The sequence below is a fragment of the Mchenga conophoros genome, linkage group LG22 (assembly GCF_057382185.1).
Source record: "Mchenga conophoros isolate Kocher_MC1m ecotype Shallow Benthic linkage group LG22, M_conophoros_male_GT1.1, whole genome shotgun sequence".
Lineage (NCBI taxonomy): Eukaryota > Metazoa > Chordata > Actinopteri > Cichliformes > Cichlidae > Mchenga > Mchenga conophoros.
Window position 1 is genome coordinate 4,401,095 of NC_140546.1, and position 72,089 is coordinate 4,473,183.

At 41.1% G+C, this 72,089-nt stretch overlaps 2 protein-coding genes and 1 pseudogene across 2 annotated transcripts; 2 read left to right on the forward strand and 1 right to left on the reverse strand.

Annotated features, from left to right (window-relative positions):
• Positions 1–11,042: 11,042 nt before the first annotated feature.
• On the forward strand, positions 11,043–18,884 carry LOC146548573 (uncharacterized). Its single transcript, XM_085263371.1, has 14 exons — positions 11,043–11,245; positions 12,022–12,130; positions 12,402–12,564; positions 14,317–14,509; positions 15,274–15,370; positions 15,459–15,520; positions 15,786–15,900; positions 16,136–16,197; positions 16,872–16,968; positions 17,057–17,118; positions 17,384–17,498; positions 17,734–17,795; positions 18,362–18,464; positions 18,814–18,884. Exons 2-14 carry the CDS (start codon positions 12,028–12,030, stop codon positions 18,882–18,884), a joined length of 1,305 nt encoding a protein of 434 aa, XP_085119497.1. The 5' UTR covers positions 11,043–11,245; positions 12,022–12,027.
• Positions 18,432–26,973, forward strand: LOC146548574 (uncharacterized). Its single transcript, XM_085262449.1, has 7 exons — positions 18,432–18,464; positions 20,190–20,254; positions 21,344–23,330; positions 23,412–23,471; positions 25,434–25,514; positions 26,102–26,167; positions 26,483–26,973. The coding sequence occupies exons 2-7, from the start codon at positions 20,246–20,248 to the stop codon at positions 26,707–26,709; spliced, it is 2,430 nt and encodes an 809-aa protein (XP_085118575.1). The 5' UTR covers positions 18,432–18,464; positions 20,190–20,245; the 3' UTR covers positions 26,710–26,973.
• Positions 26,974–49,160: 22,187 nt separating this feature from the next.
• On the reverse strand, positions 49,161–55,303 carry LOC146548575 (Ig kappa-b4 chain C region pseudogene; annotated as a pseudogene).
• Between the last annotated feature and the right edge of the window lie 16,786 nt (positions 55,304–72,089).

The following is a 72,089-nucleotide window of genomic DNA, read 5'->3' on the forward strand; positions in this document are numbered from 1 at the left end:
TCTAGCCTCCTTCTCCATGGAGGGTACTGCCCCTTGTGGCTGTTCAACTTGTAGCCAAGCATCTCACTGATCACTGCTGCCGTATTGTAGATCAGCTTGTTAGTGGTATTGTAGGTATTGTCTGTAGTGCTTAACATCATCTAGCAGACCTTCTGAGGGTACTTCACGTAATCTTGGTAACCGGTTACGGGGGATCCAGGTTTCAAGCTTGGCCATTATCCTATTTTTCAGGTCAGTTCCTCTCGCACTCAACGATCCTTCTCCTATCGCACTTGGGGCTATGTACCCAATCTCGGGTGGGGGTGATGATATCTCCCCCCTGACCTGGCGTCCTGACTCCTTGCCGCAGCATTTGTGTTGTACCTCGTCAATCTCTAGCTATGAGAGCAGTCCCTTCTTTCGAATGTTGGAACACTGAGCTACTAGTTGTTTCGCCGTCATTGTGGATGTTGGGTATCGAAGAATCCATAGGTCCGTCATCCTATTCATGTAGCCCCTTCCGCCGGGGTTACTTGCGATGATAACATTATGTGAACATTACCTAATAAGACTGATTCAGGACAGACAGTTATGTTAAACTTTCCTTTTTTTTTTTTTTTTTTGTGTCCCGTTTGGATCTTTAGCCATCAGAATTGTTGTCTTAAGGCCAAGAAAGATGCCAAGCGGATTTATTTTACCAAGTGGATCATCATGGCCTTGCCATATTGGTCCATTTGATTGACCTTTATTATAATTATGTATTTATTTTATTTTCAGTTGCTACAAATGGGACAGACATGACTGGGGGATAGGACAGGGGGAAAGAATGAAAGAAAGAGAGGGAGAGAAAGAAAACCAAAGGGGAGAAGAAACGGTGAGAAGGGGGGGAAGAAAGAAAAAAAAAACAAAAACACCTGGATCGCCTGTATGGAGAAAAAAAACAGAAGAGAAAGCAAACAGCAAAGAGCAACATAATAAAAAAACAGCACCATCACAATAAACTAGCTAGCAGTAGATAACAGTAGATATTAAATAATAAACGATATTGTGCAGCACGCAAGATAGACAGCGCACAATGTGCTTTGAGGCAGCAGCCAAGAAAGGTGTAGTCCACCCGTGTGCACACCTGTGTGGATCAGCATGCTTGTATTCCGAAGGTTTCTCCATGTAACGATCTGCTAGGGAGTGTGGGGAGCCATAGCCCCGTCCACCAGGGTATGAAGCAGGTATGGAGGAGATCCAGGCCCCAGATATCCAGAGGCCCCAGAGTACAAGGACCCGAGGAGGACCACCAAAGGGGGGGAACCGTGCCACCCTCCTGGGAATAGCTGAGTAGAGCCCCAAAGGAGAGGTCACCCCGCAGCTACGGAGCAGAGGCCAGAGGGGGTTGCAGTGGCGTGCCCGCGGGCTCTGCCGGCAGCCAGCTGTGCCAGAGAGGACTGAGCTTCAGGCCCAGAGGCCAGAGGCCTGAGGGCATCCCACCCCCCGGAAGGAGCCCAGCCGGGCCACAGGCGCCAGGCCCCGCCAATCAGCCACCAGGAGTGAGCCAGTACATACATGAGCGCCCAGCCCCAGACGACAAGGACCACCAACACACCAACGTCTGAGGGCATCAGCCACCGGCAGGGAGTGTGGTGAGGGGAGATAGGCCTCCATACTTTAGAGGGCCTGAGATGTACCCAGAGAGGTTGAGTCTAAGACCCAACCTGACATATAGACACAGACGAACAGGCGCACACGGACACAGATGTGCATTCCCACCCCGTAGGCACCACCAAATACTCGGCACTCACCCAACGTGTAGACAGACACAAATAGACACTGCACAGACAGTCGCACTCCCCAAACATACTCTATATCCCAGGTCCAGGTACCCCCGCCCTCAGAGGGGCAAGCCGCACCTAGACCCAGGACATGTAACCCTTCTCTCTGGGGTGGAGGCAAGCGGACCACCTCCTTATCTGCAGTAGCAGGGAGGCCCCGCATCCCAGACCCCAGTCTGACGGCCAGCACCTCCTCCCAGCCCCCCAGCCCTGACGGCTAACAGAACCGGGGTGAGTGAAGACCTCAAACCTCCCTACGCCCGCTCATATGTGGTGTTGCTGTGTGCTGTTCTAAAGTGCATTTAAAACTCAGGAGAGCATGGTACTAGCTTCCTCTCAGAGAGCAGCACGGCTCCTCCCGAAAACCCTTAGTGTCTAAATGCATTTAAAATTGAGGGTAGGGCACCAGCGCCAGAGGTGGGTTGGAGTACACCGACCATCCTCTGGATGCTGTAAAACGTGCTAACCGCCAAGGCCCTATATGTATGTGTTATGTGAGAGTGTGAGTAATGTGGATGTCTAGGTTGCAGAATAAAATTGAGGCACAGGCGGCCAGAAGGGGACAGAGGGGGAGTGCCTCCCCTGCACCCTGGTGACATACCCGCACCCCAAGCCCTGCGTGTGTGGATGGGTGTGGTAGAGCGGGAATAGGGAGGCAGCTGAGGATGGGGAGGGAAGAAAGGGAGGGGCAAGCGGCCCCTCCCTGGGGCCAGCTCCCCCGCTGACCCCAGTAGGCACCTCCACACTCTGGAACCCACCAGGGCAAGGGGGCCCAGGCCCATCCGGACCGGGGCCCGCAGCAGCAGCACCGCCCAGCCCCACAGAGTCCGGGGCAGCCCACCCGACTCCATCCCAGAGAAAACTGCACCCACCCCATCATCCAATCATCTCCCAAACTACACAAGACAATAGACACCCAGGTTGAGTTCATTCTCCACCTCTCCTATATCTCTCCCCCCACCTGCAGAGTGAGCTCCTGTAGTGAGGAGACCTCCTGCAAAGATATAACAACCTCCCCACCAGTTAGAGAGCCCCCTAGTAGGGCCGATGCACCAGAGGTCCCCTGCACTGGGGCTGAGCCCCCCTGCACCCACCCGCCCACTGCTCCGGCGACACAACAGCCAGGACCCAAGCCCCCAAGGCCCGGCCAGCACCCCAGACCGGGGGGCGGAGCACCCCCAGACCCCCAAGCCTCCACGCCCGTCCCGGACCCTCCCAGGGGCAGCCAGGCTACCAGGCCAGTAACCAACGTCTGCCAGCACAGACCCTCCCCCATCTCCGCTGTACGCAGCCACAAGGAAACCACCATCTAAGAGCCCCAGAGCTCCTAACCAGGTCATGGCCACATCCCCCAGGTTAGTCCCTCTAGGGAAACGTCCCTAGGGACTCCCCAGACGCCCTAAGGCCATCCCTACCCCCATATCAACCACAATAGCGAAGGCAGGACCAAATCATGACCCCCCACCCCCACTAGGTGATGAAGCCGATCAAAGGAGCCCAAAGGGATTGATCAAATGTGATGGCAGATGTTGTATCAAGACTAATGTGATCTATTAGATGGTTTCTATATTGGTTAGAATTAAGATTATTTTTATTTTTCCAGTTAATGAGGACCATTTTCTTGGCAATGCATAGGGCCGTAAAAACAACGTGGGCTGTGTTTATTTCTGCAGTGACCTCATCCAAGTTGCCCAGCAAGCATACTAAAGGGGAGGCTGGAATGTTACCGTACATTTCAGACACTTTGATAAGTCTTCACATATCTCACGCCAGAATTTCTGAACTGGTGGACAGAACCAAAGAGCGTGGATGTAATTGTCCGGTGTATTTGCTGTGCAGTGTGAGCAGTTGTTGGAAGGCGTATAGCCCATCTTGAACATCCTATGACCAGTATAGTGCACTCTGTGTAATATTTTGTATTGTATCACATTATGTGAACATTACCTAATAAGACTGATTCAGGACAGACAGTTAGTTATGTAAAACTTTCCTAGCAGTCCTTCACAAACAGGGAACAGTCTGTCTATTCTCTCCATCTGTCAGCAGACAGGGTCAAAAAAATCAGATTTGATGCGCTTTCGCCTGCAGTGTGAACGTAGCCTTAGTTCTGTCTTCGCCATCCTCACTTTTTTTGTGTGTTTTCACCTGTTGGAATAAAAGCTCACTCGCATCACAGCCTGTGCCTGAATCTTGGGTCCTTCATTCATAACACCATGCAGCTTGACTCAGAAACCGTGACAATAAGAATAAAATGAGACTAAAAAGTAAGTAATAGTAAAAGTAATAAATATAAAATGATGTATTTGTGATGATTCAATTTTTTTGACTATCCACTCTGTGCATAAGAAATGTTTAAACTGTAGAGATACAATCATTTTGCTGCTGTAAGATTAGCATTTTGTCATGTTTGAAATATTAATCTAATATAATGTGTTTCTGGCACTTCTCCCCCTGCAACTTTGTGTCTTTGTCTCATTTTCGCTGTGTCTCTTTGTACAACTTTATAGTGACAAAAAAAGGCTTTCTATTCTATTCTAACTTGCATGTTTCTGTCAGTCTGATCATTTCCATAGAGAGGCACTTTGCATCAGCAGCACCATGCTCCAGTGCTCTGGGAGAGTTTATAGTCCTGAGAGTTGAACACTGGATGACTGACAGCTGTCCTTCATCACAACAGAAGCCACAGAAATCCTCCTCATCAAAAACATGACTTTGATCTGCGTCCTCATCTGGACTCTCCTCTGCTGCTGCTTCACAGGTAAAGTCCAGAGAATCAAACTCCTCTCCTCTATCAACATCTGTCCCTCTGAAATGAAGCCCACAAAACCATGAAGCTGCTTTATGTTTTTGTCTCTGTATCCTCAGAGTCCAGAGGACAGATCACAGTGACTCAGCCTGGAGCAGTGAGCTCTGCTGTGGGAGGAACTGTGAGCATCAAGTGTACGACCAGTCAGAATGTTTATAACAACAACTATTTAGCCTGGTACCAACAGAAAGATGGAGGAGTTCATAAACTGCTCATTTACTGGTCTAGCACTCGACAATCAGGGATTCCAGCTCGTTTTACAGGCAGTGGATCAAACTCTGACTTCACTCTGACCATCAGTGGAGTCCAGGCTGAAGATGCAGCAGTTTATTACTGTATGTGTTGGCACTATCCTAACAGTCAGTGGGTGAACACACAGTGAAAAACAGTCGTACAAAAACCTCCCTCAGTCAGACTGAACAGAAACTGAAGTGACTGCTGCAGCTGGAAGATACTGCAGAGACTGATACAGTTCACTGAGGACACACACACACACACACACACACACACACACACACACACACTGTAGATCTCTTAAACAAATACCATCATTTTTTGCACAGCAAGGAAAAGTTGGAGAAAGTCTCGGGAAACAATCTCTCATCTTGCAAAAAATTATTTCTCTGAAACGAAGCTCCCAAAACCATGATGTGTACGATTATGATAAAGAAAGCTGAGCAGTGTATTGAAAAAAGCTTGGCTATGACCTTTGAGCTCAGCTTGAAAATAGATCTGTGAAGGTTCTCAGTCATCCAGGTGCTCGTACTCTAAGGAGCCACCAAACCTACAAAATGTCTTTGGGGCAAGACTTCGTTCCCTCAAACCTACTCGAGGATGACAGTGTGGAAATAAGTGTGCACTCAGTTATTAATACTAGTCTTCCATCTGGGTGTTGTTGGGTCTGTGTTTCCACAAGCCCCGCTGGTTTAGAGACTAATTCATCATGAAGAAAACGAGACAGTCAGCGATCGATCGATTTATTTGCAATGGAGGCCTCGTCGGTGTCTACCACAAATTGACCCCAACGACGGCCTCCGCTTGCTATTGGGAAAACAGTTCACACAATACAATAGTACCTCCCCTCGTAAACCCTCCGTGGTTACAAAGACAAGGCACTGTATGTATGTGTGTGTGTGTGTGTGTATCAAGATATGGCCCTGTGAACGTCTCCTTAAAAGCTGGTGCCAGGAGTCCAGCGGTCCACCTAAACAAAAGGCTCTTATACTTAAACAGATACAGAGTAGGTGTCCTCCCATACTATATAAAGAAGGTACGACCTCACTCATGACCTTAGGATGTGTGTGCATGCCAGAACACTCTGGAAGAGTCTTTGCAGACTACCAAGGATCAGACCTCTATCATTATACAATTGATACCTCTAAGCATATATGATTATATGATAGAGCCCTTTTTTATGGCCTCTATCAACCCTCATCGCCTCACTTCAGGCATTCTTCCTGTGGGGGGAATACTTATGACTCCTCTATTGTCCTTTTTATCTCTGCAGAAAACCTTTCTCGGAAAGGGTATTGGATCCAGTTGTTTTACTGCTGTTATGATCCCACCTGTTGAATCACTTTAGCAGTCTTGTAGAAGTGGTCATGATGCAAATGACAACAACAATGACACAAAGGAAGACTCTCTTCAGATTGTCAAAGTATGCTTAGCACAGTGACACAGCATTAGGTGATGTTCATAGGAAATTGCCGTCGGTCATTCCCCATCACCACCCTAGCTTCTGGTTTATGTGCTGCTCACAGAATCATGATGCCATCATTGAACTCCCTCTGTGCTGTCGATTGGAGCTTGGCACGCTCCCCTCACCCTCAGATGCCCGTCTGTAGTATTTTTTCTCTCTTACTTTCTTTGATAAATGTACCTGTATATTGTTTATATGATCTAAATATATTAACAATGAACAATTTCTTTTTGTTCTCAGATCAAATAAAACAATTCCATCTCAAATACTTTTTTTCCACATAATGAAAGTATTTGTGTAGAAATTAAAACTCTTTGCAAGTAAATTATTGTTTTATCATATATCCTGCGTAATTTAAAATACGAAAATATTAAAACCATACTAAATATAGAAGAATGCATTAAAACTATCACAGTAAAGCTCCTGTTAAGTAAAGGTGGTATGAATAATTTGTTTTACAGAGACGAGTAAAACTTTGATTTTCAAGTCCTTTCACTCTAATTACCACTGGAGCAAAGCTAAGTTAGAAAAAATTAAATGTAATGCAGGGCTGTAGAGTGCAACCAATTTGGTCGCAAGTGCGATTAAAAATAATCTCAGGTCGCAGCGGTACGACCAACTATTCGAGTAAAAAATAAATAAAAAAAACACTCTCTGCAACTCTGAAACTCTCCCTGTGGTCAACAACCGACACACATTATGCTCCTATCGTGGTCTAAACCAATCAGAGATAATCAAGGGTGGGACCTCTCTGATTGGTCGTAGTTCAGATATTCATGTAGTCCGTCTGTACGTTTGAAAGTACAGGCAGATAGAGAGAGGTGAGTAGCTTGAATAAAGCGACATTGATTCATTAAATCCTTTTTTTTTTCTTTTTCTTTTTTTTTTTTTTCTAAATGACATCAGAAACAGCAGTATGCGACATTACGTGATGGCAGAGCTTCAGTTCATCCTTTGTCATTTTTTTTTTTTTTTTTTTTTTTTTTTTAATAAATACGACAGGGGGAATGAATGAGAGAAAGAGGGGGAGAGAAAGAAAGAAAACCAAAGGGGAGAAGAGACGGTGAGAAGGGGGGGGAAGAGAGAGAGAAAAAAAAAAAAAAAGAACTCCTGGGTCACCTGTATGGAGAAAAAAAAAACAAACAAACAAAAAAAACAAACAGAGGAGACAGCAAACAACAAAGAGCAACATAATAATAGAGAAAACAAAGCACCATCACAATAAACTAGCTAGTCATAGATATCAATATTTACTAAATAATAAACGATATTGTGCAGCACGCAAGATAGACAGCGCACAGTGTGCTTTGAGGCAGCAGCCAAGAAAGAAATACCCATGTGTGCATTCATTAAATCCTAAATCGAGTTTTAAACATAAATATATTCTCCCAGAAACGCCGGAATCTCAGGTTAAAGATCACAAAAGTATTTTATCAACCACCAAACAGTAAATGAGAGCAGGTAAACGGATTCCACACAAAGACACACAGTGTAAACACACAGAGGGACCCGACGCATCAGAATCAGCTTTCTCTGCTTTCTCACACGACGGCACGTAGACGGACACGCCATCAGGCTGAAAGCCGACAGCTCACTGATTCTGATGCGTCGGGTCCGCACTGTTTACGTCTTTTTTGTGCTGATTCTGAGCTGCAGGTTTTGTCTCTCTCCAAGCAAAATTGACTGAACCAGCAGCAAAAGAAGCAACAAACTATGCTTCACATCTGATAAACATCGTCATGAATTCCCTCTTACTTTACTGTTTTGTTTCCACCAAGATAAAAATCGCACTTCATGCACAGCTCTCTCTCTCTCTCTCTCTCTGTACTTCAAGAACAGTTTCCCGTCTCAAATCTCTGTTTTCTGCATTATTCCTTCGCTTATTACCCACCAGTCTACCGTTGTTTACAGCGCTGTCAGCCTCTGTCTCTTTTTCTTTTACTTCAATGACCTCGGACAAGAAAGCCTATTTTCTGCTGTTCAACACTGAAGAAATGTAAACTTTTTTAAAATTATGCAAAATTGCAGAATATTTTTAAGATTGTCTGCTATAAAAAGCCAGGGCAGGAATATCTCCTTCATGTTTTCTGTTTTTTATTCTCAGTTACTTTGACACATGGGCATTGTTAGGATTGATATTTTTTATATTGTCATTTGTGCTAAAATATATAGATATATAACCATTGCCTTTATGTGTCCTAATACTCAAAAAGGGGGGAGAAGATCATAAACAACTTGATCCAATTTCCTTTAAAAAACTTTTTCTGCAGTGACAACAGGAAAGGAGAGGAGTTGTAAATGCAGATGATTCACCAGGTGACTCGATCACCCCACAGGATGTGTACAGTGAGAAGATTTGGGGGTTTGAAAGGGGTCATAAAGAGGAGTGTTGACCAGGCTACAGCTTTGAAGATAGCTGGAAGCCACATGGACAAACCAAAAACCAACGGATGTGTTTGAATGCCTATGTCTGCAAACATTTGGATTGTAGTGCATATTCTTTTGAGAACGTTGATTCTTGTTTTTGACTGTTGACATTCATTTGTTTCCTTGCAGGATGTAGTTTAATGTGTGTGAGATGAATGAGAAGTAGGATAATTGCTAAGCACGTTTCGTACATGTATGAACTGTGAACTTTTGCAGCAGTAGGAAGTGAATGATGTGAGGAGCTGTGTGTGAATGAAGCCTATACTGAACTGTCAAACACAAGGGTGCATAAGTGGAAATTTAAGTACAAAGTTGACAAAAAGGCGGGACTGTTGGAGTCAAATTGTTAAATGCTGTCATTGTGTTACTTAAATGTGTAAGACTTAGTTCAAGCAGCATGGTCAAAGACATTCCTTTGTCTCTGACCACCTCTCCAGCCTGTTTGTTGGTGGGGGAGGCTGTAGTGTTTCATTATAGGGACATCCTATGTGAGGGTTCTGTTTTCTTGGTTAGTAAGCTTCCTGCTTTTATGACCCTTTTGATAAGCAGGAGGTCACACAAACGCACCACCAAACAAACATACACACTCACATACACACAAACACAGTGCTTGTGTTCTCAGAATAAAAAGCTGCAAGGAAGGCTGTTTACTTGATGCTAGCTAGCAGACAGGTGAGGAGCGTTTAGCTCCAAGAGCCTGGTTCCAACCAGCCTGCCTTGCTAGCAAGTAAAATTGCTGTTCATCTTGCTTCCTTGTCGTTAACGGGAATAAGTTTCTAAACCAGCGGGGCCTGTGGAAGCGCAGAGCAGCGATCGCGGCGAAGCTGCTCCTCCGGCACGGCGGCGGGATTCCTCCAGATCGCTCGCTAACACTGTGGAGCATCAGCAGTGAGTCACGGATGTTAAAAAGCGTCTGTCGCTCATACACCAACAGGGAGTGGGTTTTCCAAGCTAGCAGGGACACCACTAAGAACACAACAAACAAACATTGCAGAACCGAGAGAAAGACGGCGTGCCATAACACCCGGTGCCATCTCTGCATTCTTATGGCCAAAGAGTGCCAAAGCACTTTAAGCACAAGAACAAGATTGTTAGTTAATCATTTACAAATCAATATTGTCTGTATGGACAGCAATTTCCCCCCAAAAAAGGGCACATGTAAAACCGCGGTGTTAAGCGATGCGGTTGAAAAAGTGGCGCACCAGTGCAACCAAGGCAAAAAGTCATTCTAGAGCCCTGTAATGTTAAAGATAATTAGAACATGAAGCCACTGCTTAGCTTAACTGAAAACAATTCTGGGATTTGTTTTTTGAACTTTAGCATCACAGTTGAACAAATGAAACACCAGGAGAATAACAAAGTGAAAGATGAAACATCGACCAAATCATTTTAACAATGTTCAAGTTTGAAAATATACAGCTTAATAAAAACAGGATGACTTTATTTGCACAACAATGTGAGTTGATAAGAAGGTTCGTTTTTGGTATAGAGGAGTTTATTTGTTTTGGATGTGAGCAATGCCAAAACAAGAAAACAGGTCCTTATGTTCCCCAATCTTCCCAAACAGAAAAGTAAAAGTAAACCAAAGACGAGTTTCTAAGCAATGCTCTTAACCAGGAAACAAGTGTTTCAACAAAAATGGCCTTTCACTCCTTAACTGCTGCAATGTTTACATTTTACTGTTTACACTGCACAAGTTTACTCTCACAAATTAAACCCTTTTTGGGTAAAAAAAAGATGGAGGACCTGTACTAGTGTGTGTGTGTGTGTGTGTGTGTGTGTGTGTGTTTGTTTTTCGTTTTAGGAGGACAATTTTCAAGACAAATCAAAGAGCTATGAGGACCCTCTGTTACAGGAGGACATTTTGCTGTCCTCATAAAATTGACCTTTTAAAATGGTTTCTGGGCATGTTTTAATACCCAAAAAGTGTTTTTCTCAAAAGTCTTTGTAAACCAAAAACTTGACATATGTTGTATATTTGTGTGTCCGCCACTGCCCCCTGTCGGTTGGAGCTGTCCCTGCATGCCGCACACACAAGCGCGGGAAATTATACACGAGCGCGGGACATTATACACATGGCGCGAAATTGGAAGCTGCGCATGCGCATTTTAACATTACCCATTTAGACCATTGATATTTACATCAATGATTTAGACTGACTGATTGGGCGCTTCTTATTCATCCATCAATTTTGGCAGAGTTTTGACACGCTTTGGAGAAAAGGTAAGAAGGTAATTATAAAACTTTTAAAAGACGGGCGTTCTGACAGACACAGTGCTTCAGAGTAGGCACAGCCGTGGTGAGGCGGCAGGTGAGGGAACGACGAGGTACGGTGGAAAGCATACGGCGGAGAGCGCACCGCGGGGACCGGACCACAACGAGGTGAGGACGGCGGAGCGGGCCGGAGCACGCGGAACGGTTCACGGAGGTCACAGCAACACGCGGGGCGGGGATTCCCGGACTGTCCCAGGGTTATTTTTACCCTGGCCTAATCTCATCACTTGTTTCAAGGTAAGAAATTACACAAGTGTGTGATGTTTCACTGAGTTTGAAAGAAGGCCTTTTTCACGACAAGATCACTTGTTTAATGTAAAATGGCTGCTACTGCTATTAGATGATCTTTGCCCAAATACCAAGGAAACATGGAAGGCAAATACAAATAAACTCTTGTAGATTTATGAAATTAAATTGAGACAGTATTGGTGTCACTCTGCACACATTTGTTTATAAAATATTGTAAAAAAAACAACATTTGTTTTGCTCTTATAGTTGTGTTGATGAAGCACATGATTCCTGAGAGATCTAAAGCTTAGTTTGACAGACAGGTTTAGGCTAAGTCAGAGTTAGGCTTTAGTTAAATTAGGACATTTAAGTATCTTTAATATCTGCAAGTGCATGCTTTCTGTTAAAACAACTCAGACATCAGCCTTGTCTGTGTCTGTTATGTGAATGTAATGAAAGCATAGAACTCAATTGAAACAGTTTCAGTATCCATGCTATTAGTGAAATAAGAAAAATTGGGTGGAGCATGTCAGAAACTTGACTTAATCAACACAGGTGGAACACAGTCAAGTTAATCTGCACAAATACAGCCTCGCCCCCATCCATTTATCTGTTAATCAGAATCCCTCCAGCACTCATCACCAAACTAAAATAACCTTAAACTAATAATACGCTAACATGGGGGGGGGGGGGGGGGTGCTTCTCATTCAGCTTTATGCTTACAAGGGCATTAGTAAAGGCTTGAAGTTTTGATGTTGTTTACATTTTTATCTTGATTTCCTTAGCAAATCATGTCACGGAGAACCACTCCCCTTCAGGATGCCATTAATCACATCCTTGCAAGAAGAGACAAGAATTCAATGTTAGAAATCAAATTTATTAATTCAGTTAAAGGTGAGTGACTTTGACACACTGCAGGCTAGACTGAGGGGTTACACATCACCAGTGGTGACCTGTACAAACATCAATATAAATTAAAATCTAAGGTATTTTAATAATAATTTAGTTATTAGCGAGCCTGGCTATTTATGTTTTCTTTATTATATATGTAGAATTGAAAAAAAGCACAACATTGCATACTTGCAATTTACAGATATACATATTTAATGAATTGATTATTTGCAGTGCTGCCACGCCTGTGTCTCTAATATGGTTGTGTCTTCAGGTCGTGGCATCTTCACTTTAGCCAATTTCAAACAAGGAGACTTCGTGGTCGAGTATAGAGGGGAGCTTATTGATGCAACTGAAGCTGAACACAGACGTAACCTGTACCCCAGCGCATGTTCAGTCTTCATGTTTGAATTCATATGGAAGCAGAAGACTTTGTGGTAAATTCAAAATGACTGAATGTTTACATTTCTATTGCAAGGTCAGGATTTCTGAAGCAAACATCTCATATTGCTCTTTAACGAGTCCTTACCTCTAGTACCCGGCCCCGTCAGTCCCCAGAATCTATAGAAGGGGGAGTGACGGACCCGTGGAATAGCAGGATCTCATTCTTACTGAGGCTCCGTCATTTCCCGGTGACCCTGTGGGCCCCGGGAACTCGCAGTACTGGGGACTGACGGGACTCCCACATATGCTGAGGGCCCGTTAGTCCCCGTATTCAGCCTGTGTGTGCCTTCTCTAATACACACTCACGGGCGTAATGTACGGGGTTAGAGGGGTAATAATATAAGCCTACATTTTACAGCTAAGACAGTGTGCTCACGCTGCTGTGAAGATTTAAAATATAATATAGAGATAGAGAAAATAATAAGAGAAAATTCAAATGGCCAGGGCTGAATGAGCGGCCCTGTGTCTGTGCGCATTTGGCACATGTGGACACGGAGACTCGTGCACTGTTATACTGTGTCCAAAACTACTGTATAATATGTACAATGCCAAAATAGTACATGTCAAGTGTTCTCTGTCTGTGAGGTAGGTAGATGGATGGCTTGATGGATAGGTGAAAAACCTTTCAACACAAAAAATAAAGAACATTTCATTAATCATTCAGATAAATTAAATGAATTATACAGAAGACAAATGAAATAACAAAAATATACACTTCAGTAAAGCCACTTTTGTCTAAACTATCATTTATCCTAGTTTTAGTTTTACATTCATTAGTTTTTGAATCAGAGGTGAGTAATTTCAAACAACAAAGATGAAATAAACTGGTCTACCTTGCATTTTTTACACTTTCTGTAACAATTACATTTTTAAAGTATACATTTTAGAGTTTACAAATATTTTAATAAAGACTTTAACCAAGGATTTTCTTTTACAAAGAATTATTTTCCTTAAATTAAACCAAACATATTTACACTAGTTTTAAGATTTAACCAAGGATTTGGGGTAATTGCTTTTAGTATTAATTAACATAAGTGTGGGAAACACTATCTACATAAACAGTTTATTCAAACTTAAACATTTATTTTAATATCAATATAATTTTTTAAACTTAAATGCAGTAACTATTTCCCAAAGCATAAATACAGTTCCACAATTGAGCTTCCATAGTTCCCAAACATAAGCAGCAAATATGAGTCCAAGCTTACCGATAGCCCGTCTAACTCAAAGTCTTCCTCAAAGTGGATTGTGCTTGGTTTGCTGTCCTCTCAGCATGTCACGCTCGGGTCAAATGACTGCTGCATGCATTTTAAGGTCTACTAGGCACGCCCGCCCTTGATTGCTCTAATTCAACTCACCTGGCGGAGCAGTGCGCACCAGGCTGCGCTTAGCTGTAGATTGCACAAGGTCTAATCAGCGGCCACGCGCAAGCAGCAGCACAGAGCAGGTAGTGGGCAAGAGGAGGAAGAGAAGAGTAACAGCCACAGCCACACCTACACCTACTAGGTCAGCGCGACAGTACAACAAAACCACGTTTAAGCTCTAAGCAGTAGAAGCGCAAACACTTATCTCAGTCAGAAAGCAACGCGTCCTTGACTGATGGACCCTCTTTAACTTATCAACTATGCATTTAACAACTAAACTTGTATTGGATGTTGTGTTTGTGTTGGTGCTTAAAAATTATAGTATAGTTCATAGGCGTGTCACTATAAATGTTTGTTTAATGTATGTTTCCAAATTTGCAGTATTGATGGAGCACTTGAAGATGGGTCATTTGGGCGACTAGTAAACGATGAACACAGGACACCAAATTGCAGAATGAAGTTGATTGAAGCAGAAGGGAAGCCACATCTCTGCCTTTTTGCACTGAAGGAAATTGCGGCAGGAAGTGAAATTACTTATGACTATGGTGGGAAAGAATGGCCCTGGCGGAAAAAGGTGGGTCATTTAAAAAAAAATTTCCCCCTATGAATTGTTGTTTAAAACCTACATATCTAGATGTCACAATTAGGGCTGCAACTAACGATTATTTCAATAATCGATTATTGTCGATTAATCGATTAGTTGTTTCAGCCCTAGTCACAATATTTAAATGTCCTCTTGGTGGTATTCAATCTGGTTTAACTAAATCTTGAATTTGTATGACTTTCCCAAGTGATGATTGCAAGCTTATCTGTTTTGTGTCCCCTCCACAAGTGTGTTTTACTGAGTGGCCACACACTGGAGGTGAAACAGTGAAAGCATCAGTTTGAGCTCAGATGTCATTATGAGGCTGATGGCCAGTGTCCTTGTAAACCTTGGGTTTTTCTGTGTCAGACATATACATGCACCTTTTACTCACAGTCACTTTAGCTTCTTAGTATTGTCTTACTTTGGCTTCACTTAACTAGGTAAGGGTTAATCACTCTGTTTCCTTGCAGTTAGGGTGAGAGTTAGAACTGTATTTAACTGAAGGTGAAACAGAAAATGCTTAACTATGTGTGTGTGTCTGACACAGACAAACTCAAGGTATGTGAGAACACTGTCCTGACATCTGAGCTCAAACTGAGTCTTTCATTGTTTCATCTCCAGTGTTTGGCATACTCAGAAAAACACACGGGTTGAGGGGACACTGGTTAGAAAAGACCACTTGTAGTGGATTAAATACATTTCCACTGTAGCTGCCAGATGTTTACAATATTTGTTCTACTTTTCATACCCAGCTAAAGATCGCAAGCATCCCTTCTGGTCAACAGTGTGTTGCAGAGCCTATTGCCCATGACGTGGAGCACCATGTGATCTCTACAGACTCATTCACAGGTGAGTCCCTGCTTGAGTAAGCACTACCTGTTAAACCCTGGGGTCTTGCAAAGCACTATGTCTCCATGTCTTGTGTTCTCTTCTACAGACAGAGAATTAAGAGCAGAGTGTCAGTCATCTAGACCTACAGCAGACAACTCTGAGCATGAGGTTAGCATGGATTCATCTGTTTACTAAAGATTGTATCAATGTGTAGTTTGGTAAATAGTGTGGTTTGTAAAGATCATGTTTATCAATTGATTACAATTATACTGCATGTGCAGTCTTTAAATCATTGTAAGTACAGGTAGTCATCATTTAACATTGCATTTCCCTCTCAACATCATTTGGGTGTTTTAAGGTTTGACTGAGAGTGTCCCTCTTGATCAGATGGACACTGTACCATTGATGCTTGTTCATCTTTGCATCTTTTTAGGTGCATTCTGTTGGAGGTCAGCGTGGCACTTCTTCTCTGAAAGAGTTAATTGGTGAAGTTGGTGTCCAGTATCAGGAGTTGTCACCCCAAGCGTTCTCAGAAGAACTTACCAGTGGTCAGTTTTGAGTAAATGTTGTTAACTTCTGGCAATGCATGACATGCCTGAAGGTTTGCTGCATGAAAAATGTGCCAGTATTGGGACATTTCTGATGATTCTATAGTGTCTTGATGGATATTTTGAGTAGAATTGTAACAGTCAGGGATGTGAATTGATTGCGTTATGCGTAGATGTGTGTTTTTTTGACTTAACGAAAGTCAAGCACTGAATCTCCTTATGTTCCCTTGTACAGAGAGCAAATCGAAAGAGGTGCCACAATCATCCAGAGCTGTGCCTAACGACTCTGCTTGTGAGGTGAGTTGAAATTGACCTTTGTTTTAAAATTGACCAATGGTTAGAAGTGTTATGGTGTTTACATGAAACTCCATTTTGAGTATTTTAGCAAACATCTGGCAGCGGTGGTGGAAATGTCCTCTATTTAGAACAGGAGGTCTTTTCTAACCACAGTGTCCCCTTAACAAGTGTGTTTTACTGAGTGGCCACACACTGGAGGTGAAACAGTGAAAGCATCAGTTTGAGCTCAGATGTCATTATGAGGCTGATGGCCAGTGTCCTTGTAAACCTTGGGTTTTTCTGTGTCAGACATATACATGCACCTTTTACTCACAGTCACTTTAGCTTCTTAGTATTGTCTTACTTTGGCTTCACTTAACTAGGTAAGGGTTAATCACTCTGTTTCCTTGCAGTTAGGGTGAAAGTTAGAACTGTATTTAACTGAAGGTGAAACAGAAAATGCTTAACTATGTGTGTGTGTCTGACACAGACAAACTCAAGGTATGTGAGAACACTGTCCTGACATCTGAGCTCAAACTGAGTCTTTCATTGTTTCATCTCCAGTGTTTGGCATACTCAGAAAAACACACGGGTTGAGGGGACACTGGTTAGAAAAGACCACTTGTAGTGGATTAAATACATTTCCACTGTAGCTGCCAGATGTTTACAATATTTGTTCTACTTTTCATACCCAGCTAAAGATCGCAAGCATCCCTTCTGGTCAACAGTGTGTTGCAGAGCCTATTGCCCATGACGTGGAGCACCATGTGATCTCTACAGACTCATTCACAGGTGAGTCCCTGCTTGAGTAAGCACTACCTGTTAAACCCTGGGGTCTTGCAAAGCACTATGCCTCCATGTCTTGTGTTCTCTTCTACAGACAGAGAATTAAGAGCAGAGTGTCAGTCATCTAGACCTACAGCAGACAACTCTGAGCATGAGGTTAGCATGGATTCATCTGTTTACTAAAGATTGTATCAATGTGTAGTTTGGTAAATAGTGTGGTTTGTAAAGATCATGTTTATCAATTGATTACAATTATACTGCATGTGCAGTCTTTAAATCATTGTAAGTACAGGTAGTCATCATTTAACATTGCATTTCCCTCTCAACATCATTTGGGTGTTTTAAGGTTTGACTGAGAGTGTCCCTCTTGATCAGATGGACACTGTACCATTGATGCTTGTTCATCTTTGCATCTTTTTAGGTGCATTCTGTTGGAGGTCAGCGTGGCACTTCTTCTCTGAAAGAGTTAATTGGTGAAGTTGGTGTCCAGTATCAGGAGTTGTCACCCCAAGCGTTCTCAGAAGAACTTACCAGTGGTCAGTTTTGAGTAAATGTTGTTAACTTCTGGCAATGCATGACATGCCTGAAGGTTTGCTGCATGAAAAATGTGCCAGTATTGGGACATTTCTGATGATTCTATAGTGTCTTGATGGATATTTTGAGTAGAATTGTAACAGTCAGGGATGTGAATTGATTGCGTTATGCGTAGATGTGTGTTTTTTTGACTTAACGAAAGTCAAGCACTGAATCTCCTTGTGTTCCCTTGTACAGAGAGCAAATCGAAAGAGGTGCCACAATCATCCAGAGCTGTGCCTAACGACTCTGCTTGTGAGGTGAGTTGAAATTGACCTTTGTTTTAAAATTGACCAATGGTTAGAAGTGTTATGGTGTTTACATGAAACTCCATTTTGAGTATTTTAGCAAACATCTGGCAGCGGTGGTGGAAATGTCCTCTATTTAGAACAGGAGGTCTTTTCTAACCACAGTGTCCCCTTAACAAGTGTGTTTTACTGAGTGGCCACACACTGGAGGTGAAACAGTGAAAGCATCAGTTTGAGCTCGGATGTCATTATGAGGCTGATGGCCAGTGTCCTTGTAAACCTTGGGTTTTTCTGTGTCAGACATATACATGCACCTTTTACTCACAGTCACTTTAGCTTCTTAGTATTTTACTTTTGCTTCATCTAAATAGATTCCCCTCTCTCTAACTCACAAATCTCAGGAATTGAATAGATATGCTTCACTATTTTATCTAAAAAGTAACTCCTATCTCCCTTTCAATCTCTCCTGAAGGATTGGTAGAAAATATGTAAAATGGTCAAACATTATTTTTAATTCGTCATAAAATATTTGGGTAACAATGTTTTATGTTTCATTTCATGTTTTTAATTTTTTCCAGTGTACAATTCATAGGCTGGTATTTGAATCGGTGAAACTTGACAAATGCGGGCTATGCCATTCACCTTTGACAGCTATCAGATGGCACGGTCTAAGATGCAAGCGTAAGTGTATTATTTATCTTGTGTTAATTAATGCATTTTTTCACTATACCATAAGTTACCATGAGTCAGGTCTACATTTTCATATGTAAAGAATAAAAAAAATCACTTCAAAGTTTTATCAATTCAAACCATTGCAATGATACACAGTGTAATGGCAGATACTATCACATATCATGCATTTGAGTTTGTCTGCTTAGTGTGGCAGAGAACAGAGAACATACTGTAATAATGTATATTGCCCTCTTACTCTTTGTTGATTAGACTGTTGAACTTTACAACTTTAAATCTTTGTTTCACTCTTTCAACATCAAGCTCATATAAGCTAAATAAGCATCTCACCGCGCGCAAGGCATGCCGGTCCGGGTCAAGGGTCACGACTACCCAGCGTGCATCGTAAACAGTAAACACTGCCGCATGTGATAGCGATATTGAATATTTTGAGCGTCCTAAAGTCAATGTTTTAAAAGAATTTGGTACGAAACGGGGATACAGTGCTGCTGGGAAGAGAAAGAAAGAATTCGTGGCCCTCGCTTGGGCGTTTTCACTACAAAAAGCCCCTATAGTTTTAACAAAACAGCAGGAGTGGGAGGCTATGCTACCTTGGATATAAGTCTCTGCTCGAGATCGAGACTGACAGTTGTCAGATGACAATTCCAGATCCCTTAGAGCTGAGGGAAGGTTGGTACAATGAATCAACAGCTGCAAATAAACTTTCACTTTCAAAGCCTCATATTCGGAGCCATCAGCCTCTGTGGTGCCCGGAGACGCTCGTGCGGGGTTTGGCCACTGACGTCTGGCAACCCTGGCACAGCACTTCCCCGTAGGCCTATATCCATGGATGTATTAAAAGAACCAAGCCTATATCTGACGGAGAAGTATAATTCAGCCTTTACATCGTGGGTAGTGGTGTACTCTGACCCGGCCGCGTCGTGCATGCGTACTGACAATGCTGATTTAGCTTATTTGTGATGTTACAATGCAAAAACCACAGTTCCTGATTTGATCTGTTATATAAAGATAAAGCAAAATGCACAAATGTTTAATTATATTTAAGAGAGTATCAACATGTATGAAGTAAACTGCCCTCAAGTCTGTTTGTCATTCTGTAATTACACATATACACACAAACTTGGAAGATGATGTTTGATGATAATAAACCCTTTGAGTAAACATTGCATCAAACTTGCAAACTTCTTACAATGTCAATATAGGAAGCCCAATAAGGTACTGGGTCTGATTAATCCAGACCTATTCCAATAGATCAATCAGGCAATTTGCAATACAAATGCTTGATGGTGTCTCTACACATTTTCAATGACTTTTTAGTAGAAGTCCTTTTCATCTCAATCCTTATTAATTAATGTAGGATAAACATTTTAGCTTTTCTGTTTCTCATTAGATCGTATGTATGTATGTCTGTCTGTCTGTCTGTCAATTAGTCTGTTTTTAAAATAACAATGTTTTATATCTCAAATCTGATGAAAAAATTTATTATTAGGATGATTCAGTATATCATATTCATAAGTTTAAAATGTGTCTTAAACTTAAAAAAAAAATCTGCTTTTTATTCTGAATTATGCGTTGGTTTTAAATTCACTTTATGCTTGTTTATATTTAGTGGTCTTCGTGAATATAATTTGTGATGTGTGGGATCGCTACTTTTTAAATTATAACTTAATGAATCATCGGTTGTTGTCTAATGCTGTGGTTTCTTTGTATTTGTAGAATGCCGTTGTGTGTGGCATAAGATCTGCCTCCAGACATCTTCAGAAGACTGGGATATGTCCGACGTAAGTGTACAGTGAAATTCAACCTGGAAAGACTCAGATACGGAGAAAGAATTAGACATGCTTTATTGAACATTAAATATTTGGCGGTCAGACCCCGGCGGGAAAACTGTTGATAAAAGCATTGCTGATTGAAGTAGGAGGTCTTCCCCTGGGGTCTGGACACTGGTGGTGGTATGGAGGCAGGGGGCAAGCATGGGGGTGCAGGGGTGGTGGAGGGATGCGAAAACGCTGAGAGGCTGAGCTATGGGTGAAAGAGCTTAAATGCCCGGATGCTGAATGGAGGCATAGGTGCGAGGGAGCTCCGGATTGGCTGCGCCGGAGTGAGCAGCTGAAGGGAGTTGAGATGATGATGATGATGATGGAGATGATGTGCAGGTGTTTCTCCCAGGTTGAATTTACGCAGGCTTCATTATAATATAGTTAATATTGACGTAGATGCAGTTCGTGAAGATTGCCACATGTTGCTTGCTCTTCCTTTTTCTTTCATCACAAAATTATAAGGATAATCAGTTTTGTAAGTGTTGTCTCAGATAGAGAATTGAAAGCAGAGAGATTTTGGACTGGATAGAGTGTAGAAGTTATGTGAGAGAGGCCAGAAATAAACACATTGTAAAAATATTACTTAGATTTTATTATAATCCTTTGTAAAAAAAAAAAAACAAACAAAAAAAAAAACAGTTTCATACAATCTAGTCTCAAAGGTTTTACAAATTTTGATCTGTGGGGGTCATTGTGGGAGGGGCTCCGGGACCAGGTTAGGGCTGGTGTCTTAGTTTTTTTTGTTTTGTGTTTGTTTTTTTTGTTAATGTCATTGTTCAAAAAATATAAATTGGATATTAGAAATGGGACAAATATCAAAAAAGTACTGAATCGATCACAGATTGCAAATTGATCAAGCAGAATCAAAATACTTGCACAAAATACATATCTGCTGCACATTTTCTTCTTTAAATCAGGAGGTATTTCTTAGTACTTTTAAGACATCTAGAGACTTTGGTTTACGTCCCGAGCTCTGTGACGTGAACAATTTAGCATTTATCCTTCCCATGTTTATTTCTGTTATTTAATCTATGCTGTATCTACGAACAGGGTGATGTCTCATCTGATGAAGAATACATCCCAAATTCTGCATCAGATTCAGAAAGCTCAGGAACAGAGTTGTCTATTGAGTTACCTGGACCATCAAAAAACTCCCATGCTGCTAGCATGCCTGATTTATGCGTTACTTTTGCTGAAAAAGAACAGACCATGGATGTTAAGAACAACTTTGAGCACATTTTGAATGATCTTGAAACTACTGATGATCTTCATCCCGACCAAGAACCAGACAGCTCAGAGTCATGCCAGCAGAAAACAAAAGATGCATGTAGCGAAAAGAGTACTGTGGATATTAGCCAAAATGAATCCCCAACCAAGTCAACAAAATTAATCAAAAGCACAGTCAATTTTTGTTTTGTGTGTGGAAAACCTCAAACAAAATTTGCACGTCATCTGGAGACGCATGTAAATGAAAATGCTGAAGTCGCCCAGGTGCTTCAGTTACCCAAATCATCAAAGGACAGAAAAGTTCATCTTGAAAGGTTACGAAACCTTGGTAACTTCAAGCACAACTCTGCTGTTAAAACCACAGGATCAGGTTGTCTTAAAGTGAAAAGGATCTCAAAAAAGAGCAGCAGCAGCGCTGAGACATACGAGTACTGCTTATACTGTAAGGGTATGATATCCAGAAAAGAAGTTTCTCGGCATATGAAAAGATGTGCTTTAAGACCAGAGAATAATGCTGAAGAGAAGCTGAAAGATAGAGTCTTTGGTATAGCATCTACTCAATCCACAATGTCTCAGCCAATTTCAAGTGAACTCTACTCAGTACTGGGCAAGATGCACAAGGATGATGTGTCTAGTGCAATAAGGAATGATCATTATATTATGCAGTTGGCTCAGTCTCTTTTTAATAAGCATGGAAGTGACAGATCAAAGCATGAGTATATAAGACAGAAAGTAAGGGAACTTGGGAGATTACTTGTGACTTTGCGTCACACAACAAGAATCCATAATATGGAAGAGGCAATAAAACCAGCCAACTTCTTTATTCTTACTAATGCTGTCAAGAGAGTTTCAGGTTTTGATACTGAAACCAGCACATTCAAAGCCCCAAGTTTGGCCCTGAAGCTTGGACATTCTCTCAGAAAAATAAGTGATATTATCATGTGTCGTGCTCTCATGGAAGAGGATCAAGAGGCGATCGATTCAATCAGGAGGTTTCACACACTTCATGAAACAAAGTGGTCTGAATTAGTTTCCCATTCAGCCTTATCAAACCTGAGTGAGGCAAAATACAACAAGGTCGACAGCCTTCCACTGACCAGAGATGTTCAGAAGCTGCAGTTATATCTTGGTCAGCAAGTGGAATCAGCTAGGGAGAAACTAGGTGATAACCCAACAGCAGGAACTTATGCAGCACTAGCAAAGGTGATCCTTTGTCAAGTGATTTTGTTCAATAGGAGGAGGGAAGGTGAAGTAGCACGTATGACTGTCAAAAATTTTGAAGATCGTGACATGTCCAAACTAAACGATGACATCAGCTCTGGGCTTACAGAAGTTGAGAAAAGGCTTTGCCAACAGTTTGCCAGAGTGGAACTGAAGGGGAAAAAAGGACGAAAGGTGGCTGTGATCCTGACTTCTGATATGACCGATAACCTGTCACTCCTCGTTAGTAAGAGGAAAGAGTGCGGGGTATCTGAAAACAATATGTACCTTTTCGCCATTCCTTGTAGTGATGGTCACTACAGAGGGCAGTTTGGTCAGTTTGCAGATGCTTGCGGAGCTGAACATCCTCAGAACCTCAGATCAACTAACCTTCGCAAACAGATTGCCACGATAAGCCAAGTCATGAACTTGAAAGATAATGAACTAGACCAGCTGGCCGATTTCCTCGGCCATGACATTAGGGTCCATAGAGAATACTATCGACTGCCCCAATCAACAATTCAGCTGGCTAAGATCTCCAAGTTGCTCATGGCCATGGAGAAGGGAACTGTGAAGGATATTCAAGGAAAAACTCTGGATGAAATTGGTGGTATGCATGGTTTATATGTTGTTAAATCGGCTTGGTGTTTGTGAATATGGTTGGTCTAATAACATTTTTTCAATTTTATAGATGACATAGATGGGATGGCTACTGGATCACAGCAACTCCCTGATGCTTCCACATTGCGAGGTACTAAAATTATTGTATTCTGTGTTATAGACTTTGTAGTTGTATTGATAAAATATTTAAAATTTACATTTTTATATATTTAGATAATGTTATTGCAGTTCTGTTTGTACTTTGCTGTGTAAGTATTTGCTATTTTGCATGTTCTCCCACTGTAGCTTGCTATCGCCAGTGTGTGAATGTGTGTGTGAATGGGTGAATGACTGAATGTAGTGTAAAGCGCTTTGGGGTCCTATGGACTAGAAAAAGCGCTATACAAATGCAGGCCATTTATACAAATGCAGGCCATTTACTTAGAAATCATGGAGGGATCTGAAATTTTCAGCGTTGGTACATGTCCACTGTGAGAGACAGAATCTAAAAGAAAATTCCGGAAATCACAATGTATGATTTTATTAAAATATTTTTGTATATTACTGCTTAAAATAAGTATTTGAACACTTGCTTATCATGCAGATTTCTGACCCTCAAAGACCTGTTATTCTGCTTTTAAACAGTCCAACTACACTCTGCTCATGATTCTAATTTAGCAGCACCTGTTTGATGCCGTTAGCTTTCATAAAGACACATGTGCACCCCACAATCTGTCAAAAGTGTTGCAGCAACATGAGTAAAACCAAAGAGCTGTCCAATGACACAAGAGACAAAACTTTAGACCTTCACAAAGCTGGAAAGGGCTCCAGAGCCACTGCCAAGCAGCTCGGTGCGCGACAGTGCGCGTGCACGCATGTGCGTGTGCGCGATGGAGCGCGTGCAGGTGACTGTGTGTACCCTCTGCAAGACTCCTGCAGGCGCCCCTGAATGGAAGAGGCTAATGTCTTCCTCGGACTGGAGCCCCACGTAAGATCTCAGCTCGTGAGGTGTCAGTGATCCTAAGAAAGGTGAAGAATCAGCCCAGAACTACACGGGACGAGCTGGTCAATGACCTGAAGAGAGCTGGGACCACCGTTGGCAAGGCTACTATCAGTAATACACTGAGACGTCATGGTTTAAAATCATTCATCACACTGAAGGTTCCCCTTCTTAAGCCAACCCATGTCCAGGCCCGTCTGAAGTTTGCCAGGGACCATCTGGATGATCCAGAGTCATGGGAGAAAGTCCTGTGGTCCGATGAGACCAAAATAAAACTTTTTGGTCTAAACTCCATTGTTGGGGTTTGGAGGAAGAAGAAGGATGAGTCTCATCCCAATAATACCATCCTACAGTGAAGCATGAGGGTGGAAACATCATGCTCTGGGCTGTTTTTCTGCACGGGGGACAGGACCACTGCACTGTATTAAGGAGAAGATAAACAGGGACATGGATTGTGAGATTTTGGGCCAAAACGTCCTTCCCTCAGTCAGAGCATTGAAGATGGGTTCTGGCTGGGTCTTTCAACAAGACAAAGACCTGAAGCACTCAGCCAGGAAAACCAAGGAGTGGCTCCGTAAGAGGCATTTCAAGGTTCTGGAGTGGCCTCACTAGTCTCCAGACCTCAGTCCAATAGAAAATCTGTGGATGGAGTTAAAAGTCTGTGTTGGCCCAAAACATGACAGATCTACAGAAGATCTGTGTGGAGGAGTGGGTCAAAAGACCTTCTGCAATGTGTGCAAACCTGGTGAAGAACTACAGGAACTGTTTGGCTGCTGTAATTGTTAACAAAGGCAATATTAATATAGTTTGACTCAAGTGTTCAAATACTTATTTTACAAAGAAATATACAAAAAACTTGTTATAAAATCATACAATGTGATTTCCGGAATTTTCTTTTAGATTATGTCTCTCACAGTGGACATGTAGCTATGATGAAAAGTTCAGACCCTTCCATGATTTCTAAGTGGGAGAACTCGCAAAATAGCAGGGTGTTCAAATACTCACTTTCCTCATATATATATATATATATATATATATATATATATATGTGTGTGTGTGTGTATATATGTGTGTGTGTAAATAAAATAAAAATTTTTTTTATTTTTTTGCTAGAAAAATCTATCAATGACAATGAAGAAATATTAACTTCTGTGACTGCTGATTTGCCTCACTTCTCCGAGACTGCAGCTCAAGGTACATTTTCAATGCTGTACTCAAAGTTTGCCCAACATATCTTAGGTAATGAGCTGGGATCTGTGAGTTAGTCCTGTTCAGAGACAAATCCAGTGAAATGTGCAGTAACGTATTTTAACAGCGCACATCACGTATGATAAAGATGCTCTCTTGTTTCATTAATGCCACTTGCATCTCTGTTTTTCATTGCATTAAAAATGAAATCAGACTTTACTATTAACACTACTATGCTGATTACGATAACCTGGGATTGTGAATAGAACAATATTACTAACCATCAGTACATTTTTACATGGTCGATTGTTAGTTGTTCCATTCCTAATTGTGACACTAATGCTTTATGACTAGTATTTTGATGCTTCATCAGTTTTGGCCAAGCGAAATTTGGCCTGTGCAAAATCTACATCATTTCCCAGTAAACTTATTACCCAAGGTATTGTTGACTTCATCCAGTTCAGCAGCATTGCCATGTGTATAGTTAGTATAATAGAACTGGCTGTCACTGTCCCCTCTGTGCCCATGGTGTTTGATTGGTAGGCAGAAAGCCTCTTTAAGCCCATACATTTATACTGTGCAATATTTTTTAGATGACCAGGGGAATGATGCCTGTGTGACTTCTGGTTCACCTCCTGTCCCTGACTCAGTTACTAAAGGTATGATCTAAATCAGATGCCATGTCCATCACTAGGCACTATGTGCAGTCAACACCAACATCATGTGGTTAGACATTATATAACATATAAAGAAGCTGAATGTATTTTGTGCTTACCAAGCAGTGTGATGAACTATCATGTTAATGAAAACAATCAAACTTTAAATTTTATCAGGTCTACAGTCTATTTATTATCACACACAATTTGTTTAGACAAGTACCAGCTTGTTTTCACAGTTTTGAACACCATCTCTACCTACAAGTGCATCTCACATGATCTTTTTAAACTTCAAATTTGTTTTGTTTTATTGAACAGGTTTATGTGTTTCATCAAGGCGGTGTGTGAAGAGACCATGGTCTGAGGAGGAGATGGGAGCGGTGATGAAACATATGAAGCCTTTTATTGAAAACGGTATCACTGTCACCAACCAGCAGTGTCTGAAGTGCAAAGAAAAGGAACAACCTATCTTGGAGACGAGATCTATTCAAAACATTCGAGATTTTGTGCGCAACAGAGGACTGGCCTTTAAAAAAAAAAAATAAATGTTAAACACTAAATGCACTTTTTGACAGTCTGAGCCTTTACCTTTCTGGGCCTGATTTCAAGGTTAGTGTTCTCCGTTCAAAAAGTATGTAGTTGACTTCACTGTGCTCACAGGCAGTGTTTTGTTTTGATGTGTGGTTAGCCTGAGTCTTTTAATGCCAGGATTCACTTTTATTTTCCTTCAATAATTGTTACAATGCTGTCCTTTTAAGGAATTGATTATTGAGTTGGTTATATTAAATATAATTCAGTAATTCAACAAATGTGTTGTGTGTTGATATAAGTCTTATGTATAAGTCATGGTGTCAGCCCGACTCACCCCTGGTGTGCAAAGGTGCTGTTTTATTGGTCAGCCACTCAGTGCCAGTTTCTTCAGGACAATGAAAAACTCTATAATACATAGTTTGTTCTAGTTGATGCAAGCACTGTTGTGTTATGGTCACCGGTTCGATCCCTGGGCTCTCTGTCCTGGTCGTTGTGTCCTTGGGCAAGACACTTTACCCTACTTGCCTACTGGTGTTGGCCAGAGGGGCCGATGGCGCGATATGGCAGCCTGGCCTCTGTCAGTCTGTCCCAGGGCAGCTGTGGCTACAACTGTAGCTGCCTCCACCAGTGTATGAATGTGAGAGTGAATGAATAGTGGAATTGTAAAGCGCTTTGGGTGCCTAGAAAAGCGCTATATAAATCCAATCCATTATTATTATTATTATTATTATTATTATTATTATTATGCTTCTAGTTGTTTTAATGACACTTTGACCACCTGTTAGTAGATCACAACAGATATGATCTGTGGTGTTTTATGTAAGCTTGTATGTCAGATTGTAATGCTCATCAGAGAAAACCAAAATATAGTCTTTTTATTATTTTTTAATTTATTCATCCATCCATCCATCTTCAACCGCTTATCCGAGGCCAGGTCGCAGGGGCAGCAGCCTAAGCAAATTTATTCAATTTTACTATAATGATGTATCAGTCACAGTCTTATAATACACGTTCTTTTCTAAGAAGGTTATACTTAGTGCATGTGTGAGTATATGTACAGTGAACTGGCTTTACACACCATGTGTCCTTTTAAACCAGATTAACTCAGTGTGTGTGTGTACAGTGAACTGGCTTTACACACCATGTGTCCTTTTAAACCAGATTTACTCACTGTGTGTGTGTACAGTAGACTGGCTTTACACACCATGTGTCCCTTCAGAACAGACTATACTTTGTGTATATGTATGATGACATCACTGACCTTGTACACCAGACTGTCCTTATAGACCGAGCTACAGAAAAGTCTCTACAAACCACCAGAATGTCTGAAAAAATAGCCTTTTTTATATCTCAGTTGAGCAAAGAAAATGTTTAAATTTTAAGTTGTGTATAGGTTTGCTGATTTTTTTCATGATTTTTGATATGCATATTGTAGCTCTAGCACCTCTGGAACCCGGTGTCCCCATAGCCCTATGTCCAGTCTGATTTGCCAAAAATTTCAGAAATTGTCCTTCTAACCCAAGAAACGGGTGTGTGTGTGTGTGTGTGTGTGTGTGTGTGTGTGTGTCCTCAGTGAACTGTATCAGTCTCTGCAGTATCTTCCAGCTGCAGCAGTCACTTCACTTTCTGTTCAGTCTGACTGAGGGAGGTTTTTGTACGACTGTTTTTCACTGTGTGAACACCCACTGACTGTTAATAACATGACCACTCTGACAGTAATAAACTGCTGCATCTTCAGCCTGGACTCCACTGATGGTCAGAGTGAAGTCAGAGTTTGATCCACTGCCTGTAAAACGAGCTGGAATCCCTGATTCTCGAGTGCTAGCAAAGTAAATGAGCAGTTTAGGAACTCCTCCATCTTTCTGTTGGTACCAGGCTAAACGGTTGTTGCCATTAACATCCTGACTGGTCGTACACTTGATGCTCACAGTTCCTCCCACAGCAGAGCTCACTGCTCCAGGCTGAGTCACTGTGATCTGTCCTCTGGACTCTGAGGACACAGAGACAAAAACATAAAGCAGCTTCATGGTTTTGTGGGCTTCATTTCAGAGGGACAGATGTTGATAGAGGAGAGGAGTTTGATTCTCTGGACTTTACCTGTGAAGCAGCAGCAGAGGAGAGTCCAGATGAGGATGCAGATCAAAGTCATGTTTTTGATGAGGAGGATTTCTGTGGCTTCTGTTGTGATGAAGGACAGCTGTCAGTCATCCAGTGTTCAACTCTCAGGACTATAAACTCTCCCAGAGCACTGGAGCATGGTGCTGCTGATGCAAAGTGCCGCTCTATGGAAATCATCTGACTGACTCCAGCACGACTCGTTTAAAAAGAGTTTTTCACAGCATATTTGGAATGCGACTCAACTGAACACTGTAGATTCATATACAGGTAACAAATAAAGAAAAACTCGACCCCTACAATGAAGTGATGTGAAAGCTGTGTAAATTTGAGCAGATGTGTTAGAGCTCACGTTTATCCTCCAGTATCATCACCATCATTGACACAGAATGTGGGGACATAATCAAAATCGTAATTATAAAACTTTTAAATAAAAAAACTGGAGAATCCATACCAAAGAGCACTGAAGCTTTTATATTCGGTGTTAACTCAACAATGTAAACAAACACTTTTTCAGTTTTCGCTCTTTTGTTGTGACATATCTCACTTTGTCACTGCAGAATAATGTCATGGAAATATAATCAACAAAGTCTGCAGACACGATGAGCCAGCACCTTTTTAATTCCCAAGCAGTTGAGGGAGAGAGGACATTCAGTGGGGCACTGATGCGTGTCTCTAAAGATGAATAGCAGCCCTCTTTAAATACAGTCAAACAGAAGGCATTTCCACAGCTGTTGTTCACACCCTTGACCCCTCCAAGAGAGGGAGAGAGTTTACAACCTTGTCTCCTCTTCCAGTGTCACATAGAGACTGCTCCTTGCCTCTTCTCCACATCCTCAAAGACCTGATTGACAAAAGACTTCACCACCTGTTGAATTCTCCCCCTCAGGGTGTCACCAACTTTCTCACGATGCCTGACTTTGTGCAATAGAGTAAAAGCTGAATCTTCCCCACATGTGAACCTCGAAGTGACCCAAAAGTGATATTACTAAAACATGTGACAAATTCATAAAATAAAAGATATTTCCAGCACATTCCCACTCTTTGGATTACTCTGCTAATCACATCAATTCAGATTACAATTACTTTGTTGAAATAAATGGATTACACGTCTTCTCCTGTTTCATATGTTAGGCTGTGCACTCTCTATGGTAATTCCACGCTGGTTGAAACCCAAAGAAAACATTAAGAGGCTCTAATGTCTGTGTCTCAATCTTGCGGCCCATGTCATCTCTACTTGCTGCCAGCATTATGACGTGAAGAAATATTTAAAAATTATTATTCAAAAAATGATTTAACATGAAGGCAACAGGCAGAGTGTTACAGGCATCGCCCTAAAGAATGCAGCCTGATGGGCAGTGTAGTCCGTGCTGCAGGGAGAATGGACTGCTGTACCTGTTATGTGTCTGTGAGCGCGAAGAGGGAGAAAAAGTACGAGCTGTCATCGAGCAGAAACGGGAGCTGGAAGCATGTAAATATAATAATAACCACAGCAGCCAAACAGAGAGCCTGACAAGCCCAGCTGTAAGTAAGCTGTTAAGACTCGACTGGACACTGTGTTCGTGTTTTCCTCCGAAACAATAAGTTCTGCTGGAGCAGCCTTTCAACGTCTCTCTCTGTCTCTTACAAACTTGACCCAGACAACAAAGTAAAGCTAGTTTTCAGCTACGAGCCGACACGAACCCGACGGATTAGCCAGAGGTCCCTTTACTACGGTTCGGAGCCGCGGACCTGTTTTATATATGCGTTTGCAGATCACTGCAAAAAGTGCAGCCTTACCTAATGTCCACCTACTGTTACTCATTTATATTAAGATGTAAAAATCGAGTTGTTATTGGTACGGCAAGTAGCCTTCAGTAACAGTAATAAATCAAACAGCAATAGTACATTCATGTAGTTGTAAAAAGCATGATCATATATTAAGTAATCCAAAGTATTCAGAATACGTTACAAAATACATTTTGGGGCATGTAATCTGTAATCTGTAGTGGAATACATTTTAAAAGTAACCTTCCCAACACTGCAGACACTACATCACCAAACAGAAAGTGACCTGTTCAGGGCATGAAACCGAAGTCTTTCCAGCCTCACAGGTTGTCCTGTTATAAAAATATCAAATTAAAACAGAGATGAATGATTCTGCGCTGTGGTCATGTTTAACTTTTGCATCCTGTGGTCAGCATCATGCATCAATGTGAATCACTGCAAGTTTTTTTGTACTGAGTTTTACAAAACTCTAAAATAGGTTTTGCAAATTGTACCTTTCCTCTGATTTTTTTTAATGTCTTTCATTTTTGACGCCATGTTCAAATGTGCAGGTTCTTTTTTGGGGGAAATCTTTTCTATTCTGTCCTGTTGCTTACATGTAAGCGGTTCTTTGATTTGCTGACAGGTAGGTTTCTAAAACTTCTTTCAGGGTGAAGATTCTCTGAAACTCTGTTCATGTGTTTGAGTAGACAAGTACAACATTTCTTTTCTTCTTCTTTTTTAAGTGAACAAGAGGAAATCAGATTTTGTCTTACAAGGACGAATGTCTGAGCCTTTATCTTCAGACATTGTTTGCATGTTTTGTTGGCATTTGGCAACACTTGGGGTTATATCACAAAGTACTGCTCTGGTTTGATCATGAAACATTTTCTTGCCTCTCTCAGTCAATGAACATGTTTTTGTAAAAGATTGCAAAAAATACCCAAATTTAAAAATCCCACACATCCATCAATGTGTGGATGTGTCCTAAAACACAAGAAAGAAAACATTTTCATAAACTGACTGATTAATTGATAAACAGCATCGACTATTTGATCCAACTACTTGTTGTTTTCAGTCAGTTCATTTCCATAGAGAGGCACTTTGCATCAGCAGCACCATGCTCCAGTGCTCTGGGAGAGTTTATAGTCCTGAGAGTTGAACACTGGATGACTGACAGCTGTCCTTCATCACAACAGAAGCCACAGAAATCCTCCTCATCAAAAACATGACTTTGATCTGCGTCCTCATCTGGACTCTCCTCTGCTGCTGCTTCACAGGTAAAGTCCAGAGAATCAAACTCCTCTCCTCTATCAACATCTGTCCCTCTGAAATGAAGCCCACAAAACCATGAAGCTGCTTTATGTTTTTGTCTCTGTGTCCTCAGAGTCCAGAGGACAGATCACAGTGACTCAGCCTGGAGCAGTGAGCTCTGCTGTGGGAGGATCTGTGAGCATCAAGTGTAGGACCAGTCAGGATGTTTATAGCTCCAACCGTTTAGCCTGGTACCAACAGAAAGATGGAGGAGTTCCTAAACTGCTCATTTACTATGCTAGCACTCGACAATCAGGGATTCCAGCTCGTTTTACAGGCAGTGGATCAAACTCTGACTTCACTCTGACCATCAGTGGAGTCCAGGCTGAAGATGCAGCAGTTTATTACTGTCAGAGTCAGCACTATCCTAACAGTCAGTATGTGTTCACACAGTGAAAAACAGTCGTACAAAAACCTCCCTCAGTCAGACTGAACAGAAACTGAAGTGACTGCTGCAGCTGGAAGATACTGCAGAGACTGATACAGTTCACTGAGGACACACACACACACACACACACACACACACACACACACACACACACACACACAGTAATGTTAATGTGGGTTTGACTCAAAACATCAGACTTGTGTCCATCCTGACGAGCTCGCACAGAAGAACATGTGAAACACAAAACAGTTGATCCTGTGAGTCAGATCTGTGATGAAGAAACTCTCCTGTAAATATTCAAACTGGGAAGTAGTTATTAAATGAGAATATTTTAGTAAACTGCAGTACTGATATATGTATGTATGTAGATTGCTCAGCTACATTCTTGGTCAGAGAAATATTTCACATGATTTGATCTGAAGATTTAAAGTTTAGTTCATCAAGTCTTTAACTTCATCTTTGTGACATAAATTATTCTGACATTTACACTTTTTAACCTGCACTGATGTTCTGAAAGAGACATTTTTAGTGTCTCCTATGTTGATAAATAAAGTTTAGTTTTTCTTTGTTTTGTTTTTTTCTTAATTCTGAAATGAAGCCCACAAAACCATGAAGCTGCTTTATGTTTTTGTCTCCGTATCCTCAGAGTCCAGAGGACAGATCACAGTGACTCAGCCTGGAGCAGTGAGCTCTGCTGTGGGAGGATCTGTGAGCATGGATTGTAAAATCAGTCATACTGTCATTAATTCTGACTCTGTTGAATGGTACCAACATAAACAAAGGGAACCTCCTAAACTACTCATATACTGGTCAAACCGGCGAGCATCAAGTACTTCAAGTCGTTTTACAGGCAGTGGATCAGACAAAGACTTCACTCTGACCATCAGTGGAGTCCAGGCTGAAGATGCAGCAGTTTATTACTGTAAGGGCAGACACAACATCAACAGTCAGTATTCATTCACACAGTGAAAAGCAGTCGTACAAAAACCTCCCTCCACATACACGATTTTCTGACTCTGAAGCAAACAAACTCAGGAAAATGACTTATTTTTTGTATGATACTGCCAGATTAACTGTCAAATACACTTATATAACTAGAACAAACTCAAAAAGGTCTTCTAACAAGGTTATCTAAAAATATTCAAGAAAATATTCAAATAAATCTGTAGATTTTCATACATTCATTTCTGAATAAATTCTACTTATACAGTGCCAGATCAAAGAAAAAGCATGCAAGCATTATATGTTGTATAGGAAAGACTTTATAATAATATTTTTTTAAAGGAAAACAGAAAACATCAGATGACCACTTCGCGACAGTGGGAAGGAAAAATTCCCTCCTGCAGCAGAGTGGTGGCGATCTGTCGCGACTGGTTGGAAGGAGAGGAAGACAGAACAAAGACACACAGGATTTTGGCTCAATTGAAGCCTTTTTAGGGAGATTTTAGGACAGCCTGATAATAATGAATTACAGTAGTCCAGCCTAGAAGTAATAAATGCATCAACTAATTTAATTCTCAAAGCGTGTGCAGTGTACCCTACATCACCAGCTGAGCCCTTCTGCATGGCAGTAAAAAGGAAGCAGTTCCTTTTGGCCGTATTTATCTCTTTGACTTGCTGAAGAGAGACAGGAGATGCTCTGTTGTGATCAAATATTTCCCTGCTTCCAGCTGTCATTAGCTGTTTGACACATTTGACAAACCTCAGGTCAGCGACAGCAGCAGTCAAAGGTGTTTTCACTAAACCAAACTAAAGAAGCCTCTCACATGTGTTCAAGTTGATCTGACCAGCAATAACTGCCAGTTTCCTCACTTATAAATAAAAGTAAACATAGGAATCTTTGCCATCATCAAACACACAAATCGAAATGCGTTGACAGAGACATTTCTGGGATTTTGAGTCATTCTGCGCTCCAAACGGATTAATCGCGTCAAAATTTTTAATCGCGTTAATCATGATGACGGCGTTTACGTTCACAGCCCTAGTTTGTTGGTTTGTTTTATATGTGAACTTGTTATTAGATGCCGCTCCAGCAAGTCAGAGAATTCCCCCGCAGCCCCGCCCCTCTCCTCGCTGTGTTTGGCAAGCAGCAGCCACACCTCGCAAATACAGGGCGCCTTTACTCCCCGCAAATGGGCAATAGAAAACCAATTGTTGCCTGGCACTATGTCGGGGCAGCATGGGTGCGAGCTACCTTTTTTTTTCTTTTGCCGATGCCATGATGCCGGCCCCCACCACGATGCTGCCCTGGGCAAACGCCCATGTCGCCCATATCAAAAACCGCAACTGAAGGTGTGTGTGAGGAGTGCTCCTCAGATCCACTCGGTGTTGGCTGTGACTCCATGCAGTGGAATCTCCCAATGCGCATTGGTAATAAAGCTTTGATGCCTAATCTGCCTAATCTGACTCTTCTTCTCCAGCTGTGATATCAAAGGATCGGTGAGGTCAACAAGTGAACCTCAACACCTGCTTGAGGATTTTCCATATGAGCTCTGTCTTCCACTCCATCTGACATCAAGCTATTGGTGATCTTTTTGTCTGTCATGGTCCTGGCTCTGCTACCCAGTGTTTCGATGTCCCTTAGGCAAGTTGTTCTCAAACGTTTCACAATGAGTACCACCTCATAAAATATATGGCTCTTAAAGTACCACCCTTATGACCAACATTAAAGTACAGTAGTATAGGCCTATTTAACACCACATGCAGTTTACACAAGACAATTTTAAATCTTATATGAATGTTATTTATTTTAACTGTCATAAACAGGATGTGACAAGTGATAATAATACCAGCTGTACTGTATTAAAACATTCACAGCAGGTGGAATATCAGTCTTTAAGTGATGATGTATGAACAAACTACTCTGTGTTTATCAGGGCTATTGTGTTTTTAACATGTTTTAATGCTTTGTATCTTGTTCTGTTTAATCTGAACAAGCCCCTAAAAAAAGTCAGTGATCACTGTCGGCCTCTCTCGGTTTTTATTACCACCGTTCATTTTAAAGCTCAGTTTTTAAACCCTACAATGTAACTGCAGCCCAGCCCATGCAGCAGTATATTAATGACTAACCTCATATTGTGGATGGATTATCTCCTGACTGAAGTTTGGTCTGTTTACAGCATCCTGCCGTGCGATTGCATTTGTCCCTAACCATCAGAAACGCTCATGTTAACTTTAAAAAAAAAGTTAACATTCGTCCTCCAGCTTCATTGTGTTTATAGTATGCTAACCATAGCTGTGTAGCTCGCCACGACATAGCACAGCATTATAGACCTGCTAGTCCAATTTCACTAACCCTATAAACATCACTGCTTTTTTCTTTTCTGTCTTCATGTAGGGGCTATCGTGGCTCAAGAGTTGGGAGTTCACCTTGTAATCGGAAGGTTGCCAGTTCGAGCCCCGGCTTGGACAGTCTTGGTCGTTGTGTCCTTGGGCAAGACACTTCACCCGTTGCCTACTGGTGGTGGTCAGAGGGCCCGGTGGCGCCAGTGTCCGGCAGCCTCGCCTCTGTCAGTCTGCCCCAGGATGGCTGTGGCTACAATGTAGCTGCCATCACCAGTGTGTGAATGGGTGGATGACTGGTTGTGTAAATTGCTTTGGGGTCCTTAGGGACTAGTAAAAGCGCTATACAAATACAGGCCATTTACCATTTCATTTATGTCATAAGTGATAGCACAGCTGTGCATTTGAACTTTTCAGAAATCCCTCAGGACATGGTATATTATTTAATCTGGAGACTTCCCGTCTACCACTAGAGAGAGACCAAGTACCACCAGTGGTACGCGTACCAAAGTTTGTTAACCACTGTCTTAGGCTTTATTTGGCATTGTTCAGTTTCCTGGTTTAATCCTTTGTTTCATTTGTTTCATTTCTGGTTAGTGTGCCTCCCCGGTGGTTCATGCTTCTTCACCTTTGTCTTCATGTTTGTTGAACTCCTGCCTCCTTGCTCAGCCTCCTTCTGCTCGTTGTCATGTCCTCGACGTTGCTGTGTGTCCTGTAAACCTTGTATCCCTCATGCCTCCTAGTTTTTTCCCCAATTCCTAGTTTCTGCTTTTTCAGCAGCATTAGGTTTTTGTTTTCTTGAATTCAGTGTTTGGTTTTGTCACAGCGAATAAAAGCTGCCTCCTTTACTCAATTCCTTTGTGTTTCAAGTCCTGCCTTGGATTCCTATTCGGCCTGCCACACAGCCAGCCATGACATCATCTTGGTTCTGTTATGTTTGATAAATAACTTTATATTTCCGTAAACTTCTTGTGTGAACTGCCTCTGCCAGTTCATGACAGTGCTCAAAATTAGGGCTGTGTATCGTCACTGATTTCTAAAATCGATTCGATTCTGATTTACAACTTTTACAAAACTCTGCAGCTCGTGTGCTGACGAAGACCAGAGGGCGGGCCCACATTACACCGGTTTTAGAATCGCTGCACTGGCTCCCCGTGTGTTTCAGGATCGATTTTAAAGTTCTTTTATTGGTTTTTAAATGTCTTAATGGTCTTGGGCCTTCTTATCTCTCAGATCTGCTTTTACCATACGAACCCTCGCGGACCCTGAGGTCCTCTGGTACTGGCCTTTTGATTGTCCCTAAAGTCAGGACACATACTCACGGAGAGGCAGCGTTTCAGTGGTATGGTCCTCGTCTGTGGAACAGCCTGCCGGAGGAGCTCAGGGCCGCAGAGAACGTACATGTTTTTAAGAACAGGCTCAAGACCCACCTTTTTAATTTAGCTTTTACTTAGCGTTTATTTATTTTATGCTGATTTATTCTATCCTGTTATTCTATTATTAATTTAAGATTTACCTAATATTTATTGATTTTATTCTTATTCATTTTTAATCTTCTTACTCTATTTATATTTATATTTATATTGTATCCTGTTCTTATTTATTTTATCCTGTATATATCCTATTGTGTCATATCTCCAGTGTTTCCTCGGAGGGCGCTCTCTGCACCGGGGCTGTGATTGACCGTGGCTGCTGGGTCTCTGGGGGTCCTCTCAGCCTGGCTGGGGGGCTCCTTGGCCTCCCTCCTGCTGTGTGCCCAGCCTGGAGGCTGCGGTCTGTGACCGGCTCCCGGTGCAGACGGCTCCCTGTGATAGTGTTTCCTCACTTGGCTCATGCGAACCCAGCCCAATTTTTACTCTTTAAGTGTGCGCGTGTGTGTATGTGTGTGTGTGTGTGTGCGGGGGGGGGATGGGGGGATATGTGTTTATTCACATCATTTATGTTAATGAGAGTGTGGGGAGTGAGTTGGAGGGTGGGGTGGGCTGCTTTTAACTATGTAAAGCACTTTGTGCTACATTTTTTTTGTATGAAAAGTGCTTTATAAATAAAGATTGATTGATTGATTGATTGATTCACAAGGTCCTGATTTGGTTGGATCCATGATTCAATTCTTTCTTTGATTCGAATCGAAATTTTGTCTTAGAAAGCCAGAAATATTACAATTCTAAATATTTATCATTACATATCCATATTTTTATATCTATGAAAATAAAGCTGACACTTGTGAGACTTTATCAAAGGTGTAAGCACCACAGCAGATGCCTTTGTGTCAAAATAACTGAGGATAAAACACAGAAAAACATGAAGGAGATTTTGCAGTACAACAAAAACTGAAGAAAACCATGAACCAACATATAACATTACCTGATGCTGCTGAAGTGAAGCAGAGCAAAGTTAAAGAGGTTTAATTAGAGACACAACTAAGCAGTTTGCAATTTTGCATAATTTTACAAAGTTTAAATTTCTTCAGTATTGAACAGCAGAAATGAGACTTTCTTGTCGGAAGTCAGTTAAATAAAAAAAACCAGCAGCTGACATAATGGTAGACTGGTGGGTAATAAGCAAGCAAATGATGCAGAAAACTGAGATTTTTAGATGGGAAACTGTTCTGAAAATACACTGAAAGGGAGAGAGAGAGAGAGAGCTCTGCATGAAGTGTGATTTTATCGTGGTGGAAGCAAAACAACAAAAGTCAGAGGGAATTCATGACGATGTTTATGTGACGCGAAATGTGAAGCATAGTTTGGATCTTCTTTTGCTGCTGCTTCAATCAAATTTAGTTAGAGAGAGAAAAAACCTTCAGCTTCAGAAAATTGGGGCACTTTGGGCAAAATAAATTTATATTTAAAAATCGATTCATTAAAGTGATATCGATTAATGAATCTATATTTAGAAAATGAAGACTGAAGATGAACAGGATTCATGTTTATAAGAGAGAAAAAGTTTTTACAGTTAACATCCAATCTGGTTCCACCACCAAACTCCAGTGAACAAAGCAACAGCTAAAAACGTCAAATCAAAGTGTGGCTGAATAAATCTGTGACAAAAAAAATACTGATAGTTAGTTTCACATTGAAATTAAAATGTAAAAATAAATTTAGTAGGTATTGTTCAGTTTCTTTTAATTACTTTTCCTCTGTATTGCTTATTTTATTTTCTTGGGAAAGGCACAAAATTTACAGAACACTTCAAACTTTAATGCTGCAATAATAATGTGTATAAATGAGTAATGACAGCTTTTTTGCTGTGTTTAAAAAGAAGTCATTTCCATAGAGAGGCACTTTGCATCAGCAGCACCATGCTCCAGTGCTCTGGGAGAGTTTATAGTCCTGAGAGTTGAACACTGGATGACTGACAGCTGTCCTTCATCACAACAGAAGCCACAGAAATCCTCCTCATCAAAAACATGACTTTGATCTGCGTCCTCATCTGGACTCTCCTCTGCTGCTGCTTCACAGGTAAAGTCCAGAGAATCAAAGTCCTCTCCTCTATCAACATCTGTCCCTCTGAAATGAAGCCCACAAAACCATGAAGCTGCTTTATGTTTTTGTCTCTGTGTCCTCAGAGTCCAGAGGACAGATCACAGTGACTCAGCCTGGAGCAGTGAGCTCTGCTGTGGGAGGAACTGTGAGCATCAAGTGTACGACCAGTCAGAATGTTTGGAGCTCCAACTGTTTAGCCTGGTACCAACAGAAAGATGGAGGAGTTCCTAAACTACTCATTTACTATGCTAGCAGTCGAGCATCAGGGATTCCAGCTCGTTTTACAGGCAGTGGATCAAACACTGACTTCACTCTGACCATCAGTGGAGTCCAGGCTGAAGATGCAGCAGTTTATTACTGTCAGAGTTTTCACTATCCTGGCAGTCAGCGTGTGTTCACACAGTGAAATACAGTCGTACAAAAACCTCCCTCAGTCAGACTGAACAGAAACTGAAGTGACTGCTGCAGCTGGAAGATACTGCAGAGACTGATACAGTTCACTGAGGACACACACACACACACACACACACACACACACACACACACACACACACACACACACACACACACACACAGTAATGTTTATGTGGGTTTGACTGAAAACATCAGACTTGTGTCCATCCTGACGAGCTCGCACAGAAGAACATGTGAAACACAAAACAGTTGATACTGTGAGTCAGATCTGTGATGAAGAAACTCTCCTGTAAATATTCAAACTGGGAAGTAGTTATTAAATGAGAATATTTTAGTAAACTGCAGTACTGATATATGTATGTATGTAGATTGCTCAACTACATTCTTGGTCACAGAAATATTTCACATGATTTGATTTGAAGATTTAAAGTTTAGTTCATCAAGTCTTTAACTTCATCTTTGTGACATAAATTATTCTGACATTTACACTTTTTAACCTGCACTGATGTTCTGAAAGAGACATTTTTAGTGTCTCCTATGTTGATAAAGAAAGTTTAGTTTTTCTTTGGGTTATTTTATCAATTCTGACTTTGAAGAAAACCAGGACGGGTCTCATCACGGGTCACATGCAGGTTACAATAATCTGTCACCATGTTTTCTACTTCTTCTACACCCAACAGCAAAGATCATCACAAAATCCAACATGATGGAAAATAATGCAGCTGCAAAAGACCTTAAAACTATTTATAACAGGGAGCAGCTGTTGGCTGTGATTCTATTTTTAACTTATTGCTTTTTCTTTTCTTTTTTTTAGTTGTTTTCATTTTTTTACGTTTACAGTCTGATGTGATACAGCACATGTGATTCTCTCAGTCAAAGTTACTGAAGCAGAGATTTTCAGTGTATGGAAGCATCACTGCTGAAGCTGAAGGATGATTATCAGACAGAAGAGCAGCTGAATGGAAACACATGAAAACCACTATTTGAAGACCTCAGTTTTTATTTGAAGTATTAAAACCATCAACAGTGCCACAAGCATGAAAACATGAAAACTATCAGAGCAGACTGAGAGAAGCTGCAGACTAAAGCCAGTATCAGAGTCCCAGTGAGTCAGCTCAGGACTGGGAACACTGGTCTGTCATCAGAGTCTCTGAGAGTGGAGTGTGGGAGCCCTGGGTGGCCTCACAGGTCACAGAGCCCACCTTCTCCCACTGGTCTGCAGGGAGCCTCAGGGTGCTGCTCCAGCTGTAGTGGCCGTCATTCTGCAGCGCCCCGGGGCTCCTGCTCTCCTCCCAGCTGATGCTGCCACTGCCATCCACCTTCCAGGACAGCCTCCAGTCTGAGGGGAAGCCCTTGTTGGCCACACACATGACTGTAGCCTTCCCCTGCTGCAGCTCCTCACTAGAGGGTGCCAGCACGGTCAGGGAGGGGGGGGACTCGACCCACTGCAGAGAGAGAGAGAGATGTTAGAGAAACTGGGAGTTTGGGTGAAACTACCCTCCAGATGTTTCACTTCTCTATCTGAGATTGGTAACCATAGAAACAGACAGGCTTCACTGCTGAACCATGGCAACAGACGAGTTTCAGTACCAAAGATAAAAATATTAAAGCGTTTCTTTGACTTCTGATGTACTCATGTGCATTATGTTTGTATTATTTATTAGTTTTATAATTAGAAAAAAAAAAAGAAATTAACATGTCAGATTTTTCTCATAAACTTGTCATAAACAATTGTATGTAAAACAGAAAAAAGCATAGACCTTTTTTTGCTCTATTTGGAACAATAAAGATAACTGTACTTACTCACACATTAAAATTCATAAAATCAGCAAACCTCAGACAGCAAACTGTTAATGTGTCGTTAATAATGTTAAATCTTTAAGAACTATTAATTTTAGATGGATGTCACATTATTTGCAGCAAAAGGTTGAAGACAAAACTTTTATGGGAATGTAAAATATATAAACGTTTTCTACTTTTCTTCAAGAAAAAAAAAACTTTTGAAAGTTTAATTTCCAGTGAAAATAAATGCACAAGACGATTTTAGTCTGAATTCAAAATTTACACTGATATTAGATTTTATATTTATGAGAAACATGAAGTATTTATGTAGAAGGAAATGAAATGAACACTTCAGATAATTTTATTAATTCCAAAGTTTGCAGCTTTCCCACACTACCTGCTCACATGGTCAAACTCACACACCCTACAGTCTTTAAACAATAATCACGAGCACTGTTGCACGTCAAGGCAGAGATAAACAAGCAATGAGGTCAAGGAAAAAGTAAATAAATGCATCAAAATGAACAAAAATGTTCAAAATAAATAGAATATGAAGGGTAAATGTCTGAAAATGAAGAATCACAGAAACATTCATCTAAACGACTCCTGTCAGCGTTCAGGAATCTAACAGCTGAGGGAATGAAGGATTTGAAGTTTCTGTTTGTTCTACACTGAGGTTCAAGGTAACGGTGACCTGAGAACAACTTCCTGAACTCAGATGACAAAACACGTTCAGGATGGATAATAATGTTTTTGTCCTTCATTTTCAGAGTGTCTCTCTGCCTGACCTCCGTGGTTTTGGAGCAGGTATTTATAAATAAAACACTGAACCAGCAGTTCAAGAAATGACTTTCTATAAATGGGCATTAAAAGTGTCATGGTCAGGGGGAGCTGGCTGTGTTTTTCCATGATGTCTCTGTGCTTCCACCTCTGGGCGGAGCCCTCATCAGCACACCTGCCATGCTCACCTGATTGTGATCCAGGACAAGCGGCAGTGTTTAAGACCAGCATCAGCATCTCTTCTTTGCTGGTCCGTCTGCTCAAAACATGTTAGTAACAGGCTGCCTTTACGTCTCGTGCTGTGTTTACCTTTCCTTGTTCTCCTTGTGCTCTCAGGAGCTTCTCAGATCCACCAGTCACATTATCAGCAGTTTGCATACCGACCTGTACGCAGGTCATGCTCACGCTGCTTCATGTTCACAGACTCACGTTTCATCACCTGTCTTCTCTCCTGCCTTCAACTGTTCTTCATCACTGGATTAATCATGTTGAGCTCAGTACACTCATCCATCCAGCTCACTCAGCCAACATCACTCCCACTGGAGCGACCCCCACTCCACCTGCCAAAACCTTCACTTTTGTGATCCCCACACTAAGAAATCGTCTCCAGTGCCATTGTTCATTATTGTGTTGCATAATAAAGCTTCTGAGTGAACTTTATCCTGACTTCCTGTGATTGAATCTGCATTTCTCTCCACATCCATGTGCCGGCCTTTATTAACTTTTTTTATTGACATCAAAAAAGTTCAACCTTCTTCTTCTTTTTCTCTAAATAAATAAATAGGTTTGTTTTAAATGCCAGAGGCCCACCGGAATGTTTGCCTGTCGGCTCTCCACTGCTGTATTCAGAATCAGAATCAGAATACTTTATTAATGCCAAAGGAAATTATTGCCAGATGGAAGAAATTCCACATGGCAACTCTGCTTATTTGTTTTTTCTATTCAATCATTTACATCAATGTATTGACACCAATAAACTATACCAACAACTACACCTACATGACCTTCTGTGAAAGGACTGCTGCTACCTACCTGAATGAGTTTGTTTTAGAATTTAGATTTTATGTTATTTATCCCTATCTATATTGTTGCAGTTTATTACTGCCTTTTTTATTATTTATTGCTGCTCTTTTTTAAACGTATTCTTTTTAAACTGTATTGTTTATTGCACTGTAGAGGCTGGTGAGAAACAGTATTTTGTTTCAGCCCGGGTAACACCATACGAAATGACAATAAACTTCTTGAGTCTTGAGTCGTAGAGCTAAACCTTGCCAAGCTAAGTATTTGATGGAGCCTACAGTCTTCAATAATCCATAACTTGCTTCCTCCTTTTATCTGACAACAGCTGAAGAAAGCTGTGAAGCTACAGTTGTCATATGCCGTGGGAGTGTCTGGTCGGGTGTGGTCCAGGTTCCTGTTGCCCGTCCCCTGGGGTGGAGTTGGCCAGCTCATCACCTGCTTCCAATTTCTGGGCCTCCATCTGGAGGGTTTTCAAGCCAGCGCTGCCTGCCACTCCTCGCCAGTTCGTCCTGCTACCACTAGTGGTAAACTAGCCTCCACTGTGTTTGGACTCTGTTTGTCTGGACCGTGGGTAAATGTGTTCTCCGTCTCCTGTGTTCTCCAGATACATCACCCGTCGTGCTCTGTTTCCACTCCGTTCTCCAGTCTGCCTAGAACCCTAGGACTACACACTCACCTTCTCCTCAGCCTGCCCTCCAGCCCGTACTTCAACGGTGGATCCCTCTCCCCTGGACACCCTGGAACCTGGACCAGCTTCCCCACATTCTCAGCCATCCCTGGGATGCTCCCACGGCAACCCCTCCTCTGCCTAATAGTCGGTGTTTTCAAGTAAGCACAAGACTCTCCACTAGTACCACTCACCTCAGCCCTTTAATTGTTTACCAGATCAGTAAAACCTCTTTCCTGTGTTTGCAGAAGTTCCCGCCCGTGTTTTCTTTGTGTTCCACGTCTGTTTTCCCGTCCTCTGGTCTCCTTCAGTTCCTGCGAATAGTTTCTGTTAGACCCAGCCTTGTTTAAGTACCTTTTTCCTTCAAATAAATTGTACATAGTTCGAGCAATTGAGTCTGCTCTCGAGTCCACTGCATCCTTGTTTGTGACAACAGTATTCTCTTTTTGAGCAAAGATGTTAATGGCATGGATATGTAACTGACTTTTTGCATGTCCTGAGAACCTGAAGATAGCCTTTCCCTAAATTTCTAAAGCCTACACGGACAAAGGCTGGGTCACACTTGTTGACTGATTTGAATAAACTTTGGCACAGTGGAAAATAAGCCCCCCTTGTACACTGTTATGCAACCAAGGAAAAGTTGTGAATCGTTATTGTTGAAACGACAACACACATTCGCTTCTGCACTACTATAAACTTCGGCTTTGAGAGTTTTGAGAACGCTCTCGAAAACGCATACATTTCAAAACGGAGCTGTCCCGTCGCAGTGTGGACACTCTAAAACGTGGACTTTCTAAAACGATGACGCATTTTAGTCATGTGATGCAGTCATGTGACCAATTAAACAAAGATAGCAGAGGGCATTATACAGCAGTTGTTTTGATTGCTCTCAATTTTGACAGCACTAAAAAAAAGATTAATATCAGTTTGTACATGCTCCAGATAGCTTTTCTTCAAATTCTTTAATTCTCACTCGCTTTTGCGCAGGACTGGAACGTTTTCAATGTGGACGCACAACTCTGTGAAAACGACTGAAAACGCTAGTGTGGACGCGGAGCATTTTCAGAAGAAAAGGCTGTTTTCAAATCTGTCCGGGCTAGTGTGGACGTAGCCTTAGGATCAGGTTGTGCAGGCTTTGTGCAGGTGATCATGTCTGAAACATCAAATTCTTCTCTGTCCCTGTCATCTGCGTGTGACTGGTTCCTGACATGGAGCTCATGTCCCTGATGTAAATATGACGAGAAAACTTGTCACTCTATGAAATGCCTCTGACTGTGAAAAGGTGCGGCTGTAAGGAAAACTGGAGAGGACCCCGCCTGGGAGCAGTGTCATGACCAAACATGGCGAGACTCTCCCATGCCCCTGACAATCTGCTCCTATATAAAGGAATAATACAATGTTTGTGTAAAAATCCATCATTCTACCCTTATCTGACTTCTACAGCACTCCAAACTTCTTAAAATATATTTATTTTAAAAACCAAGAAAACAAAATATAGAAAGAAAAAAATACAAAACTATTTCCTTCAAAGTAAATACTTCCAGTAGAATGAGCTGCCTTGGTGGAGATTTATGTTCTTGGAGGGCCTCTCGTCAATGACAGAAATTAAATTTAAAAAAAAAGAAAACTCATTAAATTAGTTAAACTCGGACAACATGCTGATTAAGTGCTTTTATTTCTGCTATGCAAACGTAAGCCTTTGACAAAGGGAGCACAAAATGTAAAATATATTATCTCTGAAATTGAAAAACTTCAAACAATATTTGCTTTAGAGACAAAAGTTCTACTGAAACATTTTCAGGGAGACAAAAGAAGAAGTGAAGAAGATATTACTCTGTCTGAAGACAAAATGTAACACATCCAAGAGTCAGAATATATAATTAGTAAAGTTCAACAAAATGTAGCAGCAGCATCAGGGTTTTAAAATGAATCAATAAAAGTACAGAATTTAGTTCTTTGAGTGACTCAAATCTACTAACAGTTCACTTCCAGCCTGTTGCTCCACCAAAAGTCCACCACAGTGATACAAACTCACTGATCAGCTCTCTGACTCTGAAATCGATAAAATGTCAAACTTGTGTTCAATCAAATCTAAGGAAGACAGTGAATCATGAATTTAAAAATAATCGCGTGACCCTCAATGATCTAATGATCATAAATTAAATGATCTCATTTAATAATAGTGACAGGACTGATTTTATCCAATTTGCTGAAAATAGTTTTCTTCAGTTTTCTCTGTCATTTTGTAAAACTATAAAGTGGAAAATGTTTAACTTCTTTAAGGCGCTTTAAAGTGGTATGAAAACCATAATGTTGTAGAAAAATGAAGTGGGTTTAAATAACAGACATTCAGAAAGGAACAATTTCAACACAAATGCGTCTAATTGGAGACTGTTGGTCAATATTATCATGAAGTGATTGATCCACTGATAGAAATCATCAGACTGATCCAAGTCTCTGTTGAAGTCAGTCAGATGATTTCCATAGAGAGGCACTTTGCATCAGCAGCACCATGCTCCAGTGCTCTGGGAGAGTTTATAGTCCTGAGAGTTGAACACTGGATGACTGACAGCTGTCCTTCATCACAACAGAAGCCACAGAAATCCTCCTCATCAAAAACATGACTTTGATCTGCGTCCTCATCTGGACTCTCCTCTGCTGCTGCTTCACAGGTAAAGTCCAGAGAATCAAACTCCTCTCCTCTATCAACATCTGTCCCTCTGAAATGAAGCCCACAAAACCATGAAGCTGCTTTATGTTTTTGTCTCTGTGTCCTCAGAGTCCAGAGGACAGATCACAGTGACTCAGCCTGGAGCAGTGAGCTCTGCTGTGGGAGGAACTGTGAGCATCAAGTGTACGACCAGTCAGAATGTTCATGTTTGGAGCATCTATCACTATTTAGCCTGGTACCAACAGAAAGATGGAGGAGTTCCTAAACTGCTCATTTATGCTGCTAGCACTCGAGTATCAGGGATTCCAGCTCGTTTTACAGGCAGTGGATCAAACTCTGACTTCACTCTGACCATCAGTGGAGTCCAGGCTGAAGATGCAGCAGTTTATTACTGTCAGAGTCTTCACTGGCTGAACAGTCAGTATGTGTTCACACAGTGAAAAACAGTCGTACAAAAACCTCCCTCAGTCAGACTGAACAGAAACTGAAGTGACTGCTGCAGCTGGAAGATACTGCAGAGACTGATACAGTTCACTGAGGACACACACACACACACACACACACACACACACACACACACACACACACACTTGCTTCCAATCTAAAAATAGTTTCTTTTTCTCTTTTCCCTAAAAATTAAGTAAAAATCAGTCAACATGTTCAACAAGTTGAATAGTTATAGAGAAAACTCATTGTGACCTTTGACCTCCATTCCATACTAGAACCACCATAATATCATCTATGATTTGTTAAATTTTAACAGTTATCAGTAAAATAAGACCATGTTAAAATATATGAAAATAAAATCAATAAATATCATACGGCTCAACATAAAAAATAAAGTTTAATTTAAATAATCTAAACATAAATTTGAGGCTCAAAAACAAACACTCTGTTTACACAGTGAAAATCTGTCGTACAAAAACCTCTCAGCTGAAGAGGAACTGATCTGAAGCAACAGCTGCAGAACAAACTACAAGACTGGGAGGAACGATTACTTTAATATTTACTGTGGAAGTTCATTTGTGTGCACTCACAGTTTAACATTCATAAACTTATTGAATACGTTGTTAGTAACATGAAAACAAAAATGAAGTGGTGTCCCCGAATAAAAACATAAATGTTTAATGAGTCACAGAATACAGACACAACACTGGCTCCAGATGTTTAAAACATTAACATTATTTTTAGATGACTGATGTTCTCTGCAGCCCATCAGTCTGACTCATTCTTAGTTTCTACATTTATAACAATAAGTTCAGATGAAAAGACGTAGCTGGAAGGTCCACAAAGAAAAAAATGTTGTTTTTGCTCATTAAAGATTTTTATATTAATCCAAGTTGTAAAATATAACAAGCTGTCATTAAAAATACAAATGCTGCTGTCAGTGTTTCTGCACTGATGAGCAGCTCTTTTCTATTTGTAAGCTGTTAAATATTAAACTGATGCTTCTGTGGAGCTCAGCTGCAGTCCTTCATCACACAAATCCAGAAAATCATTGTAGTCACATCACAACTAGTGTCTATAATATTCTGATATTCTGCTGATTAACAAATCAAGCAGGCTGTTATAACAGTGTTTGTAGGGAATGTGTTCAGTGAAGATTTAGCCTCATTTGGATATTTCCAGCACAAACGAATCACTGTTACTGTTGTAAAAACCTAAAGTTATTTAGTCAGTTTCCAAAGTATTAATGTAGACAGAACAAAGAACTAAAATGTTTCTCTTTAAAATAATATCTTACTAATGCTTAAAAGTGTGACATTAATATAAAGTCCTACCTAAATCTGAAACCACTGAAAATAAGATGTGATCATCCTCCTGACAGACCGTGGTCTTTGTCTTGTGTTAAGAGGTTTAGTGAAGTGAGTTTCTCTCATTTTGCTGTGAACACTAGAAGAGATTAACTTCTATATAAGTTGATTAAAGCAGACCTGTAGTCTCTCATCTGCCTGCATTCCTGTGTTTGTTCTGTTAGTCTGTTCTTAACATCATGTCCACTTCAAGCTCAATTCTGTCGTCATTATTTGAGTCCAGTTATTGTCTCGCTGCCTTCTGTGAGTTACTCAGCCTCTGTTTTGTGTGCTTTAACTCTCAGACTCCTGATCTCCACCTCATCCTGACAATTAGAGATCCTCAGCTAAGTCTCCACCTGCTTCACCTCTGCCACCACCAGCTTCTAGACTCTTCTCTGCTCTGGTGCTTCATCAGAGTTTCACTGTCAAATAGTTCATTAATCAAACTTCAGTAAATCTTCAATTATACTTTTTTTAATGATCTCTGTTTAAACATACAGATGACACCCTGCTCTTTAATTTTACTTATTAGGTTTTAGATCAGATTAAAATGTAGATCATAAAACAGCTTTGAGACTAGAAATTATGAAGAGCACACAGATAATCTATGGTTGACATGACCTCAACATCTTATAGAGAAATATTTAATATGTGGATTAAAAAATATATTTAACCATTTTCACTGCACATTACACTTGATGTGTCTGTTTACATTTTTATTTTGGTCTGGTTTAATAAATATTACAAAATCTTAATTTTTTAATGTGCATTTATTAAACTCACAGAGTCAAAGAACATGTTTTCTCGGTACGTTTTTATTCTTTTAAGAGTTTGAAATATCAGCTTTACAACAGACACAAAAGGATGAAACTAGAGGAGATTGTTGCTCTGATTGTTGTCATTATGAGATGGAAACATGACTGTTTGATGAGTTTATTTTTTAAATCTGCAAACACAAAGAAACAAAGAGACAGAAGAAAATCAACATCAAAGACTCAGTGATTGACATCAGGACTGGGAACACTGGTCTCTCCTCAGTATCTCTGAGACCAGAGACTGGGAGCCCTGGGTGGCCTCACAGGTCACAGAGCCCACCTTCCCCCACTGGTCTGCAGTGAGCGTCAGGGTGCTGCTCCAGCTGTAGAGGCCGTCATTCTGCAGCACTCCAGGAGTCCTGCTCTCCTCCCCTCTGATGCTGCTGCTGCCACTGCTGTCGCTCGTCTTCCAGGACAGACTCCAGTCTGAGGGGAAGCCCTTGTTGGCCACACACATGAGCGTGGCCTTCCCCTGCTCCAGCTCCTTGTTGGAGGGACCCAGCACCTTCAGGGCGGGGCGGGTATCACCTAGGAAACACCAATCAGCTTAGAGGACAGGAACCACAATTTGAATTTCTCCGTTAAGAAGTTTCTGTCAGGTGTTTTTTCTGCTCCACCAGTCATTCACTCACACATTGTTTCACTTCCCTTTAAGAAACCTCTCATGCATATCATCACAGAGAGAATCATCACACAGTTTGAGCTGAAATATGTTCAAACTACACTGGAAATAAAAGAAGCAGATGTGGAAACATTTACAGCAGAAGTTTGGCTTTAAAATGATTAGAAGTCTAAATCATGGACGACTGAAGACATTAGTGGACACAAGCACAGAGCAGCTACTCATTCATATAGATTTGAAATGTTATTGAACAGCTCACATGATTTCAAACTAAATCTGAAACATCTGACACGATAAAAACATCAGAAAGCAAACTTTAACTCATCCAAACAGCAGCTGATGTGGTGGAAATTTACAAACTAATCATAAGATGATGAAGTTTACTCTTGTCTACATTTTACTGTGACAGAAATGTAGATTAAACAAGAGAAACTCACAGAGCTCATCTGAATTAGTCCAGTAAAAAGGACAAACATCAAAAACTCAATTATTTTAAATTAAAAAAAAATACTTTTGTCTCATCTAAGCAGTCTAACAAATAATTATTAAATAAAATGATACAATATTTCATAATAAACACAGTTTAATTAACTTACTTCCAACATCCAGTCTGGTTCCTCCACCAAAAGTCCACCACAGTGATACAAACTCATTGAGGCGCCGTACAAAAACCTCTGACTGTAGAGAGACACGGCTCTCTGACTGTCAGACTGAACTAAACCTACAAGCCCTCAAAATACAACTTTACCATCAGAACTACAAATAATAATTAATAATATGAAACATCCCAGATTTTCATTGGAAATTGTCCTGAGTGTCTGAATATTCATTTCCAAAGCTGACTTTGTTTCTTAGGACAAAATTTATGAATAAAATAATTAATCAGTTACACAAAAAGTTTCCTAGCCTTTCATATTAAATGAAATTAAAGAAAAGAAAATTAAATTAAAGAGAAAAAGGGCATAGAAGTAACTTTGTTTTTGACTTACTTCCAACATCCAGTCTGGTTCCTCCACCGAACGTGTACCACAGTGATACAAACTCATTGAGGCGCCGTACAAAAACCTCTGACTGTAGAGAGACACGGCTCTCTGACTCTGAAACAAACAAACTCAACAAAATCATTCACTGTTTGTATAATTTATTAATATTATAATAGTGTAATTAAAACAAATAAAGCCCATTACAACAATATTTAAAGAATCTGATTTCAAAATGTAGATTTTACAGCTTTCACATGTGAAAACATCTCTTGAAACCTGGCACTTATTTTTTCACAGCTCTAAACACTGAAACTAATTCTCAGCCTAAAACGCTTCAAAAACACTTCAGATTCATGTAGTTATGTTTTGAATTTCACAAAAATATTAACTTCTGGGAAGTGTACCAGCATTTTTTTCTATAATATTTTTTTTAATTTCTGAATGAACATGTCCATTGTTAAGACGCTGCCTACACATACAGGGTTTTTTTTAATGAGTTTTTATTTCTATTTTGGAATTCTGTCTACAAATAATGGTGTTTTAGGAAGTTTTGAAAATTCCTTCCAGGTAGAGAAGACGGTGCTCTGTGCTGTTCTCACTGTGAAGGCTTCTAACTGGTAAACATTACCATTCAATTCAGGTTTTATCACCATGTGTTGCTTTGGTTTACTTTTGACATGTTTCACACACACACACACACGTTTTCAAACGACTTCACTGACATTTATTCGTGAACAGTTAAATGAAAGTCTTACATCAGGAACGTCATTCTCACCACTCTTAATGCAGCTCTCCAAATATGTAAGGCCTTTTTCACCACACAGACTCATCTATGCAAAAGACACTTCATAAAACACTTTCACCGTCGTTTTAAGACATCAAAACAGGTTTTTTTGTTTTGTTATTTTTCTCAAAACCTCACCTACTTTGGAAAGAGTACTGCAAAAAACGTAGGCCTAATGTCACAAGGGGCCAAAGGCCTGTACGAAACTGGACTCAAGTGCTGGACCACATGTGGAGACGGTTGAGTTTGCTTCACACAAATCTTTATTTGGCACAAAAACACAGAGTTATACTTGACGTGAGATTCATGACAAGAAAACGTAGCGTGGTGGCCTAAGGTGGCGTGGTGATCAAGAGGGAGAGAGGAAAAGGGGGTTAGTGGGTTCACAGACTTCTCCAGGTGTGGTTGAATTTTAAAGAAGAGTATGGCTTATGTTGCAGGTGGAGTTGGTGGTACTTTGAGGGGAGTAGGTGAAGGTCCAGCTGAGCTGAATAGATTTAAGATGGGCTGACCTGAGCTCCAAGTGATCCTGTGAGAAGCAGTGGGAAGAGGGCAGCAGGTGTGATATTGAAATCCTTCCCAGGAGACGGAGCATGAAACTGCAGTGAGTATGGCCGAGTGCATAGACTTGGGCAAGGAGCATGAAGCATGGTAGCCTGTTAGCACCGAGGGTAAGTTGGCAAACTAGCAGTGAAGAGACGGCAACGCTGGTCTTGAATATCCTGAGTAGGTTGCTCCAGATTGGCTCCATGTGAGGAGATGACGGCTCTGCCCAGGGGCAGACACAGGAGAACATGGTGGAAATTTACCAGCAGCTCACCCGGACTGTGACAGCTAATGAGAAGTTTAAAACTGTTTTCAGAAACAAAAATCAAGTCTGATGGTTTTTTTGCAAAAGCAAAATAATACTCATTATTATTGTGTCATGTGTCAGGAAAAGAAAATGTATACAATCTGAGACCACAGCACCAACTACTGTATAGTCCAGTAAAGTCATACTGCATATGTTTATTAGGTTATTAAGTACACCTGTTAAACTGCTTGTTAATCCAAATATCAGCCAATCACATATCAGCAGCTCATAGCATTTACACATGTAGACATGTTGGACACAGCCTGCTGAGGATTAATTCAAACATCATTAAGAAAGATAATTAAAAGTGTCATGGTTGTTGATGCCAGACAGGCTGATCTGCTGGGATTTCTTTACACAGCCATTTGTAGGGTTGATGGGGAACGGTCTGAAAAATGTTGATGTCAAAGGCCAGAGGAGAACGTTAATGGGACGGCAACAGTAACTCAATCAACCACTCGATACAAACAAGACGCAGAAGAGCATGTCTGCAAGCACAACATGCGACCTTGAAGCAGATGGGCTACAGCAGTAGAAGACTGCACTGCAGGGCCTGTCACCTAAGAACAGGAAACTGAGGTTATAATTCACATGAGCTGACCAAACTTGTAAGAACAAAAAAACAAAAACACGGTGCTCCAATGGCCTCCACAGTCACCAGATCTCAGTTAAAGACAGCATTTTTGGGATGTGCTTAAAAGGGGTGTCCAGCTGGCAAATCTGCAGCAACTATATGTTATACTTGTTGAATCTATGCTACAAAGCAGCTCAGAAGGCAAAAGGGGGTCCAGCCCGGTACTAGCGAGGTGTACCTAATAAAGTGGTCTGTGAGTGCATATAGTGTATGTTTCTGTGTAATTACAGTAGCAGTGCCATGGCATGGACGTGTGACACAAGACTGAGATTATGCATTTCCAAATGTTTCAACTTAAACGTCTTCTGAGAACATGTGTCCATATGTGATTATAATTGAAGAGCAATTTCACTGCTTTGAAGTCATTTGAGTGGAAACACTAATGCAGTGTTGGACAGTATTCAGCAAAGTGACAGATCTGGAGTTCTGTCTGACAAAACTGTTTCGAAGAGTTGTGAGATTCAAGTGGATCAACAAAGTAACAAATCCCTTTATTAGTGTAGAAACAACAGCAGTGTGTATGTGTGTATAAAAACAACGAGAAAGGCTAATTTGATTGGGGAAAAGCATCACTGATTTGAAACTGCAGCAAACTGACAGAAACTGTAACATATGTTGGAGGTGGATGGTATTGGAGGAAATCATGTTGTATCATGTTGTTTGAACCATATTTAATTTTGGATCACAGCCATCTGAATGGTGTCCTATAGCAACATTTTAAAATTTACATTGTCATCAGAAACTTTAATAATCAACAACATCGCAAACAAAACCAATGAAATGTTATGCTTAACTAAAAAATGTGTTTCCAATAAGTCAAACAGCATGTCTCACTCAATAGTACTTTACATACAGTGAGTATAACTGCATTCATACAAATAATATGTGATATTACATTCTTTCCAAATACCAGCACAGTGGCACAAGTGGTTTAGAAAACACTTTCTCCACAAAGTCTATTGTATTCCCACTGTGAAGCTTTCAGTTAGGTCACATGATCTTCACCAGCAAGTAGAATTTACTCCAAAAAGTTACTTGATTCAATGTAACTGTACAAATGTTAAGTGTGACCCACCACTGTATACCATCATAAAGTCACTGACTAAATGCTTTCCATGAAATATTTAATGCTACAAACATGAACGAAGGAATTCAGGAAAAATATGAATTTCTTACTTCTCTACATCTTAGCAAAGAGCAACTGTTAAATGAACTTATTTCAAATATAATCAGTTAGTAGTTCTTCAGAACCCATCAGGATCTGCGTGGCGTACAGAATGTTGTAAAAACATGTAGTGAAGTCCAGACCTTTACTTTTTCACATTGTGCCTCTAAACTTGGTCAGATGATTTCCATAGAGAGGCACTTTGCATCAGCAGCACCATGCTCCAGTGCTCTGGGAGAGTTTATAGTCCTGAGAGTTGAACACTGGATGACTGACAGCTGTCCTTCATCACAACAGAAGCCACAGAAATCCTCCTCATCAAAAACATGACTTTGATCTGCGTCCTCATCTGGACTCTCCTCTGCTGCTGCTTCACAGGTAAAGTCCAGAGAATCAAACTCCTCTCCTCTATCAACATCTGTCCCTCTGAAATGAAGCCCACAAAACCATGAAGCTGCTTTATGTTTTTGTCTCTGTGTCCTCAGAGTCCAGAGGACAGATCACAGTGACTCAGCCTGGAGCAGTGAGCTCTGCTGTGGGAGGATCTGTGAGCATCAAGTGTACGACCAGTCAGAATATTAATAGCAATAATTTAGCCTGGTACCAACAGAAAGATGGAGGAGTTCCTAAACTGCTCATTTACTACACTAGCAGTCGATATTCAGGGATTCCAGCTCGTTTTACAGGCAGTGGATCAAACTCTGACTTCACTCTGACCATCAGTGGAGTCCAGGCTGAAGATGCAGCAGTTTATTACTGTCAGAGTCAGCACTATCCTAACAGTCAGTATGTGTTCACACAGTGAAAAACAGTCGTACAAAAACCTCCCTCAGTCAGACTGAACAGAAACTGAAGTGACTGCTGCAGCTGGAAGATACTGCAGAGACTGATACAGTTCACTGAGGACACACACACACATACACACACACACACACACACACACACACACACACACACACACACACTTTACCATATTCTCCATGTTCTTTAAAGCAACCACCATATGATTTCAATATTTTAAACCCTTTTACAATTTCCATGAATGAGTGAATCTCGACAAAAATCTCGACAGTCTTTCTAATGGAAATTCCAAAGACAGCAAGACAAAACATGAGTGACCTACTACTAGTAACCCTACTGTACCAACATGAACACGCAGTATATAAAAGAAATCTGGGGAAGCTCCTAAACTGCTGATTCATGATGTTACCTCCCGTCAGTCTGGAGCTGACTTCACTCTGACCATCAGTGGAGTTCAGGTTGAAGATACAGGAGTTTATCACTGTGAGCAGCATCACAACTACCCACTCACACAGTGAAACAACACTGTACAAAAACCTCCCTCAGCTGGAGAGGAACCGAGAAGAAGAAAATCTGAATAAGCAGCTTCTCAGAGACGTAAACTATTTCATCATTTAATAATAGCTTCAATTAAACAATTTGCAGTTATTTGATTTTAAATATTTTTATGTTCAATTTTATCACATCAAATCAGAACAACAGTTACTTTAAGATTTTTATATTTTAGGTAAAGACACTACAATAATGTTCAGTGATTTGCCCGAAAAACAGTGAATTATGGTATAAACCATTAAAAAAATGTATGACTACTATATCTCTGGTTTATAGAAAATAACACCAAATATTAAGCTTCTGATAAAATGAGACCAATGCAGACTGTTTTGCGAGAGTTTTGAGTTTTACATTATTGATGAACTTTGATTTTGCCATTATTTATCATTTCTAGTCTTCTGGTTTCTGTCTCTGTCTTCCCTAGTTACTGTGCCTCATCTGTCAGCTGTATCCCTGTGTTGGTATAACTTTAATGTGGTAATATGCTTTTGTTTGTATGATTTGGCACCCTCTTGTGGCCACAGTTGGTACTTGGGAAGTTGTTATGCCCAGCTAGTTTGCTACAAGTACTCAGTGGAGGTGAAACCTTTGCCCACGCATGCCTGTAAGTTTTCATTACATACTATAACCATAACTATCTGATTTGTGATGCATGTGTAGCGTGCATATACTGAGTTACTATTTCAGCTGTGTGGTCATTTGTAAAGCTACTTGTGTGCTAGCGACTGTATATTAGCATGTGTTTGCTAACTTGCTATGATCAATAATGCTAGTTAACTGAAGGTGATGTTTATGTTTTATTTAGGCAACCTTAAGATTTATGTTTTTTGCTGGTTGTCATGAAAACTAAGTTTCAATTAGTACATTATGTATGTTCAGTGAATGAGAAGGTAATTATCTGTTTTGTGTTTATTTAGTTTTACAAAAAGAAAAGAGAAAGGAGAGTAATGAAAATGGATAAAGGATACCATGTATAAGAAGCCTCAGTAACATTGCCTGTAAACTGGAGATGCAGATCGAAGTAAAGAAGAATCTCAGTTCAAAGTAGAGCTGGGCGATAGAACGATAACGATATGTATCGCGATATAACTTTTTCTCGATAGAAAAATTAAACTATCGCGATAGACCTCGCCGCTCTTGTCCTCTTAAAAAAAAAAGAAAGAAAGAAAAAAAGAACAGCCAATCCAAATTAAGTAGCGCAGAGCCGAACCAATCACAGCCGCAGCGTCACGTCACGTGACTTGTTACGTACAGCACAAGTGCCAAGCCGCACATGTGTATTTGTTTGGGAAGTGTAACCACGGTAACTTCTGACCCCACTTCCGCCAGTCCCTTTATTGTGGCGGGAATGAATCCTGTATAAGTTCCGGGTCAATCAGCTGCATGTCCCTGCTCCTCTGGCTGCTGTTGTCCCTGTGGTTGGTGTACTTGTCAGATCACGACAAATTTTGCACTACAGGTCAGTTGACAGCGTGCAATAACCCGGCCGATTCATTCATCTTTACACTACCTCACACTCGACTCAACGGTGAGTTATTTGTTTGTTTTGTTTTGTCACAATTAATGTACATGCGGAGCCGCGATCGCACATCCTACAATGCCGGTAAGCTAATGCTAGGCTAGCGACAGTAAGTGCAATTACTAGTGTCATCTATTGAATATTGTTGTTTTTGTTTATTCCATTATGGCCGAATGTTGATTTAACGTATCTAGAGTTGAATGAGTGATTTGATTTTTGTAGTTTTGTCCGTTTTGGATGTTTTTTGTTACTTTTCTGATGAAATGCCGAAACGGCCTATGAGATTTTGCATTGAGTTAAATTCCATTTACATTATTGAATCTGTTGCGCAACACCTGTGATTAAATGAGTTTTGTAAATATATTTGATTAACTTTGGATAATATTTATTAGCTTTAACGCTGATATACTTTGATGGGACCCATGAGAATGTCTTTCTATAATAGTATTTAGAATGACATTCATTATAAGAGATGACGGTTTATTGATTGTTGTATGAAACATGGCATTGATTACTTGACTTTGTTATTTATGGATTTATGTATTTATTTTGTCACAGCAGTAGAATGCTGTTTCATTTTCTTCTGTGAATGATAATTTCTGTTTTTTTGACCTTGTTTAGGTCAGGTTTTTTTGTTCTCCCGCGATCAGCCCTGATCAGCGCGAGATGGCGAGCCACCCGACCACCGCTACGTTGCGGTAGGAATTGTGAACCTATGGACTGAATCACAAATTGTTGACACATGACCTATCACAGGTCCATGGAACTAAACTAAATCACATACTGGACTACACCTCATCCCACCTCCTTTTGGAACCTACTAAGCTGTTTTGTATTGTCAACATTATTTTTGTTTGTGATATATATGCATATGTTTTTATTTCTTTTGTACATCCGTCTATACACTTCTCATAACAAACATAATATATATATATATATTTGAGCTCTACTTTTGTTTCCTGTGTTTTATTCACACCCTTAGGCTCCATAGTCGAATCTTATTCTGATAGCTCATTGTCTATGAGGCTGCAGTCAGGCGCCCTGGTCCTTTAACCGCGTTACAAGTGGCGAGCCAGCCAGGAGCCTTTGTGTGTGAATATTTTGGGGTCTTACGTACAATTTTCTTTACTTATTTACTTCGCTTTTGCTGAACATAAAATCAAAAATGGATTCAGTTGCACTTTCTGGCATAAATATATCACAGTCTGTGATGATCTCCGGTGTGTCTAACACAAAATCTGATAATGAAATTCTTGACTACTTGCGTACTTATGGAAATCTTAGCCGTCATTTTTACGTAAATGATCCCGCAAGTACTTTCTTCAAAAACCTGATCGCTGAGTTTGTAGATACCACTGCTTTTACAACTCTAGAGCCGTTTCTGCCATACACCCACTGTTCTAAAAGTGTTGCCGACCTTGTTTTCCGCGTCACAGCTTTGGCCTGTGAGTACGCCGCCACGGAGGACAGCAGCAGTCCCCCTCCCAATTACCTCAAAGAGCTCAAGCATATTGCTGATCGCTGCGGGCACCGGTTTGAAGATGTCTTGAAGACAGTAATGAGGCAGATTGGTCAACATTTGCATGGAGCAGGTGATGATGGAAAAATTGAATATGATGAGGAAAATGGAGTAGATGAGGACATTGGTGTAGAGGAAGAAGAAAGGGAACTGGAGCGGCAGCAATTGTCTTCACCTCCTGCCAGACAGGTTTCCACTGACCAGCAGGGGGCACGACCTCGTCAAAGCCAGACTGGACCAACTCCAAGAGTATCACTCACAGCCCCTGATCTCAACCCACCACAAATACAAAGGGTTGTTGTTGAGCATGTGGTCCAAAACCCAGACATAAGCACCACAACTTCACTACGTCTCCGTGCTTTTTCAGGAAGGATTCCTAAGCCAAGTAGTGAAGCAGATTTTGAATCATGGCGTTCCCAAATTGATCTACTGCTTGCCGACCCCAGTTTGTCAGCTCTATACGTCGCCAGGCGTATTATAGAGAGCCTGTTGTCACCTGCTGCTGATTTGGTTAAAGGTCTAAGTCCCAACACATTGCCTTCAGTCATACTAAGTGTACTTGACTCCGCTTTTGGAACAGTTCAAGATGGTGAAGAATTGTATGCTCAATACTTAAATATTCTTCAAAATCCAGGTGAACGACCATCCGCTTACCTCCAAAGATTGCAGCTAACCCTCAGCACTGTTGTAAAGCAAGGAGGACTTGCAGCTGCTGACATGAATAAGCATCTGCTGAAGCAGTTTTGTCGTGGGTGTTGGGATAACACTATACTAACCAAACTACAATTAGAACAGCAAAAGGACAACCCACCACCTTTCTCTGACTTGTTGTTGTCGTTACGGACAGAAGAAGACAGACAAATTGCTAAGGAGTCACTTATGAAGAAATACATCGGTTCATCAAAACAAAAAGCTAACATCCAATCCCAAAGTACTTGTTCTTGTGGGCACTCTACAGCCAATGAAGAGCTAAAAGAAATGAAAAAACAACTCCAAACCCTCCAACAGCAAATATCCCAACTTTTGTCCCAAAAACGTCCAACCGAGTCAAAGTTTAAGCCACGACAAACCAAATCCAGTCATTCTTCACCTCAGTCAAATACCAGACCCAAGCCATGGTACTGTTTTAACTGTGGAGAAGATGGCCATGTTTCTTCCACCTGCAACAACAGAGCAAACTCCAGTCTTGTTGAACAGAAAAAGAGCCAATTAAGAAAAAAACAGCAAGAGTGGGACGCTAGAAATACTTCATCTTTAAACTAGAAGGAGTTTCTGTGGTGGGACACACAGGAGCTGCGTGCACGAACAGTCCCAGAAACCACAACAAATCTCCATTGTTGCCTAAAGGGCTTGTGGGGACGAAAAGCACAGGCCAAATTCAAATCAAAGGCAACCATTTCAACTGTCTTCTTGATTCTGGCTCTCAGGTTACTACGATTCCTTTTTCCTTCTATAATACTTACCTTTCAGACCATCCAATCAAACCACTGGATGATCTGTTGGAAGTAGAAGGAGCAAATGGACAAGCCGTACCTTACCTGGGATACATTGAGATTAACCTGACGTTCCCATCTAATTTTCTTGGCTCATCCATTAATGTTGATACACTTGCGCTTGTCGTGCCTGACGTCCAGCAATCACCCCCAATGATACTTGTTGGTACCAACACTCTTGACGTTGCGTACAGCAAACACTGTGATACCCTCTCTGAACAGTCATTCCTGCCATCTGGTTCCGGTTACATTGCAGTTTATAAAATCCTCCAGTGTCGCCACATCCAGAATTCAAATGACCAGTATGCTCTTGTAATCTTAAAGTCAGACCAACCGCATACGATTACTGCCGGCCAAACCACTGTCCTTGAGGGATGCCTGGTCACAAGGCTATTCCAAGGTGAGAAAGTAGAGCTGGGCGATATGAGATTTTTTCATATCACGATATGTTTTTTTCATTTCAGGCGATAACGATATCTATCACGATATAAGCCAAATAACTATATTTGTAAGATTTAAATGTGCCGTTGCTCACAAGTAAAATGTGAAATAATCAGCAGCTTGTTTTTATTTAAATATTTATTTCCCATAATAAATTCAACAGGGTAGATGTACTTAAGGAACATGAGACTTTTTCAGATAAATAAAGGCAAATATTGCAAACTACACAAAAGGCAGCCGCTAAAGCGTTTAAGTTTCAAAATAGAACAAACGAAACAGACTAAATTGTCAATTCCACTTAGAAACAAAATATTAATTCTAAAAATAAATCTTAGTTTGTTTTACAGAAGAACAGACAAAACTGACTAACTTTTGTCAATATCAAATAAACTGAGAACTAAAAGGAAATTCTCAATCTCTCCTTGTCGTATAGCTTAGCTTTTCAAACAGTTTTAACAGTTACTTTAGTCTGACAAAAGCCGAATGACGAATTAGCGCTTCCAGTCAGAGACTGAGGCTACGTCCACACGTACACGGGTATTTTTGAAAACTGAGATTTTCCGTTTTCGTTTTAAAAAATAATCCCGTCCACACATAAAGGCAGAAATGAAGGAAAACGCTGCTATGAACATGCCAAAGCAGCAGGTGGCGCTAGATTCCTAACTGTGCAGAAATATTGGCCAATCAGAAGTCTAGAAGCCTCGGTGGGAAAAAGTAAACAAAGCTGGGGCATAGAAGCAGAACCGAGTCGTATGTGTGGACGGACAGTAACTGTGTGTATATGTAAGCATTTAAACACTGCAGAGAGTAGAATTAACAGTAACAGTATTGTAGAAATTCATTTCACCGAAACAATAACGTGGCGCACAGTGTGACGCATGCACCAGTTTATTGTATTTGTCAGACTTGAAATAGCCGAAATACCTTCAAACTACGGAACTTCTATGGCTCTTCCGTTCGACAATCTCTCCGGCATTGGAACCATCATCTGTTTTCTCTTCGGTCACGCTCAGTTGATTTTTCTAGTCGGCACACTCATTTCCTCCATTACGCGCTGGCTCCATTACCCGCTGGCTGCTTCCCAAACAAACACACGTGCGGCTTGGCACTTGTGCTGTACGTAACAAGTCACGCGGCGTGACGCTGCGGCTGTGATTGGTTCGGCTCTGCGCTACTTAATTTGGATTGGCTGACCTTTTTTTTTTTTTTTTTTTTTTTTTTTTTAAGCGGACAAGAGCGGCGAGGTCTATCGCGATAGCTTAATTTCTCTATCGAGTAAAAGTTATATCGTGATACATATCGTGATCGTTCTATCGCCCAGCTCTATGAGAAAGCAGTTATTCTGGAACAACCCACCTCCAGTTCTCTGCCTGGTGGACTCCTAGTAAAAACCTGCCTTGTGGACTTACCTAAACGTCGGCCATATTCTCTGCCTGTTGTAGTGAGTAATGAGTCCGACCATGAAATCCACATTCCAGCTCGAGCTATTATTGCAGAAATCAGCGCCTTCCAAGAGGTCATTTCCAAAGAGCAACCCACCCAGTATTCAGACCAGTCTATAGAGTCGTTACCTCCATCTCAACCACCATACAACTTTGGAGATTCCCCCTTAACTCCAGACTGGAAAGAACGCATTGTTCAAAAACTCAACACTATTCCTGAAGTATTTGCCAAACACGATCTGGATTTCGGCAGGACCAACAAAGTTAAACACCAAATCAAATTGTCCGATCCAACTCCTTTCAAGCAAAGACCACGACCAATTCACCCTCAAGATCTTGATGCTGTCAGGAAGCACCTGCAAGAACTTCTTGACTCTGGCGTTATCAGAGAATCTGACTCACCATTTGCCTCTCCAATTGTGGTTGCACGCAAAAAGAACGGCAGTATACGTCTTTGTATTGACTACCGCAAACTCAATCTGCAAACAATCAAAGATGCTTATGCTCTGCCTAAACTGGAAGACACCTTCTCCGCACTTGCAGGATCAAAGTGGTTCACGGTGCTAGACCTCAAGTCGGGTTACTACCAAATCGAAATGGAGGAGAAGGATAAGGCAAAGACTGCCTTTGTCTGCCCAGTAGGATTTTGGGAATTTAATCGGATGCCACAAGGGATTACCAACGCACCAAGCACTTTCCAACGGCTGATGGAAAAATGCATGGGAGAATTAAATCTAAAAGAAGTCTTGGTTTTCATTGACGATCTCATTGTCTTTGCACCAACTCTTGAGGAACATGAAGCTCGCCTGATGAAAGTTCTTACCAGACTCAAAGATTTTGGCTTGAAGCTTTCACTTGAGAAATGCATGTTCTTCCAGACATCGGTGAAGTATCTGGGCCATGTAGTGTCCCAGGCTGGTGTTGAAACTGATCTGGACAAGATTTCCACACTCACTTCTTGGCCAGTGCCAAAAAACTTGAAGGAATTAAGATCTTTCCTTGGTTTTGCTGGGTACTACAGACGTTTTGTCCAGGGATATTCGGCCATTGTCAAGCCGTTACATGAACTCACTGCTGGTTATCCACCTTCTCAGAGGAAACTGAGACGAACTGTAAAGCCAGAGAATTACCTCAACCCCAAAGAGCCATTTGGAGGACTATGGACGCAAATGTGTCAACAAGCTTTTGAGTCCATTATTGACAAACTCACTTCTGCCCCAGTTCTGGCATTTGCTGATCCCCAGAAACCATACACACTCCACACTGATGCCAGTGCCACAGGTCTTGGTGCGGTGCTGTATCAAGAGCAGGATGGAAAAAACAGAGCTGTAGCATATGCCAGCAGAGGTCTTTCCCGGAGTGAGTCAAAGTATCCCGCCCACAAATTGGAGTTTCTTGCTTTGAAGTGGGCGGTGACTGAAAAATTCCACGACTACCTTTATGGTGCTCAGTTTACAGTTGTGACGGACAGCAACCCATTAACATACCTCTTATCATCAGCAAAACTTGACGCTACCGGTTACAGATGGCCTTCAGCTTTGTCCACTTTCACCTTCAAATTAATCTACAGAGCAGGAAAGCAGAACTCGGATGCTGATGGTTTGTCTCGCCGACCTCATGGTGAACTGTCTGATGATCCTCTGTCACAGAAAGAACGTGAGCGAATCTGGAGATTTGCATGGCAACATCTCAATGAACCAGATTATGTCTCTATTGACCAGCATACCATCAAAGCAGTTTGTGACCGTCATCTGATGTACAGTTCAAGCACGGATCCTGATCTTGCTCTGGTGTTATCCATGTCTGTCAATGTCGACAGTCTGCCTGACAGTTTCACGGACGACATCCAGTTCACCTCCATGGTACTCCCCCAAATCTCAACAGCTGACCTTGCAGCCAAACAACGCCTTGACCCTGTCATCCGGCATGTCATAGCTCAGGTTGAACGAGGCGAGTCACCACCGCCATTCCTGAGGGAAGAACTTCCCGATCTACCTCTCTTACTGCGAGAAGTAAATAAACTGGAGCTCCATAACACCCTTCTCGTCAGGAAGAGACAAGTGGGAAGTGACTTCGCATACCAGCTAGTGCTACTTGAGGAATATCGACCAGTTGTACTTAACCACCTACATGATCAAATGGGTCACATGGGAATTGACAGAACGCTGGACTTGGTCCGTTCCCGGTTTTATTGGCCTAAGATGACAAGTGATGTGGTCAATAAAATAAGACAGTGCGAAAGATGCGTGAGACGCAAATCCCCATCTGAACGAGCCGCACCTCTGGTCAATATCAAAACCTCTCATCCCATGGAACTGGTGTGCATGGATTTTCTCTCTGTGGAACCAGATCGTGGAGTCAAAGACATACTTGTCATAACTGACCATTTCACAAAATATGCCATTGCTGTGCCAACACCAAACCAGAAAGCCAGGACTGTTGCCAAATGTTTATGGGACAACTTTCTTGTGCATTATGGTATCCCAGAACGTTTGCACAGTGACCAAGGCCCTGACTTTGAATCCAGAATCATCCGAGAGCTTTGTGAAATGGCTGGGATCCACAAAATAAGAACCACTCCATACCATCCAAGAGGCAATCCTGTTGAACGGTTTAACCGAACATTACTGGATATGCTAGGAACACTCACAGCTCAACAGAAATCCCATTGGAAAGATTTTGTAAAACCCCTGGTGCATGCATACAATTGCACAAGAAACGATGTTACAGAAGCGTTACAGAAGCAGCCAGCCACCGTACCGCCCGGGTAATGGAGGAAATGAGTGTGCCAACTAGAAAAATCAACCGACCGTGACCGAAGGTTACCGAAGAGAAAACAGATGATGGTTCCAACGCCGGAGAGATTGTCGAACGGAAGAGCCATAGAAGTTCCGTAGTGTGAAGGTATTTCGGCTATTTCAAGTCTGACAAAAAACAGAGTAGCGTGCACTGTAAATTGTGCCGAAAGCAAGTCTGGAAATACAATAAACTGGTGCATGCGCTACGTCCACACGTACCCGGGTATTTTTGAAAACGCAGATTTTTCTATGCGTTTGCACCTTTCGTCCACACGTAAACAGCGTTTTTGGTCACTGAAAACGAAGATTTTTGAAAACTCCGTTTTTGCATTTACGTGTGGACTAGAAAAACGGAGAAAACGCAGCTCAAAGGTGTGCGCATTTTTTGACGTCACACTGTGCGCCACGTTATTGTTTCGGTGAAATGAATTTCTACAATACTGTTACTGTTAATTCTACTCTCTGCAGTATTTAAATGCTTACATATACATACAGTTACTGTCCCTCCACACATACGACTCGGTTCTGCTTCTATGCCCCAGCTTTGTTTACTTTTTCCCACCGAGGCTTCTAGACTTCTGATTGGCCAACATTTCTGCACGTTTAGGAATCTAGCGCCACCTGCTGCTTTGGCATGTTCATAGCAGCGTTTTCCTTCATTTCTCCCTTTTTTTTTTTTTTTTTTTTTTCTTTTTTTTTTTTGCCTGTCCCGTTTGGCTCTTTTGCCATCAGAATTGTTGTCTAAAGGCAAAGAAAGATGCCCAACGGATTTACTTTACCAAACTGACCATCCCAGCCTTGCCGTAATGGTCCATTTGATTCACCTTTTATTGTTTATTTTATTTTCACTTACTGAATACGGGACAGACTTGACTGGGGGAAAGAAGGGGAGAAAGAAAGAGGGAAAGAGAAACAGCTGAGAAGAGGGACGGGGGAGAAGGGCAAAAGACAAAAACCAACAGAACGGGCATGTGTGGACGGGATTATTTTTTAAAACGAAAACGGAAAATCTCCGTTTTCAAAAATACCCGTGGACGTGTGGACGTAGCCTCAGTCTCTGACTGGAAGCGCTAATTCGTCATTCGGCTTTTGTCAGACTAAAGTAACTGTTAAAACTGTTTGAAAAGCTAAGCTATACAACAAGGAGAGATTGAGAATTTCCTTTTAGTTCTCAGTTTATTTGATATTGACAAAAGTTAGTCAGTTTTGTCTGTTCTTCTGTAAAACAAACTAAGATTTATTTTTAGAATTAATACTTTGTTTCTAAGTGGAATTGACAATTTAGTAGTCTGTTTCGTTTGTTCTATTTTGAAACTTAAACGCTTTAGCGGCTGCCTTTTGTGTAGTTTGCAATATTTGCCTTTATTTATCTGAAAAAGTCTCATGTTCCTTAAGTACATCTACCCTGTTGAACTTATTATGGGAAATAAATATTTAAATAAAAACAAGCTGCTGATTATTTCACATTTTACTTGTGAGCAACGGCACATTTAAATCTTACAAATATAGTTATTTGGCTTATATCGTGATAGATATCGTTATCGCCTGAAATGAAAAAAACATATCGTGATATGAAAAAATCTCATATCGCCCAGCTCTAGTTCAAAGCATTCTCTTCTTCTCATTCTGTTCACTGTCTGTCAAACTGGATAAGCTAAATCACGCCCACATCTAGTGAGGACAGAACAATTGCCTTGTCAAGTCTGTGTCTCTGTGTTATGTTTCCTGTTTTACTTTGAAAGTCTGTGTCTCATGTTAATGTGTCTGGTTTTCCTGTCTCACTAGCCCTGATTTGTCCCAGCTGTGTCTCCCTCCTGTCTCCTATTTCCTGATTGCTCCCTCTGTGTATTTAAGCCCTGCGTTTACTTTGGTCTGAGTTGTGTTCTCTCTGCCTGCCTACATTCAAGTTCAGCATTAAAGCTGTTTTGAGTTCATGTTTTTGCCTCTGTGTATTAGGGCTGAACGATTATGGAAAATAATCTAATTGCGATTTTTTTGCCCCAATATTGCGATTGCGATGCGATATGCGATTATTTTTTAAGGTCTTTGTCTTCTGTATTATTAAACAAAGACAAGCAATACATCATATAGTATGGCCAATACTATATTACATTAATTTTAAACTGTTCTTTCCTGGAAGACAGACCTCTGTTATGATGACATGAGGTGATGCATGAATTGATGACTGACATTTTTATTTAACTTCTTCAATCACAACAGTATATTTGAACATACACAATAGTTTATTTTTAGCTTACAAACATCTGAGCATAAAGTGCTGACAAGGAACCCTGGTGTAAACATTAAAATGAAAGTCAGTACAATGTGCAGATTGCAGAAATATACATAAAAAAAAATCAGTGGCTTTACCACACTCAGTTTTTCGACATCTGTGAACTACTAGACAGTCATTCAATTAAAAAATAATATTAAATAAATAAAACTAATAAATAAAAAATACACACATCTTACTGATCTCTGCAGTCAGTAACATTACACATAAAGTGCAAACATAATAGCAATTGTATAAACACACACACAAACACGCCTTTAAAATTTAAAGGCGTGAAATTGGACGGTCTAGTTCTGATTAGCGTCACCGCTGTCTCGGTGGAGTTTAATAAACTCGGCCGTCTGCTTCTTGCTATCTAAAATATAACCAGACACTGGTGTAAATTCTCGACTGTCTCATACTTCTGTTTAATAAGTTTTCTGTTTGACGTTTAGTCAGCTGTGTGAAAACCAAGGAGGAACCCACCCGGGGGATTAATAAAGTTTTATTTTATCTAATCTAATAACTTTAATCTCAGCCAAACCGATTTACTCACGAACAAACAAAACACTGAAAAAAGCCCAACAATAACATTTTTAGGTTGTCTAAGTGACTTATATATTACGTTTAACCTGAGCAGCGAAACTCCGCGGTGATCTGAAAATGATGTGCCGGGAGTTGTGCCGTTCTCGGCCGCATCAGTAATCCTCGAGCTCCCGGCTAGCTGTCGAGCTGGTGGGTAGCAGACGCCTCTGAAAACGTCGAAGCACTTTTGCAAATATGGGATATCTTGATAAACCGAGCAGATATTTGATGTTTACACAACTACTTTCTCGCCTGAAAATATGTTAAAAGTTTATTTTGTGACCCAGAAAGATTAGTATGACTAATTTTAAAACTTAGTAGCGGCCGCCATTGCTGGAAACTGGAGTTTGGCTGGGCCGCGCTATGAATTCTGGGATATGGTAGTAATTTGGACAGCCTTATAATCGCAGTATAATCGCAGCCTTTGCGGTTAGAAAATTGCACTTGATCATGTCGCGATATTATCGCAAATGCAATATATCTTTTTTCAAATTATATAACTCTTGTTTTTTTTATTTTGGTTGGGCTTATTAAATGTTTCTATTTTAAGGTGTATTTGTTAAACTCGAGTACTCAAAGACCATGTTTACTAATTTTATTCTTTTTAGAACAGATCATACACACAAAGGGATGAATGTAGAGGCATTTGTTATGATTTTGGTATTTATGAAATGGAACAATTTTTATTGTTTTGTTTTTTTAATATGAGAAGTAGAAGCAACAAGAAAACAAAGGATGTTACAGCACATAAGCAAAGAGCTGTACCACAAGAAAAACAGCAACAACGACTCAGTAAATGACATCAGGACTGGGAACACTGGTCTCTCCTCAGTATCTCTGAGACCAGAGTGTGGGAGCCCTGGGTGGGTCACAGGTCACAGAGCCCACTTTCCCCCACTGGTCTACAGGGAGCCTCAGGGTGCTGCTCCAGCTGTAGAGGCCGTCGTTCTCCTGCACCACGGGGCTCCTGCTCTCCTCCCAGCTGATGCTGCCACTGCCATCCACCTTCCAGGACAGACTCCAGTCTGAGGGGAAGCCCTTGTTGGCCAGACATGTGAGTGTGGCCATTCCCTGCATCAGCTCCTCACTAGAAGGACCCAGCACCTTCAGGGCAGGACGGGTATCACCTAGTAAACACCAATCAGCTTAGAGGACAGGAACCACAATTTGATTTTCTCCGTTAAGAAGTTTCTGTCAGGTGTTTTTTCTGCTCCACCAGTCATTCACTCACACATTGTTTCACTTCCCTTTAAGAAACCTCTCATGCATATCAGCACAGAGAGAATCATCACACAGTTTGAGCTGAAATATGTTCAAACTACACTGGAAATAAAAGAAGCAGATGTGGAAACATTTACAGTAGCTTTAAAATGACTACAAGTCTGAGTTATGGATGATATATATATATATATATATATATATATATATATATATATATATATATATATATATATATATATATATATATATATATATATATATAAAACTATACACCCAGCACGCCCCTGCGGGCAGTTTATCCTTCAAGCTCGGGTCCTCTACCAGAGGCCTGGGAGCTTGAGGGTCCTGCACAGTATCTTAGCTGTTCCCAGGACTGCGCTCTTCTGGACAGAGATCTCCGATGTTGTTCCCGGGATCTGCTGGAGCCACTCGCCTAGCTTGGAAGTCACCGCACCTAGTGCTCCGATTACCACGGGGACCACTGTTACCTTCACCCTCCACAACTTCCCAAACTCTTCTCTGAGCCCTCGTCTCGAGCTTCTCATATTTCTTCTTTTTGATGGTGCTGTCATTCGGAACCGCTACATCGATCACTACGGCCGTCTTCTTCTGTTTGTCTACCACCACTATGTCCGGTTGGTTAACCATCAGCAAGTCCATCTGTATCTGGAAGTCCCACAGGATCTTAGCTCGGTCATTCTCCACCACCCTTGGGGGCGTCTCCCATTTTGACCTCAGGACTTCCAGGCCATACTCGGCACAGGTATTTCTGTATACTATGCCGGCCACTTGGTTATGGCGTTCCATGTATTCCCTGCCTGCTAGCATCTTGCACCCTGCTGTTATGTGCTGGATTGTTTCAGGGGCATTTTTACACAGCCTCTACCTGGGGTCTTGCCTGGTGTGATAGACCCCAGCCTCTATGGATCTTATGCTCAGAGCTTGTTCCTGTGCTGCCATGATTAGTGCCTCTGTGCTGTCTTTCAGTCCAGCTTTGTCCATCTGCTGGTAGGATTTCTGGATATCAGCCACTTCCTCTCTCTGTCGGTGGTACATACTGTGCAGGGGCCTGTCCCTCCATGATGGTGCCTCCTCTTCCTCTTCTTTCTTGGGTTTCTGCTCCCTGAGGTATTCACTGCTGAGCACGGGGTCGGTTGGGGCCATCTTACTGATGTATCCGTGGATGTTTGTTGCCATATATATATATATATGTATATGTATATGTATATGTATATATATATGTATATGTATATATATGTATAGAGAGAGAGAGAGAGAGAAACAGACAGACAGACAGAGAGAGATCTTTTTTTAAAACACAAAGTATTTAAAAATATGAAAATTTAATGGTCTTAAAGCATGAAACAAACAAAAAATACAGCAAGAGTGCAGATGAATAATGAGGTGTTGGAGCCCTGGGTGGCCTCACAGGTCACACTGTGAAATGGCAAGAAATGAATCTTCTATGTGCTGTGACAGAACATGAACAGTAAACAGATCACTCCCATTTTTTACTTTAAATTCACGTTTGGAGTCCAGCCAAACGTGGTAAAAGTGGTAAGCCCCGTTGAAGAACTGAAAAGCATAGTATTTATTTTGGCACACAGGCCGCACTCATTGGAGGATATGATTTATATATATGACTGTTAAACAGAAGAAGTTGCAATCATTGATAGAAAATAGCAATAGGGGGGAAAGGATTCAACCTGAAGAGACATAAACATGGCAAAGAAATGTGGTAGGATCTAAATCTCAAACACAAGCAAACTGCCTTTTGTTGCAGAAATTTTAACCAGCAAAAACAGGATGTTCAAGGCAAAATGTGTCATGGTCCGGGTGTGTGCCAGTGTGTCTCCCTCCGAGCCGGCGTCTCCACCCCTGGGAGGGGCCTCAGTGTTTTTGCTGATCGCTTACATCTGTGGGTAATTAGCCGGGGACTCATAAGGCCAGCGTTCTCAATCTCTCTTCGCCAGATTCTCTGCTAAACATCAGTCAGTGCAGGCCACCACCATAAATTCCCTACGTGTTTTTTTTTGAATCACCTTGCCTCACTGTATGTTTGTTTTTTGTGCGCCTCCTTTTTCAGCTACACCTAACTGTCAACCCCTGGCGAAGAGCTTCTACTTGGATGCTGGACCTTCTGGCAGTCCCTCAGGCTATTACCAAAATTACCTACCTGCCTCTCTGCCTCCACGCCAGGAGTTTTTGGATTTACACACCCGGACTACTCACCCCTCTATGTCATCTCCGACTTCCGTTGGCAAGTACGCAGTACGAAGGAGGATTCTGAGCCAAACAACATATTCATATGCCTCCTTATCTATGTTTGAACATCTGCATTCTGTTACAGTGACCCCGACCTTTTCCTGGACCCTTTGTGACTTGCTTTCCAGCCCAAACCCCGGAATAGCTGTCCTCTCTGACCCGGACCAGATCGTTATTTAGTTTAACGTCTACGCTCACCTTTTGTTTATGAATATTTTGTGTAAACATTAAACATTATTCTTAAAATATACTTACGAGCTGTTCGGCGTCTTGCGTTTGAGTCCTGTCACTCGTCTGAAACGGTCTCGGCCGTAACAAAATGTTCAGAGACTCTCTGTGAAAACTTTGCTTCAGCATGCAGCCAGGATCACAATGATGTTCTGCTCTGATGGAGAAACTCTGAAACCAGCAGCACTGACCTTCTTCCATCTGTTCTCCATGTTAGAGAAATGATCCTCTAATGTTTGGATGTTCATCATCTCAATAACTTTTCTCCACTTTTTCATGTTTTCAGGTTCATCAGGAGAACAAGTCCTGACTCAGACTCCTAAAGCTCAGTCTGTTGTTCCAGGACAGACTGTCTCTGTCAGATGTAAAGCCAGTTCAGGTGTTGGCGGCTGCCTTAACTGGTACCTTCAAAAGGACGGAGAATCTCCCAAACTCTTAATTTATCTTGCTACCAGCCGTCAGTCTGGAGTTTCTGATCATTTCAGTGGAAGTGGATCTGGGACTGACTTCACTCTGACTATCAGCAGAGTTCAGGCTGAAGATGCAGGAGTTTATTACTGTCAGCAGTGTAACAGCCGCCTGTTCACACAGTGATACAACGCCGTACAAAAACCTCACACAGCTGGAAACACACATTATTTTATCTGTATAAAATAGTTTTATATTGTTTTTATAAATACATATTATAAATGTTAATATGATCATTTTGTGAATGTTTTTATTATTTTTATTTTTAAGCAAGAAGTTATTTATCCTATAGATAGAATTTTATTGCTACAATTAATTATCTGTAAAACAGAGAATATCGATACGAGCAATGATTGAAAGCAATCAATTAAATATTTTATCTTTGGATTATGAAAGCTCGAATCAACTTTCTCAAACCCAAAAGACCAATGACTAATGCTGCTTTTAACCATGTAAAGCACTTTGTGCTACATTTCT

Excerpts from the sequence above, each read along its gene's own strand:
- LOC146548574 (XM_085262449.1), top strand. Across the intron at positions 23,331-23,411 it reads AACTCTGGATGAAATTGGTG|ATGACATAGATGGGATGGCT; the intron begins GTATGCATGGTT and ends TCAATTTTATAG. Across the intron at positions 25,515-26,101 it reads CTCCGAGACTGCAGCTCAAG|ATGACCAGGGGAATGATGCC; the intron begins GTACATTTTCAA and ends AATATTTTTTAG.
- LOC146548573 (XM_085263371.1), top strand. The coding sequence starts at position 12,028 with ATGTCACGGAGAACCACTCCCCTTCAGGATGCCATTAATCACATCCTT. Across the intron at positions 15,521-15,785 it reads CAGACAACTCTGAGCATGAG|GTGCATTCTGTTGGAGGTCA; the intron begins GTTAGCATGGAT and ends GCATCTTTTTAG. Across the intron at positions 18,465-18,813 it reads GCACGGTCTAAGATGCAAGC|GCATGCCGGTCCGGGTCAAG; the intron begins GTAAGTGTATTA and ends ACCGCGCGCAAG.